This window comes from Spermophilus citellus (assembly GCF_964194105.1).
Source record: "Spermophilus citellus genome assembly, chromosome: 6".
NCBI lineage: Eukaryota > Metazoa > Chordata > Mammalia > Rodentia > Sciuridae > Spermophilus > Spermophilus citellus.
In genome coordinates this window covers 128,431,065-128,503,153 of record NC_138187.1, presented here as the reverse complement: position 1 = coordinate 128,503,153, position 72,089 = coordinate 128,431,065, and the positions used below count along the sequence as shown (strand labels likewise).

At 40.8% G+C, this 72,089-nt stretch overlaps 1 long non-coding RNA gene across 1 annotated transcript; it reads left to right on the top strand.

Annotated features, from left to right (window-relative positions):
- Positions 1 to 33,452: 33,452 nt before the first annotated feature.
- On the top strand, positions 33,453 to 71,885 carry LOC308651576. Its single transcript, XR_014022591.1, has 5 exons — positions 33,453 to 33,608; positions 33,854 to 33,944; positions 50,478 to 50,553; positions 68,720 to 68,911; positions 71,753 to 71,885. It is a non-coding gene; the product is annotated as an uncharacterized lncRNA (long non-coding RNA).
- The last annotated feature ends 204 nt before the right edge of the window (positions 71,886 to 72,089 follow it).

Sequence of the window (72,089 nt, the reverse complement as noted above, 5' to 3'; positions counted from 1 at the left end):
GAAGGAGCTGGTACTACGCTATGTGTCAGAATCCATGTCAATTTCTGGGGCTGTAAAAATAAACAAGACCATATTCCCGCCTCTTCAGGAACTCACAGTCTAGCTGAGGAGGAGACGGAGTGCTAAGTAATTTGTGAAGCAATGAAACAATGATGCTTTGATGGAGAAACTTGTTCCAGAGCCTCTTTTTCAGAGCTGAAGACTCTCCTAAGCTTCCTGTTAGTACATGACATTTGTCCAGATAGCAACACATTTGCTAATGTGGTGAAATTTACTGAGCAGCACTATGGAACATTTGTGAGGATCATAGGCTTTGGAGTTACTCAGGCCTGCATTTGAATTCAAGCTCTTGTAACTCACAAATTGCATACTCCTCAGCAAGTTTCTTAATGCTTCAGGATCTCTTAATCTATAAAAGGTAGATCGCCCATAGCATCTACTTCATCTACATTCATTCATATGAATGAATCACCCAGGCATTTTGTTGAAATACACATTTTGATTCAGTAGATCTGGTCTAGGGCTCAGGTTCTATATTTTTAAAAAGTTCCCAATCAATGCTGCTGCTGCTCCTCTGAGGACCACACTTTGGGCGGCAAGGACATCTAATGTTGAAAGATCAAATAAGTGCTGAGCACAGAGCTGACAAATGATAACTTAAGTGCTCAATAAATGTACCCTCTTACGATCCAGATGTAATATGAACATGTTCATGTATCTTCATTTAAATGTCTCCCTGTGTATTACTTATTAACATAATTTAAAAGAAAATTTCTTAAGTCAGGGAAATACTCCCTGTCAGAGCTTTTGGGTTCCACATGGGGCCAGTCCTTTCTACTGTCCATGACATTGGGATAATACCAGAAGAGGAGAATGAAAGATTTAGAAAGGGCTTCTAATGTCCTACAGTTCAATGGCAAATTTACCACCCTTGAAACCCCTGGCCAGAAGAGTGGGGGACTCCTGCTGAACTGTCCCAACTCTCCGGAGGGCATCACTCCCAGACTCAGGAAGTACCAACAGTAAAGTACCAATAGGAAGAACATGTCGAATATCTTTAGATATTTCTGTAAGCTTTGATGATTGAAAAACATGGCCCCTAATGAGTTGACACCCCTAAGAGGCAGACTCTAGGTCCCTTTGTCTTCAACCTGAGACAGCTTGTGACTGCTTCAACCACTCAAGTGTGACACTGTAACAGTGCTGCTGTGTAATTTCTGAGACTAGATCTGAAAAGGCCCTGTAATTCTTCCTGTTTTCCCTTGGAATGCTTGATCTCCTGATGTGCTCCTTCTTTGGGAACCCAGCTGCCACATGCCTTATGGAGAGGTCCCATTTAGATGCCCTGGTTGACAGCTCCGCTGTCAGTCATCTCAGCTCAGGATGCAGGCATATAGATGAAAGGGCCTCCACATGATTTCACCTCCCAGTTGCTCAATTCATCCCAGCTACTCAGTTTTCCCAGGTGAAGCCCAACAGGGGGAAGCCAATACAAGCTCTTCATGCTATGGCCTGACCCCCCCCAAATCATGAATAGAATGAAATGTTTCCTATTTTATGCCAATAAGTTTCTGGAGAGATGTGTCATTCAGGAATAAATAATTCTTTCATAAGCAATTCTTTTTGGCATGAGAATATATAGATCTGAGGTTTCAAAATTAAAGTTTGTTTATCTTAAAACTTTACAAATATTACGTATTATTTATTAGAGAATTAATTATCTATTGTTTTTAAAGTAAACATCAGATCTTGAAGTTCTGTGATTAATTATGACATCATTAGAAGAGAAGGAGTAAATGGTGGGGGAAAAAAATCAGGCTTTGGAATTGAACAAACCTGATTTTGATTTTCAGCTTTAAAATTTACTAGTTTTGTGATCTCAGGCAAATAAGTTAATTTTTCTATATTTCAGTTTTCTAATGAAGTGAATGGTATGATAATACCTACTGCAGAGAGACTGTGGGGGATTTTAAATAAAATGATTATAGGACATAAGCAATAGTTGTTTTTACTATTATTTCCAAAATGGTCTTTTGAGGAAAATGTGCACAAGTAATTATAAGAACATGCACGAAGGGAACTGAAGCAACTTAGACCGGGCAGACAGAAAGATTTTTGAAAGACCTACACACTAAATTTTAAAATGAGTAAGAATAACTAGATAGTCTCACATTTTAGAACCTCAAAAATTTCCAAGAATTTTGGGGGCACATCTGTAGAAAAAAAAGACTTTTAAAACAGCAATATCACCTGGTGTGGTGGCATACGCCTATAATCCCAGTGGCTAGGGAGGCTAAGGCAGGAAGATAGAGAATTCAAAGCCAGCCTTAGCAACTTAGCAAGGCTCTAAGTAACTCAAGAGAGACCCTGTCTCTAAATAAAATATAAAAAAGGGCTGGGGTTGTAGCCCAGTGGTTCAGCACCCCTGGGTTCAATCCTCAGTACTGAATAATAAATAAATAATAAATAAACAAACAAACAGCAATATTTGTATTTAAATTTGAAGGCAAGTAACAGCCAAAACAATCTTGAAAAGAAACAAAGTTGGAGACCTTATGTTTTTATATATCAAAACCTGTTGTAGAGATACAGTAATTAAGGTGGTGGGTTTTAAAGCCAGGACAGATAAACTGACACATGGGGTGAAATAGGCTTTGGAAACACACCGCATGTATTATAACTAATTCATTACAAAAATGACAACTCAGAGGCTATGAAGAATTCAGAAGAGGAATAGAAAGGTATGGAAAGAACATGAAGAGTTATCACAAAAACCAAGAGATGGAATTGCTTCAAGAAGGGAGTGATCAACAATGTCAGGCATAGCAGATGTCCATGAAGCTGAAAAAATTTCTTCAAATTGGACTTTCAGTGGGATTGTGGATACTTTAGGATGTGCTCTTTGGGTAAGGTAGACAGGAGCCAGATTATTGTGGTTTGCAAAATAAGTGGAAGGGATAGGAAATGTAGGTTACACGAGAAGTGAAGGGCAGAAGTTCCTTATTTATAAATTAAGAATAGCAGAGACTTGAGTATGTTTATAAGCTGAGGAGAAGATGAAAGTGAAGAGAAAAAGAAAATTCACTTCACTTGAGATCTGTAAAATTACTAGTCCAGAGGAAATTCATTATATTCCAGGAGAGAAATAAAGATTGAGTCAAGAATAACAGGTGGTGCAAGGCTGTAATCCCAGTGGGTTGGGGAGGCTGAAGCAGGAGGATCACAAGTTCAAAGCCAGCCTCAGTAAAAGCAAGGCACTAAGCAACTAAGCAACCCTGTATCTAAATAAAATACAAAAATAGGGCTGGGGATGTGGCTCAGTGGTTGAGTGCTCCTGAGTTCAATTCTTGTTATCCCGCCAACGCCCCGCCGCCCAAAAAAGAATGACAGATGGCTTAACTGTAATTGATGAGTCTTTAAATGTCTCCAGAAACAATTATAATAACATTTTAGTTAAAATGGCCTCAATTCTTGGACATTCTCATTTATATATTAAAGGTCTTTTAGCTGCTTAAAAATGTAATATCTCAGGCATAAAAAAGGCTATAAAGAGCAATGTAAGGAACTTATGAACCCTGTGCTCACTTTAAAAACACAAGGTTGCCAATACAACCTGTGTTCCCTGTTTCTGATCCTTATTCTTCCATTTCCCTCTTCCTCCAAATGTAATCACTTCCCTTGGTGCTTATTATTCCTGAGCATTTTTTATACTTATTATACATTTCTACATATCTTTTTTAAAAATATTTTTGTTGTAGATGTATAAAATACCTCTATTTTTATTTATTCATTATTATGTGGTGCTGAGGATCGAATCCAGTGCCTCACATATGCCAGACAAGTGCCATACCACTGAGCCACAACCCCAGCCCCATTTGTACATATCTTTAAGTGACATTGTTTTACATATTTGCATATTTTAAATAAATGGAACTACATAAATGGGATTGCAAGTTGCATTGTGTGATTGGGTTTTATTCCTCAATAGTTTTGTGAGATTTATGTGTGTTGACATAGGCAACTATAGTTGATTAATTTTTAGTGATGTATGGTATTATGTTATGTGGATAGACATATTGTAATTTATCCTCTATTGATATTTTCAGTTTTTTCCAATTATAAACACTGACACATGAACATTTCTGAGCTTGTTTCCTTGTATACATGTGTAATAAACTATTTATGGTGAATACATACTGAGGGATATAATTGCCAGGTTGGTGAGACATGAAAATGCTCAACTTTGGTAGAGCTAAATTGACAAATTTGTTCCTCAGTGTGATAGTTTCTATTTATTGATTATGGAAAAGTTTCAGCTCCTATCTCTTAAATATTTCCTCTGCTTTATATGCTCTGTTCTTTCTTTATGGATCTCTGAGTAAATGCTTATCAAAATTTCTCAATGTAATCTCTCAGTTTTCTTAACTTAATATATATTTCTTTTGAATAGATATTTGAATATCTGAGCTGCATTTTAGAAATTTCTTCATTTCTATTTTCATATTTACTGATTCCTCCTTGAGTTGCAGCTTATCTTATCTTTTTTATTTAAGTATGGCAGCAGAATGCATTACAATTCTTATTACACATAAAGAACACAGTTTTTCATATCTCTGGTTGTCTACATAGTATATTCACACCAATTTGTGCCTTCATACCTGTACTTTGGATAATATGAATAATAATGATTATCACATTCCACTATCATTTCTAACCTCATGTCCCCTCCCTTCCCCTCTAACCCCTCTGCCCTATCTAGAGTTCATCTATTCCTCCCATGCTCCCGCTCCCTATCCCACTATGAGTCAGCCTCCTTATATCAAAGAAAACATTCAGCATTTGTTTTTTTGGGATTAGTTTACTTCACTTAGCATTATCTTCTCTAACTCCATCCATTTACCTGCAAATGTCATGATTTTATTCTCTTTTATTGCTGAGTAATATTTCATTGTGTATATATGCCACATTTCTTTTTTATCCATTCATCTATTGAAGGGCATCTAGGTTGGTGCCACAGTTTAGCTATTGTAAATTGTGCTGCTATAAACATTGATGTGGCTGTGTCCCTACAGTATGCTGTTTTTAAGTCTTTTGGGTATAGACTGGAAATCCATAGGCAACAAAATAAAATTAAACCCCTCTCTCTCACCAGGCACAAAACTCAACTCAAAATGGATTAAGGATTTAGGACTATAACCAGAGACCCTGTGCCTAATAGAAGAAAATGTAGGCCCTAATCTCCATCATGTGGGATTTGGCCCCAACTTCCTTAATAAGACTCCTATGGTGCCAAAATTAAAATCAAGAATTAATAAATGGGATGGACTCAAACTAAAAAGTTTCTTCTCAGCAAAAAGAAACAATGTGTGAGGTGAATAGAGAGCCTACATCTTGGAAGTACATCTTTACTCTTCACACATCAGATAGAGCACTAATCTCTAGGGTATACAAAGAACTCAAAAAGCTAAACACCAAAAAAAAAAAAATAATAATAATCCAATCAATGAATGGGCCAAGAACCTGAAGAGACACTTCTCAAAAGATGATGTACAATCAATCAACAAATACATGAAAAAATGTTGATTATCACTAGCAATTAGAGAAATGCAAATCAAAACCACTCTAAGATTTCATCTCACTTCAGTCAGAATGGCAGCTATTATGCATACAAACAACAATAAGTGCTGGAAAGGATGTGGGGAAAAAGGTTCACTCATACACTGTTGGTGGGACTGCAAATTGGTACAGCCTATATGGAAAGCAGTATGGAGATCTCTTAGAAAATTGAGAATGGAACCACTATTTGACCCAGCTATCGCTCTCCTTGGTCTATACCCAAAGGACTTAACCTATATATTTAATTTTATTTCTTTATTTTCATTATAAAAATACATCCCATGTATAGAATCATTGAATTTTTGAGATTTTTAAATCTTCAGAATTTTAAATCTTCCGTCCTGTCACTTGTCCTTTTTTAAAAAGATTTTTTTGTTATATAGAAGTTTTAAATTGTAATGTAGTTAAATTTATCATAAATCTTTTCCTTTATGATTTGTGCCTTTTTATCTTACATAAAAAAGTTCTGCTGGATGCCTGATGCATGACCATAATCTCAGAGACTCCAGAGGCTGAGGCAGGAGAATTGGAAGTTCAGGTAACTTAGTGAGGCCCTGAGCAACTTAGTGAGACCCTGTATCAAGATTAAAAAAAAAAAAAATGTGTGTGTTGGTGGGGGGGGCGGTGCCTGGGGAAGTGGCTCAATGGTTAAGCACCTCTGGGTTCAATCCCCTATACTCCCCCTACAGAAAGATCTTCCCTATGTAATAGTCTTAAAGAAATCTTACTATAATTTTACCAAAGACCTAAGTTTTGCTTTTTCACATTTTCCACTTGGAATTAATATTGATATTGTCCAGATGGGATTCTGTATTATTATTTTACACTATGCTAACTGAGCCAGCTCTAATTAGTTGTCTTTTCCATATCAATATTTATCATTTCAATCCTAGATTTTCCATTTATATGAACATATTTCTGAGTGTTCTAGTCTATCTCCTTCAATTAAGTTTCTATTATGTGCCAATATCTATTTTAATTACTGTAATTTCCACGTAAATTTTGGTATATAGATGTAGGGGCAATACTTTTCTACTTTTTCCTTAAAAAAAAACTTGACTATTATTGAATTTTAAGACTTCCAAATAAAATTTGGAATCTGTACTCAGAAAAAGCACTCTGAGGGGCTGGGGATGTGGCTCAAGCGGTAGCGCACTTGCCTGGCATGCATGCGGCCCGGGGTTTGATCCTCAGCACCACATACAAAGATGTTGTGTCCGCCGAAAACTAAAAAATAAATATTAAAAATTCTCTCTCTCTCTCTCTCTCCTCTCTCACTCTCTCTTTAAAAAAAAAAAAGAAAAGAAAAAGCACTCTGAATATTTTTATTATAATAATGGTAAATATAAAGATCTAATTGAGGATACTTGAGAGTTTTATAATATTGTCTATCTTTCCACGAACATCAAAAACTAATTCTTTTTTATGCCTCAATAAATTTTAATAACTTCCCATACAAAATCATACTTTTGGATTCATTCCTGAGTAACTAATTCTTATTGTTACCAATGATATTTAAATAATTTGTTGTATTGTATAAGTAATAAATCAATATTTGTACATTGTTTTTACATTTAGCAACATTGAGCTTAGATTACTTTTTGATATAAACAGTCATATCAATTGTAAAAATAAGTTTTATCTCCTTCACATTTCTTCTTTTTCTTTCCTTGCTGCACTGGCCAGAACAGGAAGTCTTTTTTTGCTCTGGTTCCTGATTTTAAAGGAAATACTCCTGACATTTGTCCAGGAAGAATAATTTTCTCTAAGTTTAGACCAATGGTTCACAAACTTCAGGGTATGTCAGAATTACCCAGAGCAATCATAGATTGCTAGGCTCCATCCCAAGCATTTCTGATTCTGTAATTTGGGATGGGATTTGAGAATTTTTATTTCTCAAATAAAAATCATCCCTGGTGATGCTGATCCTGTTGGTCCATTTTAAGAATCACTGGTTTAGATATAATTTTTGTCAGATATTACTATTTTCAATCCTCTGGTGTGTTCTTTCCCTCCTTCTCGGTAATAGAACCCAATCTTTAATTGAGAATAGTGTAGCCCAGGAAAAAGACTTTAGTCCCCAGACCCCCTTAGAGTTAGCTGTAGCCACATGACTACAAAAATTTGTGCAAAAAAATTGAAGCCACGTCTTGTATATGATGTCTGGGAAGATTCCTTGAAAGGGAAGTGTTTAGGTGATGTATTGCTGTGAAAGAAAACACAAACTTAGTGACTCAAAGCAAACATTTTTACCTTGCTCACAATTTCAAAGGTCAGGAATTCAGGAAGGATTTGACCAGGTGTTTCATCTGATCCACAGTGTCACTGGGGTATCTTAGGCTGAACATCCACTTCCAAGATGGCATTTTTATTGATATGGCATCTGTGCTCTTGGCTTCTCTTCTTATGGTCTCCCTTCTCTCAGGGTCTTTTTGTATAGTGGGGGCTTCTCAGAACATGGTGGTCTCAGCACACTTACATTGAGACTGGCTGTAAAAAGGTAGGAAGTGTGGCTGCCTAGAAATGGCATAGTGATATTCCTGCCATATTCTGTTGGTCAAAGCAGTAATAGGATCTTTCCATATTCAAGGGGATGAAGAAATAACCATTCTCGTGGGAGAAGGAAAAGGTCACATTGCAGTGGAGCATCTGGGATGGGAGAGATTTCTGTGGCAATGCAATGGCTGAATTATAATGTTCACATTGGACTGTGAAGTTGAAGCTTAACACTGAAGACAAAGCAGAGAGAAGCCTGAGTTACTGATGATACCATAGAGCCACCATATCACCGCTGCTGTTTATCTTTGAATGTTCTCTGTATGAGGGAAAAATGATGGTCCCTTTTGATAATTGAGGGGTTTCTGTTATGTGCAAGTGATCTTAATCCTAATAAGTAAGTCATTAAGTTAAGGAAATTCATTTCTCTCTTTAACATGAACCACTGTTAACCTTTATTAAATTATTTCCCTTATATAGTGCAGTGATCATATTGTTTTTCTTTAGTTTGCTAGTATATCTAAAAGGAAGTTCATGGATTTCTCTCTCTCCCTCCTTCTCTCTCTCTCCATCTCTCTCTCTCTCTCTCTCTCTCTCTCTCTCTCTCTCTGTGTGTGTGTGTGTGTGTGTGTGTGAGAGAGAGAGAGAGAGAGAGAGAGGGATGGAGAGAGAGAGATGGAAAGAGAGAGAGAGGGAGGGAGAGGAAGAGGGGAGAGAGTTTTAATACATTGCCGTTTTGAATATTTTAGATTGTCTTGAATTTTGCACTTTCTATTTACTAATGGGTTGATATGATTTTTCTCTTACTGTACTGGTACATACTTTTGCTTTAAAATCATATGAGCCTGGTAATAGAAGTCAGCGAGTGTTTTTTATTCATCTATTATCTGGAAGTGTTTGCATAATATTAGATTTATTTGTTCCTTGATTGTTTTATGGAATTCACTTCTAAAATTTCCGAGTCTTAGGTGAGAGCATATATTTGTGTAAAATTTTAACTGCTCAATTTATTTAATAGTTTGAGTATGTGCAGATTTTCTATTTTTACTTGAGTGGGTTTGGATAATACTTGTCCTTTGATTTTAAAAAGGTGCACAATTATTTATACCAGTCTAATATTTTAACTTATTGTCTTTACTGTTATGAATGATTTTTAAATTCTAATGTTCATTTCTTTTTTTTTAATTAATTCTTCTTGGCTTCTTTCTACTAGTATTTGCCTGAAAAATCTTTCTTCATCCTGTTTTTACATTTCTGCACCCTTAGATGTATCCTGTGTCCTTACATCTAAGATGTGTCCTTTGTAGAAAATGTAAAGTTAAATTTTCCAAAATCCATTTTAATGTCTTGGCCTTATATTTGTTAATTTTTAGTCTAATTACATTTATTATATTCATTTGTTTATTTAGATTTTTTCCATTATCTTATTGTATGTTTTCTCTTTGTGTCACTTTACTATTATTTTTTTCATTTTATTAGATTGGTCATTTTTCTCAGTTCAATTTTTTTTTCTCTTATACAATCTTGAAAGTTTAACGTTCTATTTTAATTATTTCAAAGGTTAAGCTTAAAATTATAGCAGGTATATTAATTTTAATGAAGGTGAAAGTATCTCCATTCCTCTCAAATACTCAAGGCTTTCCTCTTTTGTCTTACATGGGATGTTATTATATTTCATTAATTCAATTATGTGTCATTAACATCCATTCATTCAGTGAATGTTCATTAAGTATTTGCTATGTGCCAATCCTGTGCCAGTACCACAAGATACATCTATAAACAAAATGAATTCTTAATCTACACTTTTAAACAAGAGCTCTTGGGGGGATTTTTTTTTTTTTTTGGTGTCTACCCTACTCCAGCCCCAAAGTCCAGGCAGAAACAGAAAAATTCCTTTGAAATTTATCTTTATATATAAACTGGTAGAAACAAACCAAATTGCATGTGTGTCCGCACATACAGACACATATATCTCCATGGTTTAAGAACTCCTATTTTTTTATAGAAGTTTTATCAAAAACAAAAGGAACAAAAACACTCAGCCACATTTCTCTTTAGTTAATTCTCTTGGTATTTACCTGCATATTTCTAAATAACATGTTTACATTGCTTCTTTCTGACTTTTCATTATAGTTGTTTACACATAAATTCTCTGGGTTGGCAGATGTAATTTAGCTGTTTTTTAATTCACCTCTCTCCTTATACCGCTCAGTCTTATCCTACAAGATTAATGCCAGAAAAGACAATAAGTGGTTTGTTTTCCATGGATAGAACATAATATTAACCTGTATAACCTCTATTCTGCATTTATTACTTTATAGCAATACAAACTCTATTTATAAGTGAAGAAAGTAACTTTTGAATATTTTTCCTTTCCTTAACATTTTTTTTTAAATTTCCCTGGAAATAACTGTGGTCTTGAGTTATCTTTTGCTTTGATTCTGGTGAACTCATCATTGATTCAACCCTGAACTCTCCATATTGTTGATTCCTCCTCTCAAGATATTCAGCAATTTCATTTTCTGAAAGAAATCTCTTAAAGATATTTCAAATAGGCTCATTCTGTACCATGGCTTCTTGTCTCTGATGGCTGTCTCTTTACCCCATCCCCAGGATTCTCTCTGCTTCTCTCCTGTGTTGGATTTCTTGTTTTCTCACCTTGTCTTCTCTTCAGTGGTTTACTCCCTCATTTGTGACAAGCACATCCTCCACTAGCTTTTTAAGAAGCAGTGTATCAGAGGCAATGTTTGAAATTGTCTTTAGCCTACTCTCACAGTTTAAAAGAATAGCATTCTTGATTATAAATTAATTCCTTTTAGGATTTTGAAGGCATTGCTCCAGTGACTTTAAGCTCCTAGTTTTGCTTTTAGGAAGAAGTCCAAAGCTATTCCAATTCCTGATCTATGAATGTGGCATGTTCTTTTTCTGGAAAATTGTAGGAACTTTTCTTCACTCCTTAGTGTGTTGAGAAGTCATGATGTGCCTTGGCGTGGGTAATATGCTCATCTAGCTGGATTCTTTGGATAAGTGTTTTGTCTCTGGAGACATATATGCCCATTTGGGGGAAAATATTGTGAATTATTTTATTGTCTGAGTTTTGGACTTTTTGAACTAAACTTCTGGTTTTCTTATCTTTTAAATAATGTTTTCTGTACTGTGTTTTTACTCTTTTCTGGGTGAGTTTGAACTATTTTTTTAAATGTTTTTAATATTTACTAGATTTTTTTTTTTACTTCCAGAGTGCTTCTTAATTTATTTTCTGAACTTTACTAGGGAGGTTTCTTCCCCCCTCCCTCCCTTTCTTTCTGGTATTTGATTTTTGCTTTATGGGCATAATATCTTTTCTTATCTCCCTGAGAATATTGACAATTGTTCTTCTCTTTTTTTAATTTGATTCTCTGAATAGTCTTCATTTCCTCCAATTTGCTTTCTTAGTTCCCTCTCTGTTCATTTGTTTGTTTGGACTCTTATCTTTTAGGACAGAGTCTTTCTTTACTATCTGCTGGTCCTAAGTGTCTGCTCATATAGCTACTGGGGTTCTAGCAACCCAGTTGGAAAATCTGAGTCAGGTTTGGAGTATGGTTGAGATGTGTCTTTGGGGAACCCCTGGCATAAATAGCTTTAGACCTTTCCCCTTGTACTTTCCAGAGGCCCTATGGAGTTTTTTACTCTCCTGTCTGGGTGTTTAGTTCTAGCTGCAGGTTTACCGTGGGAATGAGTGAGAGAAGTGGGCTGGGGAGGTCAATGTTCCATTTGTGTTCCTATTTCTAGAAGGCTGAATCTGAGACAGGGGCAGAGCCATGGCACTCCAAAAACTCTGTTTCACCTCTTTCAGCAACTAGATCTTGCTGCAGGTGGAAAGAAGCAGTCATCCAAGAATGGCAAGATGAGACAAGTGGGAGTAGGTGGGTGGAAATATGGGTATCGACTGACCTTCAGCTAATCATTTAACTTCTCGCTTCAACTTTACCCTCACTTCTCAGAAGTTCCTCCTGCCAGTTCTGAACTATCTGGAGTTGTGTTTTTTGTTTGTTTGTTTGTTTGTTTTGTTTTTTGGTGTGTGGTTGTGTGTGTGTTTTGGTAACGGGCATTGAACCCAGGAGTACTTAACTACTGAATCACATCCCCAGCCCTTTTAAAAAAATATATTTTATTTAGAGACAGAGTCTCACTGAGTTGCTAAGTGCCTCACTAATCTGCTGAGGCTGGCTTTGAATTTGTGATCCTCCTGTTTTCAGCCTCTCAGATTGCTGGGATTTCAGGCATGTGCCACTGCACCTGGCTACTATTTGGAGAGTATTGTAGTTAAAAATCAATTCTGTTGGTTTTCAGCTTTTCCCACAGCAGGATTAGAATCGAGATTCACTCAGCCATCTAAGGATCTTCTAAATCAGTTACTACTCTTCCATGTTTCAAGCTTCCAGTATTTGACTATTATTGATTCTCTCCCGCAATCTTTGTTCTGGTGGATTTTGCATTAGAAATTCTCTTTGCTCTAACCTAGTAAGGTTTCAGAAAGGAACAACAGTAAATGATGTATTCATCTTCTGTTTATAACTAGAAGTGTAATGAATTCTTTTTTCCTGATCCTCCTTCACCAAGCCAGTGGTCCTTGTGGTTCTCTCCATAGTGTTTTCCAGAAGCCTGGGTTCCAGCTCCACAGGGAGGGGCCCTTGTTTCTTCTGCTCTTTGTGATCCTTTCAATCAAAACCTCTATCTGGCCAAATGGAAAAAAAAAAAAAAATCCTTCTGGGCAGCTGGTCATTGAGCCCAGATTTATGAATCTGATTTCTTGTTTCTTTAGGGATTTCTCTTACTTTCTTTTGAGCTCAGCTTTGTACTTAAAAGGACATTGGTTATGTTTTATTTTGTTTTACAGCTGGACATTTCAGAGGAGGGACTCCACCCTATGAAACTCTTCTTTAGATCAGTCTCTCTGAACTGGTGTTGGTTATTCAAATAGATAGTGTCATATCTATCCACTCATTTCAACAAATATTATTTAACCCTTTATCCTGTGCTTGAAGCTATACAAGGATCTGTCCCAATTTTTCATGTACCCAAGAAGACAAAATAATTGATGGAGCAAAGCAGCTTTGAGAAGTATCCTTAACTGAGCTGGAGGGTCTGTCAACCTGGAAGGCTGTAAAGAACTACAAAGTAGCACACCTACAATTGGGGACAAGCTGACCTGTACTCTTGGAAGTCAGAGGAGGCTTATAACATGGCGGCACCTTGTTCACTTGAAGGAGATAATTCAATTTAAAACCAAAAGAAATATTGAGTGGATGTTTTTGGAACCCAAAGATGTTATGATCAAATATGTTTAACCAGCGAATTCTGAGAGCTTCATGTTAAGAAGAGCCATTCAGTCTGTGGACCAACCATGGCTTCTCCACTCAATGTGGGTTTTTTTTTCCTGTTTTTTTTTTTTTTTTTTTTGGTGGTGGGGAGCGGGGCAAGGAGAATTTACAAAGGCTTCAAATATTTCAAATGTTCATGTGTTTCTAAAACATTTTGATCTAGGATTCCAACTTTACTTCTATATCAGCTGTTTTGAAATTCTCTTGCAGAACATTACCTAGAGTCATTTGCTTGCCAAATATTTCTTTTCTTTCCTTTTTTTTTTTTTTGCTTGCCAGATATTTCTGAGTAACAATAAAAATATCAAGTTCTTTATGGTTGACAAAGGACTTCCTAAGTATGAAAACACTTATTTGTTCCCAACACTATCTAATTCAGCTTTCACACTGTGGCCTCAGGCATCCCACATTGTTCACATCCAGTTTATTCTTGAAAATGTTCTGGATTTTGAAATTTCAGAAACCTTGAGTCTATATTTCATTATCTCAAATGAGAAAAAAATTTAAAGCATTTCTTAAAAAAAAAACACAACAAATTTCTCTAGGTCTCATGTAAATTTCTGAAAGGTATAAAGAATTTGAAACACCACTTGTATTAATGAGCTCATTGGTATGTAAAGGCCAATGCAGTGTGTACTCAGATTTTTTTTTTTTATGGGGGCATAAGTACTGAGGATTGAACTCAGAGGCTCTCTACCACTGAGCCACATCCCCAACCTATTTTGTATTTTATTTAAAGACAGGGTCTCACTGTGTTGCTTAGTGCCTCACTTTTTCTGAGGCTGCCTTGAATTTTCGATCCTCCTGTCTCAGCCTTCGGAGCTGCTGGGATTACAGGCGTGTGCCACTGCACCTGGCTGTGTATTCAGATTGTTCAGTGGATGATAGAAGTTAGGCTGTCCTTCCTACATAATCATATTTTTTTTATTCCATCCCACCCACGCCCCGCAAAATGATTCTTCACTTTCAAATTTCTTCTCAGTCACTGGGCTTTTCTGGGCCTCTTTGATTTGCATACTTTTTTTCACCATCTTTTCCACTTTCTTAGAAGGCATTTTTCTCAACAGCATGGAGAAGATGATAGCAGCAACACACAAGTTTAAACACTATGGTAAACAACACAAGCAAGTAAGAAGCCACAGAATAGAGGAAGCAGCTGAGATATAATGGCAAGGCGCCCTACATTCTTTTTTTTTTTTTTTAATGTGGTGCTGAGGATTGAACCCAGTGCCTCACATGTGCGAGGCAAGTGCTCTGCCACTGAGCCACAACCCCAGCCCTCCGCGCCCTCCATTCTTTTGCCCAGACTTGTGCTCAAATTATGAGTTTTCACTGGCCCCAGCATGCAGATACTTTGCAGCAGGATTTCAGTTAGGGTCATGCGTGCAGGAGGAAACGGATGCAGGCCATTACAGGGCATAGCTGGTGAATGAGAATTCATGTAGGGAGGGGTATCTGAATTGGGTCCTGTATATTCCCTGTCTTAAAAAAAAAGTGAAAAGTATTTTTTTTTAATTAACAAAACAAATAGAAACAAAATAGGAAAAGACAAATAATAATATTTATTTAATTTCTTGTGGTTTTCATGCTGACTGCTGATTAGACAACAAATCCCTTTGTGGAAATGACTTCATTTTACGATTCAGTCCAACAAATGATGCTGGCCGCCCAAGTGGTGCCAGGCACAGTGCCAGGCACTGGAGGCACAGAACTGGCTGTGACGCAGGCCCCAGCGCGGAGGCTGAGTGTGTGAGCTTGCTGCAGAAAGAGTATGTTTCCTCCCAGTTTCCATGTCTGCATGCCACAGTCTGCTACTGGGTAAATGGGTGAGTTCTCCATAGCATTCCATCTCCCCGAAACACACACCACCTTTCCCCAGCTACAACCAGCAAGACAAAGTAGCATTCTGGTCATTGATGCTGACCATCCCCCGGGGAAGGATTATTAAAATAAAGGCATAAATTATTCATCATCATGAGTCACTTATCATTGCATATAAATCATATATTTTTAAGAGTGAAGAAATAAAAACATGGGCACCTTCAATAGCTTTCCCTTATTAAACTTCAATGTCTAGCCCTAATCACTTCTTCACCTAAGCCCACTTGTCTTATTTTGTAAAAATAACCTTTGACTTTCTCATGTCAAATTTTCAGTCTCAGAAAGTCCTTGCTGGTTCATTGGGATTAGACAAAAGGGAATGAAGGGAAAGGAGGGGGATGGGAATAGGAAAGACAGTAGAATGAATCGGACATCACTTTCCTATGTTCATATATGAATACGTGACCAGTGTAACTCCCCATCATATACAGCCACGAGAATGGGAAGTTATACTCCATGAATGTGTCGAAATGCACTCTACGGGGCTGGGACTGGGGCTGGGGCTCAGTGGTAAAGCACTTGCCTAGCATGTGGGAGGCACTGGGTTCAATTCTCAGTACCACCTAAAAATATATTTTAAAAAATAAAGGTATTGTGCCCATCTACATCTAAAAAATAAATTTTAGAAAAATTCACTCTATTCTCAGTATTCTTAAACAACAACAACAACAAAAAAAAAAAGTCCTAGCTTTTCAAACAGTCCTAGAAAGTCGGAATTTCTTCCTTTCTCTGCTTCAGAGCTTCTCATAGCCCTGGGGTCAAAAGCCTGTAGCTGTAGCCATATGTTGTTTGATTTCCTTATGAGCACCATGATGGAAACACTCAAATGAATTTGAGAAAAATTGGAAGAAATTAGATTATCGGGTTCTGTTAAATTGTTAATGTATCTTGCTTAAATTTTTGTTCATTAATTTATATCCATCTGATTATATAAAGTAAATTTGGAGGAAACAAACAAACAAAAAAGCCTGTAGCTATTTACTTACAGTTGCTAAAGAAAGGGCATTTTGTTTCACTCTCGGGTTATCTGAATAGACTCTGACGTATTTTAACTGGCTAACTAGACTTCCAGAGGAAATCTGGCTTTAAGCTTCTAGAAGTGACCTTCCTCTTTCTTTTTCCTTCATAGTTGGAAGAGGAAAGAGCAGAAAGACAATGACATCAACAAACACTTAATACCCAGCCAGGGTGTACTAGTGGGGGATCCGTTACATACCCTGGCCAATTTCCACCCTGCTCTTGGAAGCCCCTAGCTTTTATTTATTGAGAAGTAAGTTGCATAAACGCCTCTTCACAGGAATGGTCTGTAGAAAGACACTGTTTAAACCACATGTGTAATTTAAAATTTTCTAATAGTCACATTAAAAAGAAACAGGCAACTAATTTCAATAGACTTTATATAACTCAATGCATAGAAAATATCTTGCAATGTAAAAATGTTGAGACATTTTAGATTCTTTTCTTCTTACTAAATGTACAGTATATACTTACAGTATATCAAATTTGGATCCTGAATTTTTAATGGGAAATAGTCAAGTTGAAGTATATGATTTTATAAAATTTACAGCCAGAAAAGTCATGAACATGAAGTGTTCCAAACATAATTACAGGTTTTCTGTTAACTGAATAAATTATTCTTCTTTAATATTTACATCCACACTGACAATACTGGTCCATCTTTTTAATAGTAATCACTTTTGAGTATTTATTTATTTTTGCAGTACTGGGGATTGAACTCAGGACCTCCCCCATGTTCTACCACTGAGCACTCTACCACTGAGCTACAGCCTTTTTAAAGCAAAACAACAACAACAAAATACTCTGAAACCGGGTGGTGTATAACGGCTAGGGAGGCTGAGGCAGGAGGATCACAAGTTCAAAGCCAGCTTCAGCAAAATCAAGGCATTAAGCAACTCAGTGAGACCTGTCTCTAAATAAAATACAAAACAGGGCTGGGGATGTGGCTTAGTGGTTGAGTGCCCCTGAGTTCAACCCCTGGTTACCCCCCTGCCAAAAATATTTTGAAGCAGGATCTCACTAAATTGCCCGAGCAGGCCTTGAATTTGCAATCCTCCTGCCTCAGTCTCCAGAATAGCTGAGATAATAGGTGTGTGCCACTGCACCCAGCTCATTTTGACTTTCAAGCAAAATCTATCAGTTTCAAAATTCTATCTACACAAGTTAAGGAAATTCATTCACTCTTACATGAGCTCAGAATCAACATTGAACTCAAAGTAGTACTGAGGGAATGGAAAGCAGTTCTTTATCAGTATTGACAATTTCTTTTCATTTTCTTATAGTTTTTACAGCCATTTTATAATTGATATAATGTTATCAATAATAATTTAAACCTTCTGCATATGGACATGAAAAAGAAAACTGCAAAACTCATTATATTGATGAAATTATGAAAGGTTCCCATTTCAACTTAAAACCTCACATCTGTCAAAATGGATGACATAGAAGCTTTTTCTTTCCTTGGAATTTCAAATTTGGTTAATTTAGATACAGTGTGATGTTGTGAAAACTACACCAACACGGTTTTATATTCTTTGCAAATATTTGCCAAATATTGCAAATATTGCCAACTTTCCTATCATTTTCAAGGAAATCTTGAAATGGAGTTAATAGTACAGTAAAACTTTGTAAAACTGTTCCACAACTCAAGCAGAGAACATTGGCAAAGATATCATGGAACCACGAAGTTCATTGTCTTCTATTTCTTTCAACAGTTCCATAAACTTATAATGATTCATTGCATTTGCATGTATACACTGAATGATTTTAACAACAGTATCCAGGACACATTTCATGGAGCCTGCTTCAAAAAACTGAGCATAAATATTTGTAACATGTATCATGCAGTGAAACAAAGAAATAAAGGAAACATCAGTCTGTTTTGAAAAATTCCAATAAATCTGCAGTTTTGAACTAACATAACTGGAGAACTGTTGTTGTTGTGTTAGGAACTAATTTTTTTTAATATCTAGCCAAAATTCTTCTTTGACAGATGTAAACTATTGAAAAATATTTATTCCATGAGTTCGATATTTTAGGCCATGAATGAATAATATTTCTCAGTAAATTAAAAAGTCTTTGGGGACAAAACGTACCCAAAGTACTAATTGGACAGTGTATTTTATATCTCCTGACTCATCTAAAGCTAAACAAACAAACAAACAACAAAAAAAAAAACTCAAAAAATGAACTTGCACTTGCAGTTTTTCAGAATTTGAGTCAACTCATCTTTTTTATTGTTATGGATTTGTATTCTTCAAACACTTGTTTGCTGATTGCATTGAAGTTTTTATTTTTTTGTGAAGTATATTTGTTAACTCTTTTCCTTATAATTTCCTCACAAAATTCTTGTAACTGAAAACATTTCTTTTACCATTTTTCCAACTAAAAATGTCTGTATATGTATATGCATATGTGAGAACCAAAGCAATTTAATATCTGGCCAAAGAGAAGAACTTGGATCCTGTTAAAAGTCTTCAGATTTTAGGGAAAAAACAAACTGACTTAAATTTTTCATCTTTGATATTCAGTTTTTATTTCAGGTAAATACTTTCATCAAGTCTCATTTGAATGTTGGGAGTAAATTGATAAAATTTACTATGTATTTATTGAAAAAGTCTCATTAACTAATGTAGTACGCTTTATTCTCTTTAAACAAATTACAACAATCAGCTTTCTGCTTTTGCTTCATTTGAGTAAATCATAATTGCCATCCACTGTGGAATTTGCAACATACCTTCTTTCAACCTCTCTCAATTTTTAACTCTTTGTATTAAGGGATTGGCATTTGTACCTCTCCACAATTCTCCATCAGTAACACATCTACATTTTGGATTTAAATTTTTGTCTATGTTTATTTCAAACTAGAAAAATAGTTGAATCAAGGACAATGACATTTTTATTCCATTACCAATTATGATTTGTAAAGCCATAACTGTAACTTGTGCTGTTTTCCTAAATTATTCAAAAGCACATTATAAAGTTGTATCACCACGTAGCAAAATAATAATTCAAACTCAATCAATACGTGAACATAGATTAGTGATGGGTTTACGTTCTGTACAGCCACATATGCACCAGAGAATATTAGTGCTTTAGGTGAGAGATGAATTGCAATGTAGCCCTGCCAAAATGATCAAGTTGGAAAATACTGGAAAAATATGTACACTGCTTCAGTTTTTAATGTAAAGTAATTACAATGAGGTAAAAATAAGAAATCTGGTGGCACAATGGCACTAGCCATATTTCAAGTAATTGCAACCCAAACGTGGTTGGATTAGCATATTGGAATGTGCAATCTCCTATATGTAGTCTCTAGACCTGGTAGCCAGTCTCCCAGCTCAACCTAAAAGCCCTTCTCACAAAGCTTTTGATTCCATTTCCTTAAATGAATAATTTAGAACTCCCATGAACAGATATTTTTAAAATATGATTAAGCTACAATCAATCGTGACTCATTTCAAATAACGATATAATGAAATAAAACACAAATTAAGAATAAAATAATCTTGACTTTCAGAAAATCTGGCTTTCATGCTTTCCACATTTTCATTTATTGCATAGTATATTAAAGGAGAGTTCCATGTAAATCATTAAGCACAATGTCTGGAACATAGTAAGTCACATGCTTGTTTGTTTCCTCCCTGTGTCATCTGATTGCTGATGATTTTGAGCCAAGAGAGGGTGGTGCTGTTGTCCATTTGCTTCTGGTGCTGGGGACAAGGGGAGGGTCAAGGGTGGTTGATGGTTGAGAGCTGAGGCTGGACTTCCAAGGTAGCAGATGTCCATCGCCTTCCCCAATCATGACTTCATTCTTTGATTGCCAGGGTGTGGAGATGGCTCACCATCTGGGGTCATCATCTCAAGCTGGTGTCTTCTAGGCATTCTCCTCTGGAAACACATGTACAGGGAGTGCTGACCACTATGGAGGACCTACTCATTCAGCATTTTTATAGAGAGCCAGAGGAAATTCTCATTCAGCATTTGTTTAGGAAGCAAGAAAGATTTCCTTTCCTCCAACCCAATGCTTATGCCTCCTGGTTAGGGGAGGGGTTATATGGCTTTACTCCCAGCCTATGGATTATCAAGCCTTGAGCTCTTCTTGCATGATCACAGCTGCTCTACCCTGGCCAGGTACCTGTTAAAGATTGCCATATATTGGTTTCTAGCGAAAACAAAATTAAGATTTTTCCAATATTTCTCATTTGGGGGACACACCCCATCCTGCCCTAAAACAGGTAAGCCTACTGGTCAACTTCTGAATATTGGTCTTTGAATATGTCAGGAATACTGTTATTATTAATAAAAGGGGAGTTGGAAGAATGAAAGCTAGTGTTTATTGAGAGCTTACCATATTCTAAGTATTTCATAACTTCTCAAAACATTGTGAGTGTTTTTGTCTGCAATTTTGAGATGATGAAACTGAAGCAATGCAAAAGTAACTTACCAAGGCCAAGAACACACTGCTGGTAAAAGTGGGGCTAGGATTCAGATTTAGGTGGTCTGACTCTAGTATTTATATCTTTGTTCTTATACAGTGGTGATTATCTAATTAAAACATCCCTAGGTTTTTTGTTTGTTTGTTTGTTTGTTTTTTGTCTCAGGCAGGGATTGAACTCCAGGATGCTTAACCAGTGAGTCACATTCCCAGTGTTTTTTTGTTTTGTTTTGTTTTTTGAAACAGGGTCTCCTTAAGTTGCTTAGGGCCTTGCTAAGTTGCTAAGGCTGGTCTCAATCTTGAGATCCCCCTGCCTCAGCCTCCTGATTTGCTGGGATTACAGGCAGGCGTCACTGTGCCCTGCTCCTGGTTTTTTCTTAACTTCTATTTAAGTCTTTCTGAACAGAAATATACTAACTATTTGATGCAGCAATTTACTCACACTTACTAATGGGAGTGACCCAGTATTTTTGTTGTTGTTGATATTGTTGAATTAAGTAAACTAATTTATGTTTCCCTTTAAGGTTTGGAAGTTGTCCTGCCTGCTATTCCAAAAGGACCTCAGAGTGAGACACAGTGCAAGGCAAGATAATTCACAATGAAGTCCTGAAGACTCCATTGGAAGGATGGAGGGTGAACAGGCAAAATTCAGGCACTGACATTGAACGAGTTGGACACATGGCAATAACCTGACTTTATATAAGCTTTCTGGCAGGCAAAGCAAAAGCTGAAGATGTTGGATTGCATAGTTGTCATTTACTGACAATCAGAAAGATAAAAATTCATCTGCAGACAACTCAAGTAGGAATTGATTGCATGAGCCTTTAAAAAGGGAACTGAAAGACAACATGGAAAATATCTCACTCTGGCTTTATGAGGCACAGAAGAGTCATTTAGATACTTGGTTGTCATATTGCTCTTAAGTAAGAGCAGATGCCCTTTTATACAAACCTGATACTTGTTAAATCCTTTCCACGAGGCTTAAGAAACATAATTCTGTGCTTCCTTCAAGGCCTGAGATTACAAGATTGGAACCTAGAGAAATTCTTATGGGTAATTTATGTGCTCCGACTCTCTCAAATCCCAGATGTCTAAACAATCACCCGGCATGTGTAAAATACCTATAAATAATGAGCACATCCTCTAAACAATATAGATTTTTCTGAACTGTTTGTTCAAATGAAAGCTATATGCTTTAGATACAAGGTTGGTAAAAAAATAAATGTTTCATTGGCATTTGTGGCCCTGGGCATGTCATGCTGCCCAGACAGGCTGACCACTGCAGAAGCCTGAGCCACAGGGAGTGGGAGAATGAAGAACAATGGACTGTGAAATCATGTGTGAGGTATTGTTTGGTATAACTCTAGGAGGGAGCTATTGTTATCTACATTCTCCAGATGAGAAACTGAAGATAGCAAAAACCAAAGGTTCCTTCTGAACAGCATTGACTTCAAAGCCCCCTCTCCCTGAACACAGTGCTGTTATCTGAAGACACTTAACTCTCATGCATACTTTGGGGCAAATCTTTAGCCTGACAAGTCATTTGCTCAGTGTTAGCACCTGTCTACACCTTCCCAATGCAAACTTCATTATTGCACTTATTTTTTTTTTTTTTGAAGAAAGCATCTATTGGATGCCACAAACCAAAATAGTGTTAAAAAAAAGCAATAATTCCATTTAACCAGTTGGATAAGACTGTATAAACTGCCCTTTTAAATTTTGATAAATGCTTACTTAGTTCTATGATTTAATCATGGTATAATTAATAATAGTTGGTGTTCCTTCTGACTACAGCCGAACAACAAATTCGACTGCTGTTAAGGCCTCTCCTATTTGGAGAAAATAAAACAATGCCACTGGTTCAAAGGAGAGAGCCCGGCCTTCCTGCTTCCTATGGCAGAGGCGCATGAACCCAATTGTCCTGGGACCATAAAGATTAGAAAAGAAGCAGTGCTAGGTCATTGCCCAAGTTGACGCCATTTAAAATTGGCACTTTATTTACCGTGAGAACCAAACTGTTCTAATGGGCCTGTTTTCCTAGAACTTCTGAAGAATCAGGCCTACAGTCAGTGGTACGTATTAATGATGTTGAGTTGCTCAATTGTCCCTGAGGTTTTCACGCTGGGAAGGAAAACATGCTCTTTAGCAGAGCTTTGTTCTGACATAAAGCACTTTTTACTAGTAAGGATAGGAATAGGACAGTGGTGCAGATAGGAAGTCAAATTATTGGACAGAGGGACTATAGTGATATCAGGGCTATGGGCGGAGTTAAAGATGACAGGAATTTTAAGTTTCGGTAGTCCAGATGGTTAAGCAGAAGTAGGAAAATTAAGAACCAGATAGTTTGAGGTTTAGAGGGAGAGGAACATGTGTAAGTCTACTTGAAAGTGGCTGATAAATTAACAGTCACCTTCCTTGTTTGGGACCTGTGCTGTCACTTACTCTTCCCCATTAATATTGACAAGCATCAGGAGTTCCTTAACAGTGTGATAAAGGTCTGCAAAAGGGGGCTGGGGATGTGGCTCAAGCGGTAGTGTGCTCGCCTGGCATGCGTGCGGCCCGGGTTCGATCCTCAGCACCACATACCAACAAAGATGTTGTGTCCGCCGATAACTAAAAAATAAATATTAAAAAAAATTCTCTCTCTCTCTCTCTCTCTCTCTCTCTCTCTCTCTCTCTCTCTCAAAAAAAAAAAAAAAAAGGTCTGCAAAGGGGTAAGACTTAGTGGGGCTAACACTTTCATTTCACAACCTGATCCAATTTATAGAACCAGGTTTGGGTTGTCCTTCTATCTATTCTTCTATTTGTTTGAAGTTCATTCAGAAAATCAGCATGCACTTCCGGGCCAGGCATTGTGCTGGTTACTGGGGATGAAATGGTCAACAGCACAGGTCTTATTGGAGATACAGAAAACAGTCAATAACACCAGAGTGGGCACGCAATGTGGGATCATAGGAAAAGCATTAAGAGCGGCCCTAGGAGAAGCATCCAACTCAGCCCTAGTGAGTCTAAGAAACCTGCCTGGAAGAGGCGATGCTCAAGAGCAGACCCGAAGGATGGGGGAGAGAGCCAGTGAAGTAGCTCCTACCTCATAGGAAGGCAGCTTCCAGAAGGAACTGGGAGCTGGCCAGCATGGTTGGAGTGTGAAAGTGAGGTGAGTTGAGAGTAGGGGCAGAAGAGGAAATCATGAAGGACTAGATCATGAAGCATCTTGTAATCCTTGTTTAAGAGTTGGGACTTGATTCTAAGAGTGGCCTGGTGCTAATGTACTGAAGGACTAGCATGATCTCTCTGCCTTAAGTGGGAAGGATGGAGTGGGCTTGAAGGAGAGCTTTGAGCAGTGCTTGTTGCCTTTGATCATCTGCCAGCCCCATCAAGTTCTTTGGCTCACACTTCAGTGGGGAGAATCTAAAAAAAATCAGAGTTAAAGATAGTGAGACCTTTGGCACTAGAGTTATTCAGCCCTCCATCTCTGACTCTGTCTATCCAACTAACACTTTAACAGTAGTTATCAAGGAATAAATAATAACCTGACTTTCATAAGCACCATCTGTGTATATAAACCTTTCATGGCCTCCTCAGTGTTGTAGGGATTATTATCTCCATTTCACAGATGAGGCAACGATGGCTCAAAAACTTGAGTACCTTGTCCCAGATGACAAAGGTAGTAAGTGACAAGGGAAGATCTGAACCCAGGCAAATTGATACTAAAGCCCTTATGAGTGGCTGCCAGTTATGAAAATTCAGGTAGCATTTATGTCTCTAATCTGGATGTTACCATGACTCAGGGGAAGAGTCTGAAAGATAGAACTACATGATTTTTTTTTTTGTGTGTGTGTGTGGTATGCCATTCAAACCATTGAATGACATCCATATTATTATGTAACCATCACCTCTCTCCACCTCAAAACTTTTCCAGCATCCCAATTAGAAACTTGCTACTCGTTAAACAGTAACTCTCCCCACCCCACCGTCGATGAAATAAGCTGGACATGAAAAGACAAATACTGTGAGATTCTAGCCCATGGTAACCTCTACTTTCTATCTCTGTGAATTTGCCTTGTCTAGATGTTTTGTATAAATGGAATCATATAGTATTTGTCCTTTTTGTGTCTGGCTTATGTCACCTAGCATAATTAGGTTCATTCATTTAGTAACATGCATCGAATGTCATTCTCTTTATGACCAAATGATCTTTCATTGTATGTATGCAACACGTTTTGTTTTTATACTTCTCATTTGTTGGACACCTGGATTTTTCTCCACCTGTTTTTACTATTGGACATAATGCTACAGTGAACACTGGTGTACAAGTACCTATTTGAGTCCCTGCTTTCCATTCTTTTGGCGAACTGCCTAAAAGTGGAATTGCTGGGTTGTGTAATGTTTCTATGTTTAGTTTAATTTTTTTATTGTCAGTAGTTCTTTTTTTTTTTTAAATGTGTGAGTGTGTCGATGGGGGTACTGGGGATTGAATTCAGGGGCACTTGGCTACTGAGCCACATCCCCAGCCCTAATTTTTTATTTTATTTAGAGACAGGGTCTCACTGAGGTGCTTAGTGCCTTACTGCTGCTGAGGTTAGCTTTGAACTCGTGATCCTCCTGTCTCAGCCTCCCAAGCTGCTGGGATTATAGGCCAGCGCCACAGCAGCCAGCAGTAGGGCAGTAGTTGTTTGTTTTTGTTTTTTGCAGTGCTGAAGATTGAATTATGGACCTCACACATGCTGGCCAAGTGCTGTACCACTGACTGAGCTATACCCCAACCCCCTATGTTAAGTTTTTTTGAGGAACCACTGAATTACATGAGGATAGAACCACAAGTCTTAAAAAGGATCTTGCATTTATTTAGTTAGCTCTTTTTCTTTACAGCTTGGGCAGATAATAATACTTTAAATATTAATTGCCATTTTTGAGCATTGACTAAATATGCCAGCCATTTTATATGTATTATTCCATTTAATCCTCTCTAAAGCCTTTTGAAGTGTCTATTATCTCAGTTTTACAGATTAAGAAACTGGTGCTCAGAAAAGCTAGACACCACGACTGGCATCTCTCCAATGGTAAATGGTAGAGCTGAGCTTGGAACTCTAGTTGTGCCTAATTCCAAATTAACTCAAGACTCTGAACATAAATATTCTTGGTGGCATGGAGGTACTTGGTTACTTGCAGGAAACCAGATTTTAGTTTTCTCTATCTCTGGACTGTGCTTGTAGAAGCTTTTTTTCTTTAAATTTATCTTGCATTTTACCTTTTGTGTGTGGGGGTGAGTGTTTTCTTTTTACCTGGCTTTATGTTTTGAAAATGTGCCTTCATTGTCAGTGAACAATGAAACAGGCAGGAAACCAAACGCTTTGTTGTTATTAGTGGGTAAATATAGCAACGGGGCTGGTTTTTCCTCTTCTGAATCTTTTCCAAAGTATTTCTCCATATAGCAACTGTAATATGAGCGTTAATAAACATTCTGCTCATTTGGATGCCCTTACTAGTTGGGAGAACTCATTTGATTTTCATGTCTTTTTGCTCTTCTTGAGTGAGCTTATCAATCATCTCTTGTCCAATTTTCTTTGTTACAGATTGAATTTCGAAATGCGTCTCACAGTGCCTGTAGGCTTTCTTCCCAAAGATCTCTTTCCTGTCTTAGACAGTTCACACACCATTGTTAAAGCACAGGCACACACCATCTTTAGCCAAGGATAACATCTCCTCCAAGACTTCTGCTTTACAGGTGTTTGATTCCATTCATTTGTTGTTGAATGTCTCCATTACTAATGTAATGTGTTCTGAATTCCTCTTTCATTTTGCTCTCTAAGCAAATTAGTTGACCATTTTGAGGATCATATTACTTTTTTTTTTCCTACTGAAGATTTTGAATTCTGTTCTTGGTAATACTGAGAATTAGCCTAGCGTGTTGCCTTAGTTTGCTTTTCTCACTTGGGTAAGAAAGCACACTCAAGAGGAGACATAGACCTTGCAGCTATTCCCTAAAGCCTTCTCCAAGGGGCCCTTTTTCTCTCTGCAGGTTTCTAGATGTTCAAACTGGGACTTTCTCTGGTGCTGGCTCACCTGGCTGCCCTGAGCATCCTGCTGGTTGTTCTGATTTAAAAATAGTAGCTTGCATTTACATACAGGCTTTTATTTTTAAAGCACATTGAAATGTACTGACTGAAGTCTCAATTAAATGCAGTGAGTAAGCATGATAATCCCTATTTGATAGATGAGGAACTAAGATGTATGGGGGTGAAGTAACTTTCTCAAAGAGTATAAACTAAGTGGCAGGTTCAGGGTGCAGACTTTATCTTTTTGCTTATATTTCATCAGCACTTGGGTATAATCACATTCTTTCTAGTTCCTAGTAATCAGATTTTTTCTTTTTGTACTTGTAAATGGACAGCATGCCTTCATTTTATTTGTTTAGTTTTATGTGGTGCTGAGGATTGAACCTAGGGCCTCACACGTGCCAGGCAAGCGCTCTGCTACTGAGCTACAGCCCCAGCCCTAGTAATCAGATTTTGAATTAAAAATATTTATAAAGAAACTAATGGAAAACAAAAAGGAAATAAGTGTGGGGAAAGCAAGGTACATGAAGTCAGATGAAAATGAGCAGGTTTGTCCTAAGTTTGAACCACATATTTCTTCATGGATCTGTATGCATTGAAATCACCACAAACTTAGCAACATAAAAGAATATCCATTTATTAGCCCAGAGTCCTGTAGGCCAGACAGATTTGGAGTCTTGTATGGCATGCCTGAGTTCCTTGCTCGGAGGATCTCAAGGCTGAGGTCAAGGTGTTGACCAGTGTGGGCTCTTCTCTAGAAGCTCTAGGGAAGAGTTCACAACAAGCTCAAGCTTGTTGGCAGAACTGAGGGTTGTAGACCTGAGATCCCACTTTCCTGGCTGGCTGTCAGATGGAGGCTGCTCTCAGTTCTGAAGCCACTTAAATGTCCTGAAAATACCTGCTCCATTTTCAGGACAGCAATGGCACCTCACATCCTCACACCTCAAGATTCTGACCTCCCCTTCTGTGATCAGACATAGAGAACTCTCTGTTTTCGCAGAGCTCATATGATTAGGTCCGGTTCACCCAAATAATTCTCCTATCCCAGGCCCAACTATACCATTTAACATAACCTAATGATGTGAGTAAACATCATAATATTCAGTCTTGGGATTATGCAGGATGTGTACACCAGGCAGATGAAAAATCTTAGAATCCTATCTTCTGGGAAAAATGTTATTTTGAGGAACACAGACCTTGTTATTCTCCACCATTTTATATAACACTAAGGGTTCTGGGACCTTAATTGTAGGGCCCACAGGGATCCCTAAAACCTCAACACTATTTGTTGATTTGGTCTCTGAGTGTGGCCTTAAGCAGCCATATTGGACATCGTGATGCTCAGATGGAGGCCACTCATGACTCCAACCCCAAGAATTCCTAAATCTGTCTTTCACCATGCCCCTAAAGGTCTTTTGGTTCCTGTTCTTGTCCTGAGCCATCTGTTAATATTCTGAGTGGCTGGCCTCAGTGTCAATCACCAAGAAGGTACAGTGGCCTCTGCCCCCGGTGCACTTTAGCTTCTTCCCTAATTGTCCTAGACAGTGTCAGGAATGGATTCTATTTCATCCCAAGTAGTATGAAATGATGAATTATACCTGGGCTCAGCACTGAAAGCCTCTTTGGCTTCCTCCCATTTCCTAGTTTCCGATTAACATGAAAGAACATGTCTTTGTCCCACTTGCCTGCTATCAACTTGGCACCTTCCAGCCACTTCTTATTCCTGATCGGATGATCACATGGAATTCTAAGCTCGTCTGCTGAGTTGGGTGACAGACATTACCGGACCTGAACAATACTGTGGACCAGTGCTTCTGACCATAAACTCTCAGATAGCCCACCTGCCTCAGAAAAACAATCTTTTAGAATTATAACTCTAAAATGCCTTATTATGTGCCCAACATGTTCTTAGGTGCCTCACTATAAATAAGAATTGTGGCCACACTTCCCAATGGTACAGGAAAGTATCATTAAACACATTTCACCAATGAAGAAATGGAGGCTCAGGAAGTTCACAGAGCTTGCAGGCATGATGGTGCATGCCTATAATTCCAGTGGCTCAGGAGGCTAAGATAGGAAGATGGTGAGTTCAAAGCCAGCCTCAGCAAAAGCGAGGTGCTAAGCAACTCAGTGAGACTCTGTCTCTAAATAAAATACAAAATAGGGCTGGGGATGTGGCTCAGTGGTTGGGTGCCCCTGAGTTCAATTCCCTGTACCTGAAAAACAACAACAACAACAACAGAAAAAAAAATGTTCACACAGCTTACCTAAGGCTACAGAACTGAAAAGTGACAGAAATACCAGTTTAGACTACTTACACTCCTGTGATTACTGGTTCATAGGGAAAGCATAACACTCCCACTATGAGAACACCATAAGCTCAGGGAAAGCAGTGCTGCTTTCTCACACTGGGCTACTAGAGGCTTCTACCCCGTACGTTTTCTTAAAACTTTGTTTTAGGAAACATTCTGCTGCCGTCAATGCTGGCATTCTGTTCCCAGTTCTATCAGTATGACTGCTGCCTGCACGTCCCAACACAACACTGCACTGCGAAGGGTTTCACAATGTCTAAATTAACAAAACAACTCTTAGAACATTTCCCACAAAGTGATATATGCGAAACTCATGCGTGGTGTGCACATTTTGGATAGCAGCCATGTCTCTGCTTCCTGTGTAGATGTGTGGTGGGGGCACCTGCAGCAGGGATATTTTCTGAGCTGTGTGACTTGATTGGGGGCACATCTAGATGGCCAGGCAGACATTTTGGCCAGGTGCCCCTTCCTCTTGGGTGTGCAATGGCAGAGAGAGGTTGCAGCGAGGGTGGATTCCTTTGTCCTCACCCTGGTTGGCTCAGCCCTGTTGTTTCAAGGCTGTGCTCACAAATTTGTCTGTACTTACCCAGGGCACAGTCTCTTCCTGATGGAACTTCCCAGCCCATGGCCTCTGCGGGGAACTCAGGCTGAGTGGGGTTGGCCATTTCCTGTATTCACCCTCTTGTATTCACTCTGATTCATCAAGAAGTGAAACCTGATTCAAAGATGGCCAATCCATAGACTGACCATGACCTATGAGGTGGCCCAGGCTTTTCCCTATCAGAAGCTCTGTAGTTCATTTGGCCAATCCAGTTCTCCTTCTTGAAAATCTGAACCAGAAGATAAAGAAAGAACCAGTCAGTTGGTAGACAGAACAGCAGACACAAAATGGGCAGATGACCAGAGTAACTGCCCACTCTGGTGGTGAAGCATTGAGGCTCAGAATTGGGAACTCAGGAGATTGATGTAGAAACAAAATAATGCAATGCTTAGAGTTGCCAGAGATCCCAAACATGCCCTTGACATCTCTTTCTCATACCTGACTGGATTTTGTTTCTGTTCATGTATTTTAGCAAGATTCTCGTCTCACTGTTGTATCCATGAGGATGGTTTAGGCTGCAAGTAATAGAAAACTTAGCTAAAAGTGGTTTAGATAATAAATTCATCTCACTTAACAGAATAATCCCAAGAGGTTTCTTTCCTTCCTATGTTGATTAATTTAGTGACACAATAATACCACAAAGATCCCAAGTGTTTTCTGAATTTCTCCCATCACCCTCATATTTTGCTTGACCTTCTACCTTAGCTTCTTTTATGATTTTGCAAGACTACAGAAGTTTCAGGCAATAACACCCAGAAATAAAAAAATAAAACTTAAAAAAGGTAAATATAGTTCTCCAGTGTCCTTTTAAAGAGGGAGGAAAAGTCTCCATCAGCTCCCTAGCAAGCTCCTCCCATGTCTCATTGGTTAGAATTGTAGTTGTGCCCATTCCTAATCAGTCACCATGGTCAGTAGATAGGAACCCAGTTTCCTTGAAGCACAAGGTAGCTCTATGCTTTAACCAGTCAGCACTAGCTTTCTATTAGCCCAGGAGAAGCCACTCAGCAGTGTTGCTCCACTTATTATCTCCTACACCAAACATACAGTTCCATTTCATGGGATGACCTCCTTGTACCTGTTTCTTTCAACTACAAAGATCAGCTAACATTCAGATCATCATTAGCAAGTTAAGGAAGTGGTCTTCAATAGGTATCCTTAGAGAACAATTGAGAGCTGAGTAGGTACACACATGCAACATTAGATAGATCCCTTAAAGTTCCCATTGGTTTTCCCCATACTTTATGGGGCTCCTAAGATTTACATAGGTGCATACATACACACACTTCACAGAAACAAACTCCAAGGAATGATCTTTCACCCTGCTGCTAACCACTGGGATTCTCAGTTCATTTCCTGCCTTCAAGGGCCTCTGAAGTACTGTGGCAGTCAATCTGTTGTTTGCAGGGACTTCCTCCAACTGACACAGAAGGTTTTCTAGAACAGTGGTTCTTAAAAGTCCTTGTGCAACACAGAATCACCTGAAGGTCTCCTTAGAACAGAAAATTGCAGGGTGGGCTCTACTATTACTGAAAGTGAAAGCTCAGTCCTTGTCCCTGATGCCAATTCATGCCAATGTAATAATGAGTACACAGTTTTAAGAAAATGTAAAAAGGGGGCTGGGGATGTGGCTCAAGCGGTAGCGCGCTCGCCTGGCATGCGTGCGGCCCGGGTTCGATCCTCAGCACCACATACCAACAAAGATGTTATGTCTGCCGAGAACTAAGAAATAAATATTAAAAATTCTCTCTCTCTCTCCTCTCTCACTCTCTCTTTAAAAAGAAAAAGAAAAAGAAAATGTAAAAAGAAGGTTTATTGCTTTGCTAGCAAAAGAAGAAACACTGGGGACTCCAGTCCCAGAGGCTGTGGTTTTGCCTAGTAGGGAAAACAGAGGGCTTTTAAAGAAGCTATTCAAAGGCTATATTTGTGCCCAGGCAGGGGGTCCCAGGTGAGCTCTGATGGTGTGTTGAAATTCACTTGTTAATTGGGAGATAGTCACTTCCTAGTTCTTCTGGTAACATCTCCTGCCTGTGGAGGACAGATAACTCAAGGTAATCTTGTTCTATGCCTCCAGGTTAGAGAGGGAGAGAGGGAGAAGAGGAAAAGGAAAAAAGAAAAACATGTTCTTTTAAAAATAAGCAGCAAGGGTTATATCCAAAAGATAAAATGGATCATAGTTACACTACCTCCACAATTTCTAATCCACGGGGTCTGGGTGGAGCAGATAATGTGATTTTTCACAGATTTCCAGGGGGATGATCATGCTATTGGCCCAGGGGGAATGCACTTACAATCACTACCAGAAGGCAAGGGGTTCAAACCTTTATCCCAACTGGCAGCTCAGCATCTAAGGAGGCCACGCATGTACCTTCTCTCAGGAAAATCTACTTTCTCCTCACTTGCAATCACCACTCCTCCACATAGCAGGGGCTGGCAGGCCTAACTCAGAGAAGCAGAGGCCTCCTTTCTCTAGGAATGTTGGAGGGTGGAAACTTGGCTTCCTGCCAGGAGAGAAAGGCAAAAGGCCTTCAACCTTTGGCGACAGAACCTAACTAGGCAAATGGCACAGGATCCCTTGCATTTCTCACTCCATTTGCTTTCACAGCTTTAAAATGAACTGATAGCAGTCCGAGGCTACTCAGGTTTCTTTAAGATAATCCTTGTGGAAGGGACCCTGCCCAATGCAAAGCTCTTCAGATTTACAGTCTTAATCACAATAAGGGGGACTAAACCAGGTCTGGGTTAGGGCCCTTCTAAAAGGGCCTCAGCACAGGGAACTTTCTGGGCTTTTTCACTTCTTTTTCACCTTTAAAGCAGGAGCCCTTTTTTTTCCCGGGAGTTGTGCACACCCACCCTCAACCTCAGCTCCAGAAGGGCTACCTGACCTGGGCATGCGCGTGTATGTGTGGTTTTTCTAGTGAAAAACATAACTGCCTTTCCCCGGTTCCTTCCATCGTCAACTCCGGGATCCTTATCCCACGGGAGAGCCGGGGAACCCGGAGGTGCTGAGGCAGGGAGGAAGCCGGTGCTTCCCGTCAAGTGCCGGCGCCGCCCTGCCAGAGCCTGGGCGGGGGGGGGACACCCAGTTTTCGCAGCACCTCGAGGACGCGGCGCAGGCCGCTTGGCAGAGTGTCCCAGGGAGAGCCTTGGCCGCCCCTCCAGCGGGTCTCCGCCAGGCCCTGGGGGCTGCTCCGGCTCCTCCACAGATTATTCAGAATCGCGCGTCAGCCTTGGCTAGGGCGCCTGGCGCGAGCGCTCCGGGCTTTGGCCGCCTCGGCCCGGTCTGAACCCTACGGGCCGCGGGCCAGGGCGGGCCCGAGAGCTGCGCGCCAGGACCTTGTCCCGACGCCTCCCGCACCAAGTCCCTCCTGCCGGGCCTGTTGTCCCCGCTTGCAAAGCAAGGACCGCACTTTGGGGCTCGCGACTGGGTCTGCGCCCGGGGCTCCCTGCGCTCCGTCTTGGGCTCGCAGCACCCGGCTCTCGACCCGGCAGCGATGAGCCCCAGGAGCTGCCACTCCTAAGCTGTGGCACCCCGTCGTCCATCGGCGCCCGAGCGGGAGTGGGAAACAGGGGCGGGAGCGGAGGACGCGCTCTGCACAGGGCGACCTCCCTCTCGTCTCCTCGTGGCGAGATTTCGGGTGGAGAGCACCCCTCGGGGATCCAGCTGGGCGGTGTTCCAGATGTGTGCAGCTGTACAGCGGGAGACTTTCCCCGGGTTCTGGGAGGGGACCGGCGCAAAAGTAGTCGCTGCTGCTCCCTCTCTGTGTGAGTCAGTGGGGAAGATTTGCCTTGTAGGACTTGCACCTTGCACCTTGCACCTGAGCACAGAGGGTGTGAAACTTTTCTTTTTTTTTTTTTTTTTTTGGCGGGGGGGGGGAGTAAAAGGGACTTTGGATGAAGAACTGAGGGCTCCGTAGTTGAGGTTTGAATCTTAGTTCCACCATTTACCAGCTGCCCAGCCTTCACAAATCCACTCCCCCTCTCTTTTTCTTCTGGGTTATAAATAACTATAGCTATCACTTGAGTGCCTATTATTTTCCATGTACTTTACATGCATTATTTTTGTCTTCCCAAAGATTTTGCAGGCTAGGTGTTATTATCCACATTCTGCGGATGGAAAAGTGGGATCCCGTCCAAGGAAAATGACTTGCCAAGTTTGTACCACTGGTAAGTGGGGACAATGACTTGATCCTTTCTCTATCTCCAGAGACAGTACTGTCTCTGAAAGTGAGACTGATACCATACAATGAATTTTTAAAATGTGAAAGGGTGATGGAGACTTCTCTTCTGACCTGTCCTGGGGCCAGGTGAAGTCCAGGTATTTTACTGGCATGACCATACCTCCTCCCAACCTCCACAGCAACACTTGCTTGGGTGGGTCAGGGTACAAGGGAATGGGGCTTAGACTCACATTCCTGACAGTCAGCCTTACCTACCTCCCCAACTTGGAACCAAAGGGTTCACCTCCCTCTTTCCCATTCTCATTTATACCCACATCACCACATTCCTCTGTTTTCTTTAGAAGGATGTGGTTCACTGTTGTGGAACTTCCCTCCCTCACCAGTTAGTCAAATAGATTTTCTCTTCTGTTCAGAATGGGAAAAAGAAGGTCAAGGAGGTCTCCATGAGGATTTTCCCCCACACCCTGGTCTTGAGAGGCCAACAGTGACTTAATTTCTCATCTGTGTCTAGAATCTATCTACTTTGCAGATAAAATATTGGAATGCTGAGGAGGGCCTGGGTGTTAGAGAAATTTGTGTGGTAGTCTTTTATAAAATTAAATCTGCTAGTAATAATACCACCAGTCTTGGACCCACAAGAGTTGTGGTAAGACTAAAAATGGATAATGGCCAAACATGTGCTTTGAGAAGTGTGAAGAGCCTTGTAAATATAAGATCCATTCATTCAAGGAACTCGGTGGAGACAACAAATATAAAGGTGAATGCTATCTTGGAATCTTCCAGATCATCAGGGCAAATAAACATGGCTATACGGGAGAAGAGGGATCCCTAGTGCACCATTGGTGAGAATGTAAACTAGAGCTAGTATAGAGAACAATATGGAGATGCTTCATACTAGAAATAAATGGAATTATTCCACTACTGGGTAATTATCCAAAGGAAATGAAATCCATATGTCAAAAAGACATCAGAAATCCCATGATTATTTCAGCTTATTCATAATAGCCAAGATATGGAATCAACCTAGGTGTCCATCAGCAGATGAATGGATTTAAAAATGTGGTGTATATACAGAGTAAAATACTATTTAGCCACAAAAAGAATGAAATCTGTCATTTGCAGCAACATGGATGGAACTGGAGGACATTATGTTAAGTGAAATAAGTCAGGCACAGAAAGAAAAGTACTATCTAATTTCACTTTATTTTTTACAAAGTTGATCTCATAGAATTATAGTAGGAAAGTAGTAACCAGAGGCTGGGAAGGGTGGAGGTGGGTAAAAGAAATGGAGAGGGCTAATGGATACAAAGGTACAGTTTTTTAAACTTCTAATGTTCTGTAGCACAGTAGGTAAACTGTGATTGACAGCCATCAATTTTATATTTCAAAAAAGCTAGGACAGAGAATGTTCCCAACACAAAGAAATGATAAATGTTTGAGATAACAGATATTCCTGTTACCACAATCTGATTACTACATGTATTCTAATACCATGCTGTGCCCCATAAATATATGCAATTATTATGTCAATTAGAAATAAAAAATTTTAAATGACTATACAAATAGTTAAAATATAAGATGCATCACATGCAAATACTGTACAAATATATCCCCATTATGTAAACTTACACTTTTTTTGGAATAACAAAGAATATGGGCATCTGGTTGTATTTAACATTCCTACTCTTATAAGTACTCCTTTTTTCAACAGGAGCTCTTAAGTTAGTCTCCTTCTTTCCACTTGTGTGGGTCTATGGCAGGGGAGAGAGAGAGAGAGAGAGAGAGAGAGAGAGAGAGAGAGAGAGAATGTGTGTGTGTGTGTGTGTGTGTGTGTGTGTGTATTAGTTCCCTATTGCTGCTGCAACAACTTACTGCAAACTTAGTAGTTTAGAACAATACAATTTTATTATCTTGCATCAAAAGTCCAACCTCTGTCGGATTTGGCTAAAGTCAAAGTATTAGCAGGAAGAGTATCCAAAAGGAGGCTCCAGGGGGATTTTTCCTGGCCTCTTCCAGGTGTTAGAGGCTGTTGCATTCCTTGGCCTGTGCCCTTTTCCATCTTTGAAGCTGGTGGTGCATTACCAGTTGAGTCTTACACACACTGAATCACTGTGTCTCTGCTTCTGTCAGCACATCTTCTGTCCCAACACTGACTCTGATGCTCCTTATAAGGACTCTTATGATTGTATCAGGCCCATGTGGATAATCCAGAATAATCTTCCCATGTTGAGATTTTTTTAATGTACTCATCCCCATAAAGTTCCTTTTGCCCGATAAGTAACATTCTCAGGTTCCAGGGACTAGGACTTGGACATCTTTGTGGGGGAGGAGCATTAAAAAAAATTCTAGGGCTTCAAACCAAACAGTTTTATGTATATACACATATGTTTTTTCTACTCTCCCTCTTCTTCAAATAAGAAGTCATAAAGCAGCTTTATAAAGGTAACAAATCATGAAATAAAACTACTTAGAGCCTCGCTATATCCATTAAAAATCAGATCCTTTGCTATCAGGGAAGAAAAAAACAAAGGATAACAACACAGGCCCCACATAAAAGGTAAGGAGAAGGGCTTGGTAGGCTGGAAAGTCATAATACTGTATGTGCTTCACTGGGAATGTTGGCTACAGCCCTTGGAAATGATTAGCTGTTAACAATTGTTCACAGCTCTTCAGTTGCTCTAATCTACAATTCTTTGTCTGTGTAGACTTCAAAACATTTTTTTTAAATCAATAAACTATATTTTGTAGAGCAGTTTTAGGTTCACAGCAAAATTGAACAAAAAGTACAAAGTGTTTCTATATACCCAGTCCCCACGCCCACACCCTCCTCCACTTGAAACATTTTTTAAGGCAGTAATAGAATTCTTGGCTCCTTTTCTTTTCCAAAAGTAAAGCTAGTTAAAAAATAAAAGTGATACTGCTCTGGTTGAAGTGGGTACACACAGCCCCTCAACCTCTGTCAAATCCCAGCACAAGATTTGAAACCTGTTCTTAAGTTAATTTCTCTTAGTTAAATGAAGAGAACACTTTAAGGTAGAAAGCACCCTCTGCACTACAGAAGTAGGGAGACTATCATGTTGGAAATTCCTCTCCAGTTTTAAGAGACAAAGCTTATAATGTTCTGCTAAGAACTGGAAGGATAGGCTTTCTCGCTGAGACTTGGTTTCCCCACTTCTGTCACATAGCATAGGAATCTTCATGCTGGAATCTGCTATTTTAGTTACCAGAGTGACAGGGCCAGTGGGCAGCACCTGAATATCACAGCAATGCGGGCGTGCATGGTATAGCTCTGATTCATTCATTGTATACTTACAGAGTCCCTATCATGGCCTGGACTTATATGCTGGGGACATAATATTAACTAGGACTTACTGTGGGCCTTTTGCAGTCTGGTGGGTGGTGGTGCAGAGAAGAGAATAGCAGGCGGCCCTGAAATAATGTTGGATAGGATTCTACAAGCTAGGTAGAGAAAGACTGAAAGATTTCCAGAGAGAATGGTCTCTAAGCAAAATCTGAACCGGTCAGAAGGGAGATTGGGACGGGGGAGCCAAATGTGCAAGGCCACAAGATGGTGAAGAAATGGAATAGAACCGGGTATTTTGGAAAATAAACAGGGGCAGATGATGATGGAAGGCCTTGAGGCTGTGTAAGTGTGTAAGTCTGGGCAGCCACTTCAGGGTCCTAAGCAGAGGACTGAGGTGGTCTGATTTGCTTTTCATTAGCGAACTCCATGACTTTGGCCAATGTGCTTCCCAGTTTTCTCTTCCATGTGCCTCGAGGATCCTTGTGGCGCTTCCCTGCTGTGGTTCTGCAACTCTTTAAGCAGTGAAAAACACGCAGTTTGCAGGCCTATCTATCAGTGAGGCTCACATGCAAAGTGGAGGTCCCATGCTTGGGTCCTCTGGGTCAGTGCAAATTCTGTAGTCAAAGACGGAAGCGACCGTGCTCAATCGGATGGACGGAGAGTGAGCCAGAGGAGGGGCTCTGGCCAGGCTGCGAGAGGCCAGTGGACTTGGGAGACTAAGGCAAGGTGGCAGCCGGTCCGAAGCCTCCGGGTCAGCCGGGAGATTCTTTCCAAATCCTCGGTCATCACCGCCGCTCACTGCGTCTTATCGCGTCTCTGGGGCCTCAGAGGAAGGCTGCCCGACCCGGACGCCTGAAATCCGCCCATTGTTCCCTCCCCGGGCCGAAGAACCACAGCTCGCGGCGGGCCGCAGACAGCAACCCCGGCAGCCGGAAGCGCAGGCCGGGCGTGGGGCCGAGGGCGGCGGACTCGGGTCTGCGCAGGCGCAGGTGGAGCTGCCTAAGGAAGACGGGCGCGGTCCGGGTTCTGCGGCCCGCGGCTGCCATCTGGTGGATATGCAGCACGGTGGCCGCTTCCAGCCCGCAGAGGCGGGCGCTGGCTGAAAGCGGACGCAGAAACCTTGCCGGGGAGCCCAGCCAAGCGCTGTGTTTTTCCAGGTCCGCGCAGGCCAGGGGAGCCCTGCGTGTTTGCTTGGTAGGAGTGAATTACCGGGAAACTAGACGGAAGGTACCCTGCAAATAGGCATGTACTGTATTGTTTGGGAGTGAACAGCGTGTAAAGTAAATGTCAGGTGAGAGCAGTGCCAGGAACCACCGCCCGCCCCCTCCTCCTGGCCTTGGCTGCTCCCTGACCTTGAACTGAAGCACCGCGGGCAAAACAGCTCTTAGAGTGAGAGCATTGAGAGGAGGCGGGGTGGGAGCAAGAGGTGTCAAGACAGAAATAAGAGCTAGCCTGCCCAGCCCACGCATTCCACGGCGGAGAGCACACACCCCTTCTGCCCACCCCACCAACGCCTTAGATACGTGGTGAGCCAGTTTTCTGCCAGATGTGAAGGGTGGCTCAGGGCCTGCTCATTGATGACAGGAACAGAACCCATGAAGAGGGGACCCCCAGCCCATGGGATTAGAATTACATATCTCTCTTAGGGAGCCACTACTTACAGTTGTCTTGGCCTTCACTGGCTGGGTGTGGCTAAGTAGTGCCCTATCTCCTGATTCTGAGCTGTCCTTGATCTTGTTGGTTCCCACCCTGTTCTTGTACCAAGCAGTCCCTTTGAGTGTGTTTCCTCTCTTCAGGGATTTAAAGATTAGTCCTGAACATCTTCTTTCGCCTTCTGTCCTTGCTCAAGGGCATATTGACTATTTCTTCATCCCACCTGAATTTTCCTGGGCTGCCTGCTGGGAAATGGCTTCTTTAGGGCTCCTCCTGTTGCAGAGCAAGGACTTTTTTTTCCCTGGATCCCTAGCGACTGGGGAGGTCCTCAATCGCCAGTTCTTTGTGATCATGCCATACAGATTTCAGACAAGTCACTCAGACTAGCAAGCATTTGTTTATTAGAAGGGTTTTGGAAAAGGGAAAAAGGGACCCTCTGAAGGGAAGGGAGGGAATGGGTCCTCTGGGGAGAGGCGCAGGCCACGCCTTCCTTCCCTCCTGTTTTATTGGGGATCCCAGAGAAGTTTCCAGAGTCCTGCCTACATCCACCTCTTGACTTTTACTGATTGGATGACTTTCAAGTCACCACTGTGCATGGTCTTACCCCACAGAGGGGGAATTTTATTATTATAAAGACATGCTAAAGATCCAAGGCAACTGTGGGTCACCTTGGCCCACACTGACTGGTTCTAATTGGAACTTGTTCTTACAGATTTTATGGTTGGGGGTTTGCCTCTAATCCTGTCCCTCTTAGTCCTGGAATCTGTCTGTGTGAAAGTCACAAAACTCTGCCCTTCAGGGTAACTTGTATTCTTATCTGCAGGGCTGAGCCTTTTGGGCTGGTGGTTGTTCCCTGAGGAGTGTAACATGTCCTATTGACTTAAACCAGGCAAGGCCAGAGGGGCCTCAGGCAAACTGCCCTTCAAAAGAAAGCATGGGGGTGGGGGTGGGAATCAACAGAGAAGGCTCAGCTCACAGAACTCCCTCCAACCAAAATTTATGTCCCCACTGCTTATGTCTGCCACCTGTTACATCCCAGGCCACCATTTTTATGCTCTCCCAGTTCTCCTGCATTCTACTGATGGACATCATCCAGTGTCATCAAAGGGGCTTTTTGTGCCTAGATTTTCAGTGGGCAGAGAAAATTCAGAAATGAGAATACTGCTGACAGCAGTTTCACCACTTTAATAGAATTCATGTATTCCATTCATAGATATTCCTTTCTCTAGCTTCTAAACACTCCCCTGGTTGCAGGTGACATGGGTTTTATTATTTGACCCCATCACATCTGCATCCGTGGAAATTAGCAAGAGACTTCATGACTGGGAAGGAAAAAGACAGGGACAGACCATGGGTCTGGAAGGCTCTTGGCATGGACTTGAATGTGGTAAATTGATGTCTCATGTTCTTCAAGAAATGTCCAGACAAGGTGACCTCACTGGGGATCTGGCCAATGCCCTTGCCACACAAAAGGACACATTGAGATCCAGAGAGAAGTGACTGGCTCAGGTTACTCAGCAAGCTGGTGACCTAGCTGGAATTCGGTCCTAGCTCTCTCCACATTCAGCTCTTTCATTGATTGCACATATTTATTGAGGACCTACTATGTGCCAGGGACTGTGCAAAGCATTGGGAATACTGATATGAGTAAAATGAAGTACTTTTGAGATGGGGATTTAGGGATACAGAGAGAACACTTGAGTCTCAAAAGAGAAACACTCATAAACTGTTGGAATGCAGAACAAACAACCCAGCCAGTGTCCTTGTGCCAGCATCCCTGTCTGCAGCTTGATGATTGGCTTATGAAAAAGAAACAAAATTGCAAGATGACCACAAGAAGTCTGGAGGAACCCCCCCTTTAGGAAGCATGGGTATTAAAGACAGAAATGACCCTAGAACACTAGAGGGCAATGTGCAAACCCAAGGAAAACCGCATGAAATTAAATAACTCCTGCCTGACTCCACCTCTAGTCCAGCTTAATAGTTACTGTCCCTTTATAAATGTTAAAATAACAGACCTAGATGAGGTGACTCATTTTCTCTCTCTCAGGTCACCCATACGTCTATTCTTCAGTATACTTTCTTTCCATAATAAATCTCTTATTCTTCATTTCATACCTGATGCATTCTAAATTTTTTCCTTTGATGTCATCAGGAACCCCGATACCTCCCTGTACAATGACACTTGTATAATGCTTGTATCCTCTAGTGTATAAGAGATTGCAGGCAGACAAATAAATCTACCCCATAATGCCTTATGGTTAGAAGTGCTAAAATAATCTGTGTGTCTTTTCTGGTATTTTGGAGGGTTTGAGGCTTAGGAGATGTTCATGAATATCACTAATCAAATAAATATTGGTGGGTGTCTCACTCTGTGTGAGGTGTATGGGGGACAAACATAGAGTCAAGTGCTGCATAATGATGTTTCAGTCACCAAAGAACCACATATACAAGGGTGGTCCCATAAGATCATAATGAGGAAAGATTTACTTTCAAAGACCGCCACTCAGCTGGACAGAGAGCGTGCCTCTTAGCATCCTTATATACACTTTATAATTTTTGTGTTCAATGTTTCCTCTCCTGATTTCTTCCAAAGAGGAGGCTTGTAGAAAACTCTGATTCTGAAATGGTGCCAATCCCTTCCCCAAAAGGCATCTCAAATCCAGCCGCTGCTACTGACTTATTGATGGGCACCATCCAGTGGCCTTGGGGAGGTGGTGGGCAGCCCAGCCATGGCTTATAATAAGGAGAGACAACTCAGCATCCACCCCACAGTGAATAATAGAACAAAAGCTGCTAGCGCCTGCAGGATCAAAGCGCATGAGCAATCACAGTGTGTCTGGGATGAATAGATCAGCAGAGGGGGCTGGGGCAGCAGGCCGATGCCATGGACGCTTCTCGGGGAAGTCTGGGCTACAGAGGAAACTTCAGCTGGAGAGAGGTTTTCTGTTTCTCACAAGATACTCTCCTATGGCTCTTCTGTTAACCTTCCCAGGAGAGAGGGGACTCATTCCTCTATCCACTTTCTCCACCACCTGTCCTCAAAGCCTAAAGAGATGGGTGGCTATGTCAAGAGGGGACAGGAAAAGAGTACTGAACCACGAGGCAGGAGACACTGGACCTGTGAGCTTAAGCCACCCTGACGTTCTTTCTAGGCCTAAATCTCCCCATCTGTGAAATGAGGAAGTTGAATGTAATATGGTTTCAGACTTTCTCTCCACTTTGGAAACTATATTTCTCTGAAAAGAGGCAGACGGATCTGTTGTCTGCTGGCTTCCTGTCCAGTTACCTCTAGTCCAGGTGGAATGATTACCATCACTATTCCCAGTCCATCCTTAAACTCAGTGTATAAAACCCCATTTTTGTGGAGGAATCAGGAGGAGAGCAGGAAGCCAGATTATATTGTTTATTTCCTCCTGCAGCCTGCTCCCCTGGCTAGTAGACAAACCAGAAGTAGCCTCCAAGTAATTTGGGGGGGCAGGTAAATTCTTATTGGGATTTTTTTTTCAAAGGCATATTTTTAGATTGAATCTCAGTGTATATGGAGTTCTAGAGGAGAAGCTTCTGATGGAGTAGGGGCGCTCTGGGAGATTTGTAGATGTTTATCTCAATCCAGAAGACCCCCTGGGATTCTGAGCATGCTCTGAGAACATAGCCTAACTGCTCCTTGTGAAAGTTTGTATGTGTGGTGTGTGTACATATGTGCATGTTTGTGTGTGGTGTGTGTACGTGGGGGGGGGTGGCGCATGTGGGTGTGTGTGTGGGTGTGCTTTCCCCGAGTCAGCCCAAGTCCAAAGATTTTTATTTTTCCTCTTGAATAAGCCAGTGGGGGAAGTTAGTATATAATTAGAGGAAGAAATGTGTCAGGAAATAACTAATTTTACTAGTGGAAAATTGCTGTAAGCCTTTCCTTTTGTGTGTAAGCCCAGCAGCCTGCAGGCAGGTGAGAAGTCTGAGAACAGAGGCAGGGGGATGGCTCAAGACACTTCCCCATTTGAAATAAGCCCAATGCGTGGGTCCACAGATAGATCACATGTGCATGTGCACACATGGACTCTCACGCACATCACATGGACTTGTGTGATGGCACACCTGGACGTGAGTACAACTGAATATCCTGCTAGATAAATTTCAATGTAGGGGAAATACTAAGTATTGTGAATTGAACTGTGTTCCCCAAAATGATGTGTATAAGTCCTATCCCCAGGGCATGTTTCTGAGACCTTGTTTGGAATAGGGTCTTTGCAGATGTAAAGTGATTAAGATGTGGTCATACTGAAGTATGATTGGTGTCTTTATAAGAAGAAAATTTGGGCATGGATATGCAGAAAGAAGATGGTGAAAACAAGCAGAGATTGGAGAATGCTGCCACATGCCACGGAAATCCTGGGCCATCAGAAACTGGAAGAAATAAAGATCCTTCCATTAGGAGACTTATGGGGAGCAGCATCCTGTAACTTGGTTTTGAACTTCTAGCTCCAGATCTATAAAAGAGTGATTTTTCTATTGTTTTATGCCCGGTTTGTCATTCTTCATTACAGTAGCCCCAGGGAATGAAGACATCAGATGTATAGGGTGTGAGTTTTCACGCCCAAGCTGAGGGTGTAGGGAAACTTTGGCACATAGGAGTGGATGGATGTCCCTGCTCCTCTGCTCCCTCCCAGAAACCTACACCTTCCTCGTCTCTGACTTTACCTCTCCGCTGACCTTAGGCCACCTCCACTATCCAGCAGCCAACATTTATCACGCAATTCTCTCTGCAGAGCTCAACTCTAAATGCTTCAGCTCAGTTAACTGAATCTTCATGGCAACCCATATCACCCCTGTGGATGAGGTGTTCTCATCCATAGGTGAGGAAACTGAGGCCAGAGAGTTTAATAACTTGCCCCAGTAAGTGAGGACAGAAAACACTGGAGTTGGTAGCAGAGTCAGCCTTCCATCTCCTGCAGCGAGGACTGCCTCTTTCCTAAGGAACTGTGTTCCCAATCATGCCTGAGCTTGTCACTGGCTTAATGGTCTCCTGGGCTGAGATGTCCAAAGAAGAGGACCAGGGTGCTGTGTGGGGAAGTCAGAGGAGGATAGGGTGCTGTGTGGGGAAATCAGAGGCGAGCACCATGGGATCTGAGCGTTTGTCACCCTTCTCTTGGATTACTTGTTTTGAGTGAAGAATATATTATTTATCGAAAATTGTTTTACACCCCCTAAAATGCACATATCGGCACTGTACAGTGTGACAAAATTGGACAAGTACATCTAGTCATATAATCACCAAAGCAATTAAGAAACATTAATATCATCATAGACAGGTTCCATGTGCCCTGTTCCACCGCCATCTCCATCCCAGGACACACCTGATCCCTGACCCTGTTGTTAGCACTACAGGTTATTTTACCTGTTCTCATACTAAAACTATGTGGAAATATGTTATATATAACATATAACCATCTATTATATGTTTATAATGTTATTATTATATATAAGATTTTTTTTTTTTTTACTTACCATAATGTTTTTGAAAATGATGTTTTTTGGGTCTGGGGATGTGGCTGAAGCGGTAGCGCGCTCGCCTGGCATGCGTGCAGCCCGAGTTTGATCCTCAGCACCACATACAAACAAAGATGTTGTGTCCGCCGAAAACTAAAAAATAAATATTAAAATTCTCTCTCTCTCTCTCTTTAAAAAAATCATGTTTTTTGTTACATATGCCAATACTACTACTACTACTACTTCTTCTTCTTCTTCTTCTTCTTCTTCTTCTTCTTCTTCTTCTTCTTCTTCTTCTTCTTCTTCTTCTTCTTCTTCTTCTTCTTCTTCTTCTTCTTCTTCTTCTTCTTCTTCTTCTTCTTCTTCTTCTTCTTCTTCTTCTTCTTCTTCTTCTTCTTCTTCTTCTTCTTCTTCTTCTTCTTCTTCTTCTTCTTCTTCTTCTTCTTCTTCTAATATATTAGGGATTGAACCCAGGGATGCCTAACCTCTGAGCCATACCCCCTGCCAGCCCTTTTAATTTTTTTTTTTTTTAATTTTGAGACAGTGTCTCAATAAGTTGCTTAGGGCCTTGCTAAGTTGCTGAGGTTGGCCTTGAACTTGTGATCTTTCTGCCTCAGCCTCCCAAGCTGCTGGGATTACAGGCATGTGCCACTGCACCCATTTTCAATTGCCAAATAATATTCCCTTATATAGGTGAATCAAAACTTGTTTTTTTCCTTTACATATTGATAGACATTTATGCTGTTTACAGTCTTGCATGATTACAGATAAACTTTCTCTGAACATTTATTTATGTCTTTGTGTGAACATGTGATTTTTATTTCTTGTGGGTAGATACCTAATAGTTGTTGGCTAGATTATATTTTTAAATTTTTTGAGAAATTGCAAAAACTCTTTTCCAAAGTGGTTGCATTATTTTATGCTCCCACTGATAGGGTATGAGTTCCAGTTGCTTCATATCCACCAATACTTGGCATTGTCTATTTTTAATATTTTTGCTATTCTATTGGTTGTGAAGTGGTGGCTTATTGTGGCCTTAATTTGTACTTCCCTGACAACTGAACAGGTTGAATATCTTAATGGGCTTATTGGAAGAAGGTTCTATACCTTCTTTTGTGAATTGTTTAAGTATATTAACAGTTCTTCAATTGGGTTGTTTGCTTTCTTATGATTGAGTTGTAGGAATTCTTTCTGTATTCTGGATATGAATCCACTGTTGGATATATCAGTTGTGCATGTTTTCTCTCAGTCTGTGGTTTGTCTTCTTTAAAAATAAAAGATGTCTTTTGAAGATCAAAACTCTTAAACTTTTGTTAAAATCCAATTGTGGATACTTTTTCTTTTGCAGTGTATATTTTAGTGTACTAAAAAAAAAAAAATCTTTGCCTCCCTCCAGATCACTGATATTCGCCTATATTTTCTTATAGCTCTAGAGTTTATGTTTGGGGGTCTATATCTCATCTTAAATCACTTTTTGGTTGAATATGAGCTAAGGGTTCATACTTTTTTGTATAGAAATATTCATTGTAGCAGGGCATGTTGGTGCACACCTGTCATCCTGGCAACTTGGGAGGGTGAGGAAGGAGGATTTCAAGTTCAAGCCAGCCTCGGCAACTTAATGAAGCACTAAGCAACTTGGTGAGACCCTGTCTCAAAATAAAAAGGGCTAGGAATGTGGCTTAGTGGTTCAGTGCCCCTGTGTTCTATCCCTGGTACAAAAAAAAAAAAAATTCAATCCCATCATCACTTAAAATTGAAAAGATGATGATTTTCCCATTGAATTGCTCTGCACTCTATAAAAAATAAGTTGATAATATAAGTACACGTCTATTTCTGGAGTTGCTATTCTGTTCCATACATCTTTTTAAAAAATTTTTAAAATTGTAGATGGACACAATGCCTTTGTATTTATTTTATTATTAACTTATTTATTTTTATGTGGTGCTGAGGATCAAACCCAGTGCCTCACACATGCCAGATGAGTGCGCTACCACTGAGCCCCACCATCAATCCGTCTTTATGCTTGTTTTGACCTGTCTTGATTGTAGTAGTTGTTTAGTAGGTCTCAAAAAGACGGTAAATGCTTTAATTTTGTTTTGTTTAAACATTTGATATTATCCTGAATTTTTGCATGAAGTTTAATTTCTAAAAATATTGAATAAAATATTATTTATCTTGATTACTAGGACTTTACACGTGAAGTGAATGTCTTACTTTCTTCAACCTTAGACCAGCCCCACCTCCAACTTTGTTTTCTTAAACTTCTTTTGGTCGCTCAATGTAGTTGTATTTTCATACAAACCTTAGGATCAGTTGTTAATTTTGACAGAAAATCTTTTTTTTTTTAAATAAAGAGAGAGAGAGAGAGAGAGAGAGAGAGAGAGAGAGAGAGAGAGAGAGAGAATCTTTTTTGTAGATGGACACAACACAATGCCTTTATTTTTATGTGGTGCTGAGAATCAAACCTGGGTCCTGTGTTAAGTGAGCGCTCTACTGCTAAGCCACAATCCCAGCCCCACAAAAAAATCTTTTAATTAATTATCTTTTTAAAAAATATTTTTAGTCATAGATGGATGGACACAATACATTTATTTTATTTATTTATTTTTTTATGTAATGCTAAGGATTGAAGCCAGTTCTGCACACGTGCTAGGCAAGTACTCTGCCGCTGAGCTACAGCCCCAGCCTGAAAAAAATTCCTGTTGGGATTTTGACTGTGATTACATTCAATTTATAGATCAATTTGTGGCTCTTACTATAGTGAGTATTTCCATGCATGAGCTTGGTACATTTTGTTATTAATTTAATGGTCCTTAAAATCTCTTAGCATTGTTTTATAATATTCAGTTAGAATTCTCACATATCTTTTATTAAGTTTATTCCTAAAAATTCTACATTTCGATGTTTATTGCTAATGCTTTATTAAAAACATTTAAAATAAAATATTCAAAATAAAACACTCAAATGTTTAAAATAATAAATTGTTTTATTTCCATTTCCATCTCAGTAAATTTTGGTTTCCAATTGTTTGTTGCAAGTCTGTAGAAGTACAATTGATTTTGTACCTGAAAATTTGCTAAATTCATGCATTAGTAGTGTGTGTGTAGGTTTCTCAGGGTTTTTTATGTAGACAATCGGGATGCCTGTGTATTCACAGAACAATCCGTCTTTCTTTAATAATGTGTGCTCTTTTCATTTCTTTCAGAACCTCAGTACTATATTAAATAAAAAATTTAAATAAAGGCAGACATCCTACCCTTGCTTCTGATCTTGGGAGGACACAACTCAGTCTTTTGTGCTTGTCTATATTAAATGCAGCCAAAGCCTGTGCTGCTGTGGGAAATGTTGCTCTGTGGACCAGCCACAGTGCCAATGTGTGAATAGGGTGTGGCCTTAGGAACATCCTCCAGGCGAAGGCAGGACAGAGTTAAGGAAGTAAACACTACCTTTATATCTTCCTTCCCCATGTATCAGCTGCAGGTTCCTTCGGTAGAAGGTAGGGTCTGAAGAAATAACACAAAACCAGCTGGACTTACTTTGCAGAGCCTCCCAGATGCTGCAGACTCAAATCTCAAGGAGTTATTTGCTCAGGTCTTTATTCTTTCCCTCTCTCTCCTCCCCTAGCTTACTGTGTTTTTCTTTCTCCATCCCTCCATATCCTGAAGCACACGCCAATATACAAGTAAACACTCACATACCCTCAAACCAGATTTCACAGCAGAGATTTGAAAACATTAGACCAAAAATCGATGGAGACAAAGACAGTCTGGAAGTGGTTGCTCAGTCTATCTCAGGGAGTTCACCATCATTAATGGAGATAAACATCATTGGGAAAAAGGGTAGGGGAAACTTGACAAATTCAGCTGTCTGCAGACATGGTGACAATAATAGAACTGGGAAGCCCTGCATACCTGTTGTCCCAGCTACTTGGGATGCTGATGTGGGAAGATTGCTTGAGCCAAGGAGTTTGAGACCAGCCTGGGCAATATAGTAAGACCCTGTCTCCCCCCCCAAAAAAAAAAAAATCATAGAGGATAGAGATGCTATGGTGTATCATCTCCAAAACTCATGTTGAAACTTACTGCTTATAATGAGATATTAGGAAGTGGGACAGATGAGATTTTTTAGGAGATTGATTAGAGCTCTACCCTCATGAATGGGTTAATCTACTCATGTGATTAATGGATTTATCTACCCATGTGACTAATGGATTAATGGGTTAACCGGGTATCTCTAGTGTAAAAGCCAGTTTGGCCAGGTCTCTTGAGCACTGTCTCTTGCCATGTGATGCCCTATGTTAACTACTTCAGGGTTCTGCCAAGCAAGAAGGCCATCAGCAATGTGGTACATTCATCTGGACCAGAACCATGAGCCAAAATAAACTTCTTTCCTTTATGACTTACCCAGTCAGTGGTATTGTGTTATTAGCAACAGAAAATGGATAAGATGAAGCTTTAATAGAAGAGGAGTGTTTGGGAACTGGAAGGGTCTCACAAAGCTGTACAATCTAACTTCTGTTGATGCAGGAGACTACCCCAGTTCCTAATCCTTCTTTAACTGACCCTTTGAATTTGTGAGATAAAGTCTGAGTATGGGTAGGAGGTCCCAATTATAGTCAATATTAATGAGATTTTGTACGACAGAAACACAACTTATACTGCCAGCCCCAAAGGGAATATTTAGGCTCATATAATTGAAAAGTCCAGAGGATAGGTCTGGCTTCAATCATAACTGAGTTTGAGACCACAACAAAGTCATCAGGGCTTTGTGCCTCCATATTCTGGGCATAGTGGCCACCAGTTATGTTAGGCTCATGACCTACAAAGATATTCAACTATAGGAAGAATAAAGCTTCTTCTCCATAAGTATTAGTAGAAAAGTCTCATGGAAGGATTAGATTGGCTGGTTTTAGGTCATGTGACCATCTCTGATCCAGTTGCTTAAGCCAATTGGAAGTGGTGGCTTAGCCTATTTCAGGGAGTTCACTATCATTAATGGAGATAGAAGTCTTTAGGAAGAGGGTAGGGGAAACTGCCAAGGGTATGATGTATTCTGGCTGTCTAGCCAGGATCTTGTGCTCATCCCTGAAGGACAATGGCAACCTTATCCAAACCACTGGGAATAGCTTCCCCATAGAAAAAGGGGCTCTTCTACCAGAAGCAAAGAGGCAGGTCTGGACACAACACAATAGCAGCCTATTGCAGCTTAAACCCTGACTCACGTATGGTTATATAAGACAAATTATTTGTCCTAATTGTGCATCAGTTTCATCATCTGAAAGAGAGAGGTAACACTCTTGGTTCATGTAATATTTACACCATGGATAACATGGGTCTATGGTCAAGAATGCATTTGGAGATGGAGGGGGTTTCTATTCAGCTGTAGCCCATGGCACAGTTTCTCTGTGGGGAGCTGAAGAGTAGGTGACTCCATCCCATGAATCTCATTATCTTAATAGCAAACCCAGGTAACAGATTGTCCTTGTAAACACCAAGGCACAAAAATCACTGAAAAGAGAAGGCAGTAAAGATTCTCAAGTCCGCCTGTTCTCTCTCCCTGCATGGAATGCCACGAGTACATCCTTGGACCCCAGAGGAAGAACAGGTGTCAAGTAGGTGGCCTTCAGACATGTATTACGTGGTCTTCTTTCCCCACCCAGCTGCCTTAATACAAGAACAAATAAGATTACAGAAGCCAAGAAGGCAGCATTTGGAAATGTAAAAGATAAACATGCAGAGGCTAATTGAAGAGTCCCCTGATGAGAAGGGAGCTGTCAGAGTTCATAATCAAGGCTATGCTTTACCAAAGGGGCTCTCCCTGCTCTCTTTGCAAACCCAGGAGGCCAGCAGCTTTAACCCTTTGGGAGGACTCTGCTAGGGGGAGGCAGGTTTGGGCTGTGTGAGGACTGTCTGAGGAGCCCATGAAAAAAGTCTGTGATGGTGTGAGCTGCCAATGTGGGAGGATGCTCTATATGTCACTGAAGTTTTCACCTAAGGTTGGAGGGGAGGGGTGAAGCTTGTGATAGGCCAGGAGGCCTGTCAGCTCCAGGATTCTAATTCTACCATTATGATTTTTCAGATTCAGTCATCAGAAGCCTATCAGATGTGCTTGGACTCAGCCCTGAAGAATCAAAATACAAATAGACGATAATATGGTGAGTAGTCGATGAAGCAGTTCATATGTGTCAGGCATTATTTTAAGTGCTTTTCTATAGAAACAAACTGGATCCTCGTGGCAATCATAGGAGGTATGTAATATTACTGTCCTGATTTTACAGTTAAGGAAACTGAGGCACAGAGTCTAGGTAACTCCCCCAAGTTCATACAGGCAACAAAGACTGGAGAGGGATTTGGACCCAGAAAACAGAAGAAAGAATACAACATATATTTAAGTCTAAAGAACATGGTAACAGAACCTCTGCTGGCTTGACCTCACCATCTTGGGGAGAGCAGGAAGTGTGAGGGTTTAAAGATGAGGGACACCTCATGAGACTCAGACTTAAAGGCCATCAGGGCCTTTTCTGTCAATCCCTTGCTTTTGAGGCTTTGGCCTTCTCGGCCACCCTGGGAGGTGGCTGGGGATGGAAGGATGTTATGCCTGGGCCATAACTCACCAATGTGCTGGCACACCCCCACTTCCCCAATCTACCTCCTGCTCCCCATTTTTCCCTTTCTCTGGTTATCGTAATTATTGAGAATTTACAGAATAATCCGTCACGAAGTCCTCCAGAACAAATTGAATGTCAGGTTTATAAAACAACCTAATAAAGCAGATGGCATTACCCGCTGGTAAATCTCTTCCCGTTTCCTGCCCCACCCCCCTCCCCACTTCAGTGTCTCAGAAAGCTGACAGATTATCCATTTACAGGCAGATTAATCCTGAACAGTATAAACATGGGGAGAAAATTACACTTTCTTGTCTCCATAATTGATAAGAAGGACGCATTAATCTATAAAGCCTGGAGGAAAGGCCCATCTGTCTGCTGAGACAGTCGTGGGGGTGGCTGGGAAGGAAGGAGACCTGTCCATATGTCTGTCTGACTGCATGCCTGACTTTTTATCACAAACCACTTTCCCAGAGGCTGGTCCTGGAAACTGGGCACCTGCAACCTTAGACAAATGCCCATCGCTGCCCATGAGCTGGCAGGACACAAGGTCCTGTACTTGGAATTCTAGGCCACATAGAGATGCTGCCACTTTCCTGCTTTCTTCTTACTACACGGTTCTGCTGTACTTTCCTAAGCTGGCATTGGATGTCTACTTGCTAACTCTCAAGGGGAATTCCAGGAGTAATTTGTTCAATAAGATTCTGATTTAGTTCCCTCCTCCCTTTCTACTATCACTTCATAACTTTTTGTTATGTGTTATCTGGCACCGTTATCTGTGAGGCCTTAATTGTCTCCTTGAGGCCTGTCAGAGCCGGTCAGTGTGTAGGTGCACTGAGTGCTAAAGATCTGAAGTGTCCTGCCAGCCCGTTGCTCTCTGCTGAGGGACAGAGGTGGAGTGAGGGTTTTTGAGTAGACTCTGCCCCAGGACCAACTCTCTCTCTCCCAACTCAGAGATGACATTGACAGGGACACACAATCACTGCCATGCCCCAGTCCTGTTTGGAAGATTTAGGGCAGGCTCCGTCTGTCATTGTGATTGGGATGGCTTGAGGTGGAGATGAAGGGAACATGGCAAGTAAGGCAGAGGGTCCAGGAGAAGTCCTGGCAGACTTTGTTCCTGGCCAGGAGGACCTTATTGGATGAGAGAGAGAAAAATGAACAATGAAGATGGAAAGGGGGAGACAGGCAGAGACCACCAATGCTGAGGAAGCAGGGAAAAGGAATGAGGAGAGATTGAGTAAAGGAGAAATACAGAAGATTTTGTGGCATGAACTCATAATTTCCCCTCCAGGATGGGTGGGCATTTCTGGGTGTGTGTGTGTGTAGGTGCACTGAGTGCTAAGGATCTGAATGAAGAGCAGAAACTTCTCAACAGCATATTGCACTTTATGATACCCAGCATACCCGCCCCTAGGACTGGACACACACTTTGACTAGGTTCCTCCAAAGAGGTGGGCTAGGGAAGGAGAGCCATGGGCTGATCACCCCAGGACACTTCCCACTGCTAGGCATCTGGACACAAAAGGCTCCCAACAAATGTTCCAGTCTTTGCCTTGGGACTCCAAGGTCTTTATACAAATGACACACTGCTCCTGCCTAGAGTTTGAGGATGGCTCTAACAGGGTTTCCCAGACCATGTCCCTTGGAGCACAGGTGGTACTTGAGCTATTCTTTGGGTCCCATAGTTAAACAAATTTGGAAGATGCTGGGTTAAGTAAATTAAATAATGTTATCTCCTCTGTTTTATTTTTGGTGTATTTTGCTTCTCTTCTCTAGCTGATTTTTCTCCATTTCTTTGTTTTTTTCTCTCCTACTCCATCTTGATTGTGAATTTGACAGAATCCAGTGAAACTGTAAATAGTAACTCATTTGGTTTCATGCTTTCCTATTTAAAATAAATGATTTTATACACACACACATGCACATATATATATATATATATATATATATATATATATATATATATGTATATATACATATATATTTAAATTTATATATATATAAATTGACAATTATAATTTTAAAGGAGAAAAAAGATTAGTGACTCACCCCAGGGTCTTACAAGCTTGAAGGTAATATCATTCATTTTCACTGACTCATTTTAATAAAAATTATTATGACATGAATTGTAAAGTAATGATATGTAAATTATCTAGAGAAACCAACAAAGCACTTAATTTTAGCCCCTTAAATGTAGTAATTAATGTTGGATGAACATCTAAGGTTTGGAGGGTTAGTTTTAAAAGGTATAAGTTTGGGTGATAAAATGAATTTTTTTTTGCATATTATTTTTTGCTTGAATGTTTCAAACCACTTAAACCAATTAACTTGTTTCTGTCTAAAGAAGCGAGTTTTGTGCTTTTGTAGTTGAGAAAGCTGTTTTTAGGCCTGTCACTTCATCTTTACAAATCACAACTAAGATTGGCCTCCCATATGCTGTCCAAAGAGCAGTGTTTTTTGTTTGTTTTGTGGTTTGTTTTAAATTTTCAAAGCCTTATGTTCATTATCCTCAGAAATACAGGGGAAGTGGGAAATACTATCTTTGCTCTTAAAAAGAAAAGGCAGAGTGAGAAATTGTTCCAGTCTTGAGGATGCCATTAAGGATGTCACAAAACAGCCATGTGCAGAGGCACATGCCTATAATCCCAGTGGCTCTGGAGGCTGAGGCAGGAAAATTTCGAGTTCAAAGCCAGCCTCAGAAACTTAATGAGGCCCTAAACAATTCAGAGAGACCCTGTCTCTAAATAAAATATAAAAAATATAAAACATAAAATATAAAAAAGGGCTGTGGCTGTGGCTCAGTGGTTAAGCTCTCCAGGTTCAATCCCTACTATCTCTGCCCCCCCCCCCAAAAAAAAGTCATAAAATAAAGTCAGCTGGTTAAAAGAGAAGAAAAATAAAGGGATGTGATATGAAAGAGCATCGGAGATTGAAGAACAAGGTTCTCTATGGGTTACCTATTATGGTGCTGCTCACAGCCCTCTGCCTGAACTGCCTCGCTCATACTCTGGTTCCCATGCATTTCTGACATCTCTTCCCCTTCCCCTTCATGGTAGAAGGAAGAGGGATCCTTTTATTGAATCTTCTCCATTTTTCTACTAATATGTTATTGAATTTTTATTTTATTTGTGTTTTCAGCTGTAAGATTCAGAAGCTTAGTGAGCACCAATAAGATAAGTTAAAGGAAAGCCACACCTAGACTTATCATAATCAAGTAGTGGAAATCAAAGCAAAGAAAGGTCCTTGAGAGCAACTAGAGGAAAAATTATATTTCACATATAGGGGAACACAAATTGTAAGGGCTGCAGATTTCTTCTAACCCACAAAGGTCAGGAGGCAGCAGAAAAATACATTTAAAGTATCAAAAGAAAAAAACAGTCAACCCAGAATTCTATATCCAGCAAAAATATCCTCCAGGTAGGAAGTCAGACTAAACCTATTCTCTAATGGAGGAAAACTAAGAGAATTTATCATCGGGATATTTTTTTGTAATGACTGTTAAAGGAAATTCAACAGAGGCTGAAGGAAAATGTTAACAAAAGAAAGTTCATGCTCCTGCCCGCCTTGCGGGGAGGAGGAGAAGTGACCTCACTGTACCCCCACCCCCATCTACCAATACATGGCTCTCCTGCCTGCTTCCATCCAGAGACAACAGCCAAGACCTAGAAGTCTATCACCAAGGTCTGTAACAGGTCTGGTTACACCAGAAGTATCCCTACTAGCCTACTTCTCTTGATTCCTTTTTCACTCTTCCTATGATCTAATACCTTCTCACCTCCTACCTCATAAACCCCACATCCTACACCTCCCCATCTTTGTCTACCATTGGAAAATGTAGACCCTTATGCAAACCTACTATTTATATAGTAGACATTAATAGATCACATCTGTAATTGTCTAAACAAGAGCTATTTGCTTTAATGCTGCATATTGTTTGCATTGCATGCTGCAAATATTGATTTGCTCCTTACAGGTGAGGTATTGGTAACCTGAAGGGATACCACAGGATTAGAGGGTAGAAACTGTCATACATCAGATCTGTACTGCTAGAGAGGAAGACATACAGACAATATGGAAAAAAGGGGGGGGGGAGAAAGTGTCCAAAACAAACCAAGATGCTTTAACTTACAACAATAGAATCCATTGAAAGCACAGTAGGTGAAGTCTCAGAGAAGGAGTTCAGAATGTACACAATTAAAATTATATGTGAAGCAAAGAATGCTATAAGAGAGCAAATACAGGCAACAATTGATTACTCCAACAAAGAGACAAGAGAGGAAATAGAGGTAGCAAAAGAAATTTATCCAAGAAAAAGTTAGAGATTTGAATAATAATAATAATAATTAATAATAATAATTATCAGAAATCCTTGAAATTAAGGAAACAATAAACCAAATAAAAAATTCAATAGAAAGCATCACCGACAGAATAGATCATTTGGAAGACCAAACCTCAGGCAATGAAGACAAAATATGTAATCTTGGAAATAAAGTTGACCACACAGTGAGGATGGTAAGAAACCATGATCAGAACCACCAAGAATTATGGGATAACATGAAAATACCAAGTTTAAGAATTATTGGGATAGAGGAAGGCTCAGAGATACAAACCAAAGGAATGCATAATCTCTTCAATGGAATAATATCAGAAAATTTCCCAAACATGAAGAATGAATTAGAAAATCAAATACAAGAATGAAGGAAGTACAACAGGAATGGTCCCAAATGTACAAAATTACAACAGAGCCACACCAAGGCTCATTATGATGAAAATACCTAGCATACAAAATAAGGATAGAATTTTGAAAGCTACAAGAGAAAAGTTTCAGATTACATATAGGGGAAAACAATTTGGATCTCAGCAGATTTTTCAACTGAGACCATCAAAGCTGGGAGGTCCTGGAACAACATATACCAAGCTCTGAAAGAAAATGGATGCCAACCAAAATTCTTATATCCAGCAAAATTAAGTTTCATATTTGGTGATGAAATAAAAACCTTCCATGACAAACAAAAGTTAAAAGAATTTACAGGGAGAAAGCCTGCACTACAGAACATTCTTGGCAAAATATTCCATGAGAAGGAAATGAAAAACAACAATGAAAACAGCAAAAGGAGGAATTATGGTAAAGGGAAAGCCAATCAAAGAAGAAACCAAGTCAAGTTAAAAACCAAAATGACCAGGAATACAAACCATATTTCAATAATAAAAGAAAGTTCGCTTTTCAAGAATAAAGGAAGTGTAACAGAAATGGTAAGTATCTAGGTAAATGTAAGGGACTATCTTTTTTTTTTCTCTTCAAGTACTTTCAAACACATGACCATTAAAAATAAAATTTATAACATTATCTGGTAGAGTTTTCAATGTGTGAGATTTAACAAAAATTATAATTATAACATATAGGTCAGTTGAGAGGAATAGTAAAAAAGTTTATATGGTTGCAAAGCTTTTACATTTCACTTGAATGTGTATATATTTGCATGCTTGTGTGAAATAGTTTCTACAGCAGCCACTAATATGGAGACATTTGGCCAAATTACCAATGATAAATTTAAACAATACAAAAATTATTTAAATAACTCAAAATACTGAAAAGGGGTCATAGAAGAAACAAATAGGAGGTAAAATAGAAATCAAGTGATAAAATGGCAGAACTAAACCTAACAGTATGAATAATTATATTAAATGCTGATGGTCTAAATCCTTCAGTTAAAAGGCAAGGATTGGTAGAGCAGATAATGAAGTCCTTGCTATATATTGCCTTCAAATGACACATTTCAACTATAAATACATAGATTTTAAATATATATTATGTATATATTTAATAAGCATAAAAATACTAGAATTGCTATTTTTAAGACCAGATAAAATTGTCTTCAAGGCGAATACTACCACTAAAGATAAAAAGGGATAATTCATGTGGAGAACATAACACTTATAAACTTACATTAACCTAGTAAGAGTCATTCTGATCCTGGGAATAAAAACACTGTTAAACAAAGTTCAACATTTCTTTATAGTTATTAAATTATTTAGAATATATCCCATAGAGGAGATGTAACTCAAATATCATGGTCAAAAATTATTTAGATTCCCCCAAGAACTTTGGGTTACTTCCCCCAACTTTGCCCTCTTTCAACAGGAAGAAGCTTGGAGATGTCGTAGCCCATTTTTCCATAAAAATGGAATGTAGAAATTGACAGTGGAGAAATGTAACAGTAGTCCACTTTATGCTTTATGCTTGCTTCTCTGCAAAAATCAAAAAATTATTTGGATCGTTTTTTTCCCTTCTGCCTAGACACCTTATTAATTTCATATATATATATATATATATATATATATATATATATATATATATATATATATATGTTGGTTCATTTGTTTCTGTTTATATTTTATCTTAGGGCCTTTATTCCATGTTTTGACAGTTTTATTTTATTTTTCCATAGTAACATATTCTTGTACAGTAAAATATTTATGTGGGTCAAAATTGAAGCTATACAAAAGGTATATTTCGAGAAGTTTCCTTTCCTTAGCATCTCTTCCTTATTTTAACTCACTCCTTATAGGTAACCAATTTCACTAGATTCTGATTTATCCCTCCTATGCCTCTTTTGCAAAAATAGGTGTATATTTTTAATTTATCAGCTTTTTGGGGGGCAGTGAATGGGGTATTGAAGGTGAGTGGATACCCAAGGGCAGCTGAAGTCCACATCTGTTACCATTATCTCTTACCCAAGCTGGATTTTAGGATTTCTCCAGTAATACTCTTGGACTCCTGAAGGTCTTGGCTGTGATGCTGCTTGTGCATCTGGCAGTGTGTGTGTGTGTGTGTGTGTGTGTGTGTGTGTAGGGATTACAAGACAACAACTTTAGAACTGACCCCCCACTTCTCCTTCCTCTATTCCCATTTATCCATCACCCATTCCCCTGCAAGTATACCTGTTCTCAGTTTTCTAAAGTGTTTAATCTCTTTGAAATTTCTCATAGTTTTTATCTTTAGATCGTCAGATCTATGACTTATTTTCTATGCTGTCATTTCCTCAATATTAATTTTTGGGGAGTCAGCCAGCAGCCTATGCTCATTTGCCATCTTGTCAGGAAACAGTGACTCATTCTGTCCGGGTAAGCAGTCAGTCTCTGAGATGTGTTCTCCTTGTCTTCTGGCCCTCTTCATTGTGGTAGAGGGGTTTCAAGACCTCATGTAGCTAAGGGGAGAAGGATGTCTTCTAAATGGGGCTACTGTGTCCTGCAGAATGACTGATCTGGGCTGGTGCCTGGTCTGGTGAACCCACTGAAGTCCTGTCTGGCTGTTTGGGGCATCATCCCTGCAGTTCACCCTAGAATGGAACCAGGAGCTGAGATCTTAGCCTCATGCTCATCTCTGCAGCAAGCATTCTCTCCAATGACTGCTTGTATGCTCTGTGCCATGTGGTTGTGCCTGTGTGCTGAGCTTCTCTTACATGGAAAGTTCCAGCATCCCCTGACCTACACCCAAGAGGGTAGTGCAATTCTTCTAATGTTCTTTACCTCCCTACATCCATCTAGATGTTTTCATAGTGTTTGCTTTCACTAAAACCCAGAGTTTTCCTTTCACCCAAACTCCATACAAACTCCTCCTCCCCAGATAGATTATGAGCTCCCCTAGGGCGAGTATGGTGTCATATTTTTTTCTTGTGCTACTCAGTGTCTGGCCTTGGGCTCAGCATAAAATAAGCACCAGATAAATGTGTGTTGAATCACATTGAATAATGCAAGTTAAAAAGAGATGAGTGCTTTAAACGAAGAGTTTGGGGGAGAAAGACATTATGTTTTAGGGTAATAGAAATGTTTCTTAAGAAGGTGCCGTTGGACGTTTTGACCAATGGAAAGAGCACCTGGGGAGAGAGGAACATCATGATCAAAGGCATGAAAATGGAAAAGCACAGGATGTTTGTTCCTTTTCAGAGGAGGAATCGTTCCTTGGGCTTCCTTGCAAACATTTTATATTAGAACCTCAAACATAAGTGATGTTGAGACTAAACTGCCCTGAGTAGAATAATGTCCGTCTCCCCCTGCATCTCTAGGAAGATGAGCAGGAGTTGCCGGTGCACAGAGGTCATAGAAGACTTTAGCTCAGAGAGAAAAGGGCCTTTACTTGGTTTAAGACATATCCAAGGTTCTAGTAATTCACAGGCTCTATCATTCCAGGTCCCTACAGGAAATAATTAACACACACAGACAAAGTAATTGGAGAGAACTATTTACAAAGGTGCGGCTGTTAAAGGAGACCAATAAGGGATGGCAAGGCATCCTAGGGCTAGCAAAGTCCCATCTGGATAGTAGGGACAGAAAAGGAAGGAGTTACCTTGTGCAAAGGAGGAGGCTGTCCTACAAGAGCTCTGTCTTCCCTGGAGGTGTAGCCCATTCTGTGTGTATACACCTTGTGCACACATGTGTTACACAGGTGTGTATGTAGGAGGGTGATCCTTTTTTTTTCCCTGCTGCCCTCTGGGGTCTCCCACCAGTGCCTGCCATTGACTAAACTCAACTGAAAGCCTCTGGGGGTGCAAAGCAAGGCACGGAAGGTGGAGAGTTGATCTGCAAATGCAGAATATTTTGTACAAACCCACTGTCTCTTTTAAATCTCAGAACAGCCCAACAATTAACACCTGCATATTATTTTTGAGGGAAATAAGGCCACACAGGTTGACTTGCCTAGGATCAAAACACTAAATTGTAAGGAAGACTCAGGTTTTCACCATTTGTAGGAATAATTGTTTCATGCATGTGTGTGTGTGTGTGTGTGTGTGTGTGTGTGAGAGAGAGAGAGAGAGAGAGAGAGAGAGAGAGAGAGAGAGAGAGAGAGAGGAGAGCAGGAGGTAGGTGATGAGAAAAACAGGAGCACACAGCAGGCTAGAGCCTTCTCAGGCCATGGGAAGCAGAATCCCTGGAAGGAATTCTAAAGACCTGACTGGCATTATGAGCCAGGACCTTGACCTTGATCCTGGGGCTTGGATGCAGGAGAAGCGTTAGGGCCTCAGACCCAAGGAGAGCAGAAAGTGGTGGGATACACTTATCTCCAGCAGGGAGTTTCAGCCCTTGGGGATTTTTTTTTTTTTTTTGTACCCAGGGGTCTCAATCATTGAGCCACATCCCCACTCTTTTTGTATTTTATTTTGAGACAGGGTCTCACTAAGTGGCTTAGGGCCACACTGAGTAGCTGAGGCTGGCTTTGAACTGCTTCAACCTCCAAGGACACACCAGCAGGAATTTTAAAAAATTGTTTATTTATTCTAATTTGTTATACATGATAGGAGAATGCAATTCATTTCATATTACACATATAGAGAACAGTTTTTCAAGTCACTGATTGTACACAAACTATTTTCACATTATTCATGTCTTCATACATGTACTTAGGGCAATGATGTCATTCCACCGTCATTCAGGCAGGAAATCTTTTCTAGACTTAAAAATAATCAAGGACTCCAAAGAGTTTTCATGTATATGGGTTGACTGACTGATTTTCTTTCTTTCTTTCTAATATTTTTTTAATTGTAGTTGGACACAAATCTGTATTTTATTTATTTATTTTCATGTGGTGCTGAGGATCAAACCCAGTGCCTTGCACATGCTAGGCAAGCACTCTACTGCCGAGCCACCACCCCAGCCCTGGGCTGACTTTCTAATACAATATTTTCTGTGCTAGAAGTTACAACAGAAATTTAATAAATACTTATTTTCAGCTAATTTAAAAGTGACAATAATAAACAGAGTACATGTTAATATAAATAACATATTTTTATGAAGAATGATTTTTCCATAACAAAAAAAATTAGTCCATGAGCAGGGTGGCACATTTTACATTGTTACAAATCTCTTTAATGTCTAACTGGATTCCCCATCTGCTTTTGCAATCAATCTGTTGGGGTATGTTGTTTTGGTTGAAATATGTGAAGAAAATCTGGCCATTACAGATACATAGTTGGGGATGTTCAGTTTTGATTCTAAACTTAACCTCCCTAAATGCTAGTTACTTGAAGGTTATTTATGCTGTGGAATTAGAAACCATATCAGTGAACCTTCTATGCTCTATTGCATGTTTTGTATAAAGTGTAAAAACAACGTATGAAAACACATTGGTGGTTCTTCAGCTGCTGAGGGTGCTTGGATTCTTTCATGATCTTGCGGAACTACTCACTGAGCATTTGAAAAGTATTACTTCACAGAATTATGCAGCTTTCCTGAATGTTCCCACATTCCGTTATACAAAAATAAATAAATTAATTAATAAAATAAAAGCAGATTTGTCACTATTACCACTGACCTCATCAGGAAGATTTGAAGTATTGGGAAGCTATCAAGTTCACCGCGGTGAACACAAATTTTCCAAAATTCTAGTCATTACATGAAAGCTCATATCACAGCCTTGGCCTCAAATTTGTCAGTTGTTTTCCTTAAAGTGACAGGCTCACTTTGTTCCTTTTCGAGATGATTTGTATCAAAAACACAATTCTGAATAACTATGGCTTGTTGGCCGTCCTTTCAAAGAAAAATGACATTCCAAGAAAGCAATGGAGGGTTCAGCTCTGAACTCACCTCGCGCCAGAGCTCCCTCCTTGAGATGAGCATCGGGTTTCCATTGGCAGCAGGAATTGCTTTGTGTGTACTTCTGAGCTAGTCGCACAGCATATTAAAAAGATGTGTGCTCAAGGATTGGGATTTAATAAAACTAATTATTCCCACTGATTCATAAAGAACATTCATAAATAAAAATGGCTTAAGACTGTTAGTGTGTGGTGAGGGGGAAAAAAGCTATTAATAGAATTTGGTGCTTTTCTTGGTCCATGTGGGTATCGACAGTTTATGTTACCACAGCCTTTGCACCCCCAGGGCAAATGCCCATGCAGTAAAAAGGACAGTGTCTTCATATTATTACAAAAATGTTTGGGCCTCGGGGATCCCTGAAGGTGTCCTGGGAGACATCGGAGGATCTATGGGGCCACACAGATGTGCTGAGTGAGGGAGAGGATGAGGAACAGATGGGAATAAGGCTTGGGAAGGCAGAGCCCGTCCTGCAGGAGAGGCTGGCTCCAGCTTCTTCCCAGGAGCTTTGTTGCATCCAGGGAGTGGCAGATGTCCGAGCTGGGGGTGTAGGTGCTGGGTGGAGCCACTCCCATCTGAAGTTTGTCTTGGTTGAAGGAGGCCACCTTAGTGGAAACCAGGGACTGAAAATGAAGCAGAGCTCACCTGGAGCAGCACTTGCTCAAAGAGGAAGCCCCAGAAGGGGCCCTTGGGTGGGCTGTCCTTTCAAAGATTCTCCAGCAGGTGTCTCTGGCTGTAGGTGTGCTGATGTGGCTCTGGGGCCCAGCCCTCTCCACCTCATCCAGGGCCTTTATCCACTGCCTTTAGGTGCATAGAAAGGCAGACACCATAAGCTGAGGAAGTCGAGTCCTAGTGTCATCTCACAGATCTGAAGGGGGGGCAGCAATTGGTTTTGAGGATCTGAATTTGGTTCTGTTTTAATGTAAAACCCTGCACACATACCCATTGCATGCTTATTAAGAAGAATCTTCCCAATAGAACCCCAATGGATTCTTAAGTCTGATGACTCACAGTTCCACTTCCAAACCTATGTCTGGTCCCTTCCTTCCTGCCTCCCTCCAGAAATGCCTGTCACCCTCCCCTTCCACCCCCATGTCAGTGCACTTCCCTTCTCCCAATTTGCCTCTTCCAGAAACCTCTGTTCCATTCCACCTGCCCCTGACCTACCTTGTGGAAGCCTCATCCTCACTGTCTAACTCCTTCAGTGCTCCTAATGTGAGAAGTCACCACCCCAGGATGGGCTTGGTGCTGTGCTGAGTACCTTTGGCATATAGTTTCTAGTTTGGGTAATAGGAGTTAATCTTTTCCTCCCCTCCCCTCCCACCATGGCTCTCACATCCCTTCTATCTGCAAACCCTTCTATCTGCAAAACCCATGCAGGGTAACACTCTGAGCCCCTCATGAACAGGCCACTAGGGGATGTGGGGGGATGTGCCGATTCTGTTACCATTCAACACAAAACTTACCTCCATTATTTTTCTCTTCATCCATCCCTGTGGCCACCACCCTGGCTGGAGTCTTGATATCTCTGGCTTGTGCTACAGCAGAGCCTCTTACTGGTCTCCCCCCACCCCCCCTCCCCAAGCTGGAATCTGAGCTCCCCAAGGGCAGGCCTTGCAATGTTGGTTGGATCCAGCACTGTATCTCCAGGGCCTGGCATGATGCCTGCCTTATGGTTTCTGCAGTATTCACTTTTTGCATGCATGAATGGAAAAAGTGAGTAAATGAAAGAAGGAGACCTATTATACAGTTTAACTTATTGAGGCTTATTAGTAAAGTGCCCATGATCTCAACCTCAATCTTGATCTCACTGTGGGAGAGATGGCGCAGGACTCTAGCCTGTGTATGGATCACGAAAGCCTGTGTTCTTTCTACTCTCGACTATCTTGGTATAAACTCCTTTAGTACCAGGGTCATATTTGCTCTATGCATTTTTACCTTTGTACACTTTTGGTATTTCTTTAATTAAAACATAACTGCATATGTTTATGGGGTACAGTATGATGATCCCATACATATATTCAATTTGTAATGATCAAGTCAAGGTAATTAGCATTTCCATCTCTGTAAACATTTGTCATTTCTTACCATTGGGCACACTCCATCACCTGTCTTCTAGATCTTTATGCAACATGTATAAATTATAATCACCTAGAACTCATTCCTCCTGTTGGTACCTGTTTTCCGACCTCCCTCTATTCTCACTCCCCTCCTTCCTAGACTGTCTAGAAAGCATTTCTTGCTATGGTTAGAGTATGGTCATCTACTAAGAAATTCATGTTGAAGTTTCATCTCCACCATGAAGCGTTAATAGGGTGGAAACTCCTACGTGTTTGATTTGGAATTGTGTGTGTGCACGTGTGTGTGTGCCTCAAAGTGTAAGCGTGAGAGGCTGCATGCAATGAGCACATGTGGAGTGCCAGGAAGAATGTGCTGATCTGCATGGATGGTCAGCAGGGCTCCTGGCAGCCTGTGAGCCTCTGGGAGTGAGACTCGGGCTTGGGTCCTTAAGATTTGTGCTCACTGAGTCCATATTTGCCTGCCCTCCACCCCTCCTTTAAAGTTCAAGTCACTCTCCCTTTGTATACATGAGCTGGAAGTTAAAGAATAAAGCAGGAGGAGAAATGGAAAGGACTTGGATTTGCAGTCTATTTGTTGTCCAGTGACTTCCCCTGCCCCCAATCCACACACCCTAAAGAGCTGTTTTCGGTGCCAGTCTGGCCTACCCATTCCCACAGCCCAGCAGAAGGACTGTCCCCACTTGGCTTTTGCAAATCCTGGCCCGGTGACAATGCGAGTCGCCTTCCCAGTGCCTCCCCCCTCCCCTTCCTATTGCCACTTTGCTTTGGCAGGTGTGAAATATTAATTGCCTCACTGGGGACTGGGCTCTTTCTGCCTGTCGTGTCTGACCAGAATATCATTCTCTCCTGCAAATATAATTACTGGGGTGGAGGGTGAGGGGCAGGGGATGAGGGTGGGGTCCTGCTGCCAGGTAGGGAGGGGGTGCGTGTAGGGGAGGGGTGTCGAGAAGGGGCTGTGGCGTTTTTTCCTAATCGCCTCTCGCCTGTCTGTTAATTAGGAGCCGTGCTTTGCTACATGCTGTGATATTTTGGTTAATTATGAAAGAGAAAAGGACAAATTTGTCACGTCTTTTGTTTTCGTTCCACCACGTCTGGTGATGACAGCGGTGTGAAGGCTGATGGACTGCTCAGGCGGCAGCACCAGATGCTCACACACGCCAGGGGCAGGGCTGTGAGGGGTCCTCTGGGCCGGGAGGTGGGCAGGGGCCACCAGGCAGACGGGTGGGCATGGAGCCTGTCTGTGCCAAGTTCACAGGGTCAAGTGGAGAGAGTCACATTCTTGAATGTGGCTGCCAGGGAGGAGCCCCAGACCCCACTGGCAGGAGGGGGATGGGACACTCATTCCTGTGCTGTCCAGTATCTGGGGTTGGCCTCCAGTAAATACTCTAGTGATCAAGGTTGAACTTGCTGTTAGCAATCAGAGCAGACAGGAAGCTTCAGGGGTCTTGAGGAAGAGGAGTGGGTGCTCACGGTTGAACATAAAAACACTCAGAAACTCTCATGAACAGGCCAATGGGGGGGGGTGTGGGGAGATGTGCCGATTCTGTTACCATTCACTGGCCAAGGCCCATTTCAGGTCCCAGCTTACACATCATGCCCTGTGCACACACATGGGGTAGAACCCCCATCTTTGGGCTCTGAGGCTCACTAAGCTTCTGTCATATGAAAATTGTATATGTCAACTGGTCAGTGGTGGTGCCAAGTTGTTTGGTCAAACCCATCTAGCTCTTTATTTGATTACCACTGATAACCAGTAGACTTTGAGTAAAGCGTTCTAGTGTGAGTGGATCTCATCCAATCAGAGGAAGGCTTAAGATCAAAGACTGAGGTTTTTGAAGAAAAAGAAACTCTGCCTCAAAATGCTACACAGAAACTGTGTCTGAGCTTCTACCTGCTGACCTGGCCTACAGACTACAGACTTGCCAGCCCTCATAATTACATGGGTCAGCTTTGAAACTTCAATCTCTGTCTGTCTGTTAGTCTCCTATTGGTTCTCTGTCTCCTATTGGTTCTGTTTCTCTGATGAACTCTGACAGATACTTACCCTACTGCAGTGCTGAACACTAATTCCAGGCTCTCCCGATCCTGAACCTGTTTCTTCCAATGTGAGGACAAAAACTGACCTGGGCCCTGTGGACTGCAGCATCCTCTGGCCTAGCATAGGGTCTGCCTGTAATAGGTCTTAATGTGTTTGTTACATATTGAATGAATTCATTTGGGAAACAAGAAAGACCTACATCCCCGAACCAATCAAATAACCATCCAAGACAGCACAGGCGGTTCCTGGCTTATAAATAGGTTGAGTTCCAAAAATTCATTTGAGTTAGTTGTCTGAAGCTTTTTCCCATAACAACAAGGATATCAGAGTTGGCAAGGCTCCCGGGCTGGCTGCCAGAAACCTATTTAACCCATAGTATAGATTAAGTACTGTGCATTTGCCATGAAAAATAGTAGAAAACAATACTCTTGCAGGCTAGTAATTAAATGAGAAATATGATAGTATTGAATAAAAATAGGTATAAAATTTCATTTTGAATATGAGAGTTTGAGGAAAAATAGTTAGAAATGGATGAACAAGCAAAGAGAGATGAAGAAACATCTGAATGGAATTTCCGAGTATTTTCAAGCTTTTCAGAAGTAGATGGAACTGATTCTCTTTGATCTCATTTCTCCTCACAACTCATGGTTGATCTTTCCCCTCCCTGATTGCTCTATGAAGTCAGTTCTTATTGTTCTCAATTAAGATTATTAGTTTGTTCACAAAAGTAATAAGAAGGAGGAGGAAAGGAATTGGGGAGTGCTTGGGCAAAGACATGGAGGGAGAGAACCAGTGTCCAGCAGGAAAGGGTGTGCAGTGCCTCTATGTGGGAGTGAGGTGGCCTCCTTGGGTGAAATCAGCTGAGCCACACTGGGGGAAGGAAGGTTGTGGATGCCCAAAGGGTGGGGAGGAAAGGTGAAGAGAGGTGTGTCAGTTGTGAGGATCAGGCACCAGGAGGCGCTGTTGCTCTGTTTGGGCTGAGGCCTAGAGGTGAGCAGGCTTTGAGGAGTTGGTGGGGAAGTGGGAGGGAAAGAGGGCTGTGGGCATTTCCAAATTGCTGATGCTGCAAAGGCACCCTTAGTTTTAAAGAAGCAAATGAGTGATATGGATGACAAATTCTGTGGGTCCAACAGAGGGAGGGTGGGAGAATTAGTGGGGTGAGCTGGGGCCAGCAGGGAGTCAGGGTGGCAGGGTCCTAGCTAGGAGGGCTGCAAGAACAGTGTCCATGAGGTCAAAGGGAGCTTGGTGCATTTGGTGAAGAGAAATCCAAATATTTACTTTGTCAAATATAGCAACTTAAATAGGAATGTTAGGTTGGGGAGTTTTCTTTTTTTTTCCTTCAATGTGCAAGACAGTGAGTTCTTATACAAAACTTATTTTGAAATAATTTAAGAAAAATTACAAAGTTAGACTCCCAGGGTACCCTTCACCCAGTTCCCCCAAGTTTAACGTCTTGCATAATGTTGTAGTTTGTATCTTCAAAGTCCCTCAAAGGCTCAAGTGTTAGAAAATTTGGTCCTCAGGGTGGAGCTATTGGGAAGTGATGGGGGCTAATAGGCGATCTTCAGGTCATTAGGGGTGTACCCCCCAGTGTACTGTGGGATCCTTGGTGTCTTCCTCTTTCTCTTTTTGGTCCTTGGTCAAAAGGTGTACATCCTGCTCTATCATAATGTGCTGCCTCGCCACAGGCCTAAAAGTAATGAGTCAACCTGATCATGGACTGAAACCTCCCAAACTATGAGCCACTGGGTATGATGGTGCACACCTGAAATCCCAGCTACTTTGGAGGTTGAGGCAGGAGGATAGCAAATTTGAACCAGCCTTGGCAACTTAGTGTCTTGTCTCAAAATAAAAAAAATAAAAGAGGCCTATAAATGTAGCTCAGTGGTAGAGCACTTGCTTTGCATGCTTGAGGTCCTGGGTTTAATCCTCAGTACCACAAAAGAAAATCGTGAGCCAAAATAACCCTTTTTACTTTAAAGTTGATTATCTCAGATATTTTGTTATAGTGGCAGAGAGCTGACTAACACACCTAACCATGATACACTTATCAAAATGAAGGGATTATCACTGGTACAATACTATTAGGATAAATATAGACCTTGTTCTAATTTCTCTAGTTTTCCCAGTAATGTTCTTTTTCTTTTTCAGGGTACAATTCAGGATACCATGTTATATTTAGTTGCCCTTTATCTCTCACAGTCTGTGTCTGTTTTTCAGTCTATCCTCATTTTTCATGAGCCTGACAGTTCTGAGGAATATCCATCAGTTTACTCCAGTTTAGGTTTGTTTAATGTCTTCTCATGATTCAAGTGAGGGGGTGGTTTTAGGAAGAAAACCACAGAGGCATAGCGCCCTTCTCACCATATCATGGCACGAGGCATGTTGTATGAATAAAGTTTATTCCTGGGGCTATGAGTTCTTCAGAATCTTCTCTTAGGGTACAGAAAGCCTAATTTTCCAGAATAATCTAGCATCCCTGCCTATACACACCTTATTTTATCCATACACTAGAAAAGGTGTCTTGCTCTGGAAAAGCTCCATACCTCTGGATTCTCCACTGAAACCTACTATTTTCCCTTTCTATATTCTGTTAGAAGCTACCCACCAAGTCCAGCCCACACTCATGAGGATGCAAATTAAGCTCCCCCTCCCAGGGGAAAGAGTAGTAAGAAATTGTGAGATGTGTTAAAAGCTATGCAGTTATTAATAACTATTTTGCAGGGAGATGCTTTGAGATCGTGCAGAGATCCTATTTTGATGGGTTGATTATTGGGTAGGTTGATTTTGCTGTGATGACAGAGGACATATTTAGAAGGAAAGTAGAGAACTCTGGGGGGTGCCTCGAAATAGAGACGATGTCAGAGTCAGAGAGGAGTTAGCTCTTTTGCCTATGGCCAGTCACCCACAGCTTGACAGTGGTGGGAGGGTGGGGGTTGGGGTGTGGGAGGAGAGAGGTGTAACTTGCACATGTCCATCGTAATGAATTCTGGGCCATCTTTTGCAGGGGAGGGATCAGGAACTTGATCAGCTATAAGGATGCAATCTGTTTTGTCCCATGGCGCTGCCTGCTTGGTCCTAGGAATGACAAAAGGTGGTGAGAAGATGGCCTTCAGCTTTGTCGAGGGCCACACTTTGAAGTTGCAGTTGGAACCTGTTTCCCAGCCCACTCAGGAGCTATTGGCAGCTTCTGCTTCAGGTTTGTGACCTGACTCGCTGATCCACTGATTGGTGGTCTGTTCCTGATCCATCTTCCCTATCTTACTTCCTTCCCATATTGTGGGAATCGGCCATCAGCGGAGGTTCACCATAGCTCTGCTGTATGCCAGTAGCTGCAGTACAGCATGACCTAAAGTTGACATCCCAGCCTTGGAACCTGTGAAATCTCGCTTCTCTGTTGTTTTTTTTTTCCCCTCCACATCTCAGCTTTAAACTCAGGTGTTTGGATTGCGGAGCTCTGTTTTTTCGAGATAGGTTTGGATTGGCTGCAGGGTGGCCCATAGACTGATTAGGAACCACTTTTGCTGAAATGACTTCTTAATTTAGATGCATAAATGTTCGTGTGTGTGTGTGTGTGTGTGTGTGTGTGTGTGTGTGAGAGAGAGAGAGAGAGAGAGAGAGAGAGAAATGGAGAGAGAGAAATGGAGAGAGAAATGAATTGTGTGGATTGTGTCTTTCAGCATCTGCAGCCTGTCTTTGGATTATTTGATTCCATTCATCTGAGCTGGCTCCATCTCATCTCTTCCAAAAAGAGATGATTGATTGACATCAACCTAATTCGATTTATCTAATTTAACTGAGGTTCTATGCTGTCCGCACATATTACTAAGTCATTTAAATGTGAGCATCCAGACGCCCCAACTTGAACATAAGCTCTTTGAGGGCGTCTCCTGTCTCCCTCCATCTGTGTTATTGACAGGCAGATGTAAAGATGAAAATAGAAGGTGTTTTTTTTTTCTTTCTCCCAATCTTTTATGATGCTTAGTGACTTGTAACTCTGTCCATCCTCTGGGAGTGTTGATCTAGATGAAACTGCTGGGAATCTAGGCTTTTCCTTCATCCTCCTTCCTTGGTACGTGTGTGGGAACTGGATTGTATGTGGAAAAAAGGGCTTCTTATTTTGAACATGTGGCAAGGTGTTGGGACTGCAGCTCCTCCATTTCCAAACAAAATGATCAGGAAACAGAATTACACCTCCTCAAAAGGGGTCCAACGAATCCCCCTTACCGAGTCAACCACCTCTCCCCAGTGCCTGCAGAAAAAGGGTCCCATACCTAGATTAGTGATACCATGAACCAGTATCTTCTTATTTCTACCCAGAATGGACAGTCTTTCTTTCTCTTTCTTCCTTTCTCCCTCCCTTCTTCCCTCCCTCCCTCTCTCTTTCTTCCTTCCCCTCCCTTCCTTCCTTCCTTCCTTCCTTCCTTCCTTCCTTCCTTCCTTCCTTCCTTCCTCTCTTTCTTCTTTCTTTCTCTTTTTTTTTGCCTCCTTATTTGTATTCAGTAAGGAGGGGACACATTCTAGAACATAACCGCCCCCCCCTTTCATTCCCAGAATCTAATTGTTATTTCTGTGTTTGTGAAAGATAAAGGATTAGGGAGAATGCGTTGCATTAAGACACCATTTGTAAATGCTTTATAATTATTTATGAAATTATCCCACATTTTATAGCATGGGAGATAATAACTTAAATTGATGTATTAAACATGCACAATCATTATTTTAACAATATTAAATGCACCTCTGTAGAATAATCATTTCATAAATATGAAGAAAGCATTCAGAAGTGGCACCTTAATTTAAGACATTACAGGATTCATGACACCCAAATCCACGACCCTTTTTCTTAAAGACAGATGGAGTTTCTTATCTGGCTTCAGTGTTCCTCTTTCTTGAAGTGAAAATGAATTCTTAAATTAAAAAATATATTATCGAGGTAATTTTGGCAATGAGATGAAGCAATGGGAGAGGAGATAAGAAGCGGGATTTCCAGGGACCAGAACAAATTGGACAAACCTTATCTTTGCTCAGCTCATTCCCTCCATGCCCAGGGTACTGGGAGAGCCATCCAGCCTCTGGGAATCCTGCAGGGATAGGGAGGAATTAAGAATTGACTGATGGTAGGGACAGTTTCATTATTCCCCTATAATGCCAGGGCTCTAGGCTGTTTGAACAAGAGAGACCTCTAAAAAAAAATCCCAAGGTGTCTGCAGTGAGGGAAAGAATTCAGAGGGGACTTAAAATTTGGCAAATAGGCAAAGAAAGAGGAGAGAGGAAAAACATGAATCCCCAATTGTCATTTGTGTAAATGTACTTACTGGAGGGAAGACTGCCTTCTGCAGATGGTGCCCTCTACTGGCCATCGTTGGAATTTCATCACCACACATTCAAAGACGCTAATGGGTGGTGTCTTAATCATCTCCATCAGTAATGAAGCACTTTCTAAGGCTTAGGACCTGCCCTAAGGATCCTGTTTAGTTCTTTTTTCTTTTTCTTTTTTTCACGGTACTGGAGATTGAGCACAAGGGTGCTCTACCATTAAATTACATATCCAGCCCTTTTTATTTTGAGATCCAGTTTCATTTAGTTGCTGGCCTTAAGAGACTGGCCTTGAACTTGTGATCCTCCTGCATGAGTCTCCCAAGTAACCGGAATCACAAGCATATGCCTCCATGGCTAGTGATCCTGATTCTCTCTCACAATAATCTTGGGATAAGAAAGCTGAGCCCCAGGCAGTTTAAGGGCAGGTCCTTCACTACTGGGCAGGCCAGAGAGGTGAAAGTGGCCATATTATCCATCCCCATCAAGGCCAGGGATGAGTGAAAATCGATTCTGCATGTAAAGACATATTCCAGGGTCTTAATGATCCAAATGGATGTTCATCTTAGTCTCTAGCAACATCTCAAGTGCATGTCCTTTGGGGGTAGCATAGGTCTTAGAAATTCATATTACTTATCATAAGCATCTAGTATTGGCCCCTGTGGGTTCCAACACCGGAAGTCAGGCTGATTCATCTTTTTCTCTCTTGCTCTATACTCAGATCCCATCAGGAAAACCTGAGAGTATTTCCTTCAGAATACAACCAGAATGCAGTTTCTTTCAGCCTCTTTGACTATTACCATCTTGGTCTAAGGCACCATCATCGCTCATTTGTATCACTGAAACAACTTCCCAACTGGTCTTTCTGCAGTCTATTCTGAGCACAGTAGCCACCAGTTGGATTGTGCCTCTCCCTCCATCTCATTCCAGGTAAAAACCAAATGGTCTTACAATGGTCTAGAATCACTACAAAATTTGGCCTCTCTGACTTTATCTACTAACTTTCTTCCCTTCATTACTCTCTGCTCACTCTGTTCCAACCCTGTGGGCCTCCTTTG